Source organism: Telmatherina bonti, assembly GCF_933228915.1.
Source record: "Telmatherina bonti genome assembly, chromosome: 21".
In the NCBI taxonomy this organism is placed as follows: Eukaryota; Metazoa; Chordata; class Actinopteri; order Atheriniformes; family Telmatherinidae; genus Telmatherina; species Telmatherina bonti.
Window position 1 is genome coordinate 3,615,112 of NC_136630.1, and position 72,089 is coordinate 3,687,200.

Sequence of the window (72,089 nt, forward strand, 5' to 3'; positions counted from 1 at the left end):
TTTATTTGAAAGGTCCTTTTTTCCCCCATGGTAATTTTTCTAAAGTTTACAAACTTATTTTTCATCAATAAACTGATCACATGTTGATGTTTAAAAAAAAAAAAATTAAAAAAAAATTAATGCATAATTAATAAAAATGTCTGTCCAGTAACCTTTTCATATTTTAGGCAAAAATGCTTTTCAAATGCAAAACTAACAATTTGTAGGAAATAAAATAAATATTGAGTTTGGAGGTTAAAAATGGTCGGAACTGTTAAAAAATGTATGGTTAATATTAAAAAACATATTTGGACTTAACAAAACTATACATAGTTAAAATTAAATTTCTGCTGCAATAAAAATAGTTTTCATATTAACATGATGCCATTATTTTTTAATTGATTCATTTCTAAGTTATAATTCATTATTTCTAGTTAGTGTTTACTGATATGAATTTATGAGTAACGGTCCAATAACTTCCTATTAAAAGCTAATTTGCTGAATCTTTTTTTGCCTTTAGGAGCAAATGGGGAGATAAGGGTCTTTGAAATAAAATGTTATTTCATTGGCTGATAAAACTCCTGTCAATGTAACATGAAGGTTTTTGTTCGAGAAAATAACAGAACTGCAGTATGATGTGATTTTATGATGAACACAATGTTAAATTTGCAATGAAATTTTGAGAATAAATCAAGTATTTACTCTGATGTTGTTGTGTGTCCTCTTTACACTCTAACTGGTCAGACATTTAGTTATCCTGGATCATAAAATATAAAATGTTATTTTGATGCACCAACTCATATATTTTTACATCTTTAAACTTGATTGAAGAAGCTGTCGCTGCATTTCCATGATACTGTACCAGTATAGTTTGGAAACTCTTTCATATTAAATCCAATGTAAAAGTGTGTCCAAACTTTTGATTAATAGTGTAGGAATTTGTAATATAGAATTATATCCAAATTTTTGAGAAAGTTCTGTTGTGATTTGCAGGTGTTTCCACTGAATGATGTTTAGCACATGCTGTAAGCCGGAAATGTGGCTTATGCATGTAACCAAGAAGCATTTTTTCAGGGTTTTCCACTTGCTGTGAAAGATTTTATAAAGTTTTTCTCAGCCTTTCTCTAATTCATTGTAAAAAATCTGCATTTTGCTATTGTTTACTATCAAGAATGAAAGGGGGAGGGAAGTGTGGGGGTGGGGTTTGGTGCCAGGCAAGTGTGGCTGGTGAACTCAGGTGTGGTCTGGTTGCCACTCCGTGGCGGTCTGGTGGTCCTGGCTTTCCGTTAGCGTGGTCTGTACCCTCTGCCTGCAGGGATGGGGACTTGCCTTCAGGCCCCTGAGGCCCTGGGGCCCACGCTCTGTCTGCCCTGGGTGGCTGGTGCCCGGCAGGGCTGGGTCTTGCCAGTCAGTACCTGCTGCGGCCTGTTCCCCCTGACCGTGGGGGGGCTCTGGCTGGGGCCCCCTCTCTGCCCCCTTCTGGGTGGATGCATGGCTGGCTCTGGAGCGGGGAGGTTGGGGTCTGTGCTTGGGGACTGCTGCCAGCTGCCTCGGCCTCAGGTTTCTCCTGGCCTTCCTTTCGCCTTTGTGTGGGCGGGGTCCCATTGGCATGATCACTCTTCTCTGAACACGTTCCACTCTGTATGTTCTGCATGTGACACAGTCACTGACAGTTTTTGACATATTATACCATGTCTTGACACATAGTATATGACATTTTTTGACACATAATATGCTATGACAGGTTTTAACACATACTATATTATGACATTTTAAAGACATACTATGACATTTTTGACACACTTCACTGTTGTGACACATTATATATTTTCACATTTTTTAAACATACCATACTAAGACTTTTTTTTTTTTTTTTTTTACAAATACTTAACTATGGCAGTTTTTGACACCGTGACATTTTTTGACCCATCCTTTACTATGACATTTTTTACATATTAATGTCTAGACACATAGTATACCAGGGGTAGGCAACTCCGGTCCTCGAGTGCCCGCAATCCTGCAGATGTTAGAAATTTGTCTGCTGCAACACACCTGGCACAATTCAGACCTAATAAGCGGACTTGTGCAGAGCTTGACATCAAACTGCACAAGTCTGCTAATTAGCCATTGATTTTAATCAGGTGTGTTGCAGCAGGGAAACTCCTAAAATTTGCAGGACTGTGGCACTCGAGGACCGGAGTTGCCTACCCCTGTAGTATACTGACATTTTTTGACATAATATTCTATGGCAGCCATATAGTATGATACATACTATATCATGACTTTTGAAACACATATAATATGATATTTTTTACATACTTTACTATGACATTTATTGACAAACTATCCTGAGATTTTTCACATACTTTACTATCACATTTTTTGACATACTGAGATTTTTGACATACTTTACTATGATACATTCTGTAATATGGCAATTATTGATGCATACCTTACTATGACAGTTTTTGACACTATATTATGACATTGTAAACACATGCATACTTTACTATGACATTTTTGAGACACTATACTATGACATTTTGTGATACATTCTATATTATGACAATTATTGACAAGTACCATACTATGTCGAGACACACAATATTATGACATTTTCAGACACACACTTTACTATGTTGTGACACATACTATGCAGACATTTTTGACATATACATTACTATTACAGTTTTGACACATATTATACCATCTTGACATATAATATACAATGACATTTTTTACACATAATATACTGACAGGGTTTAACACATACTATATTATGACAGTTTTAGACACATACTGACAATTTTTATGCATACTTTACAATGACATTTTTGACACATACTATTCTCCGAATTTTTGACACATACATTATGCCATTTTTATTAACATACTCGTGAGTCATACTTTACTCTGACATTTTTTGACACACACTATATGATGACATATTTTACACATATCATACCAAGCATAGTATACACATAGTATACTATGACAATTTTCAACACATACTTTACTATGACGTGACACTTACTATCCTATGACCTTTTTTGACACAAACTATACTATGAGATTTTCGACACATACTTTACCTGGATACTATACTATTACATTTTTAACACATTCTAGAATATGACATTTTTGGCACATACTTTACCATGACATGCATATTTATAATATGCAATTTTTTACATACTTTACTATGACATGGATTGACACATTGACACTTGTTGCGTCATTCATCCGTCACTGTGCAATCTGTTGAAGATTAAGGAGGCCTGTAGAAGGACGGGGAATGAGTGATCTGCCTGCAGAACAATCAGAGCCCTCGGCCCAATTCAAATGCTGTGGCATGGATTGTTTTGGCTCTTTCCAGACAAAACATGGGCGAAAGGAGAACAAAAAATATGGTCTACTTTTTTTTTTCTTGCTTCAGCTCTCGAGCAATACATGTGGAAATGCTGGATGATCTATCCACTGATGCTTTTGTTGATGGTCTGCATTGTTTCATTGCTTTGAGTGGTTCACTTGAGTAACTTTTCTTACTGAAAACTAATGTGACTTCGTCTTTAATGCACCCCATTCAAGTCATGCCAGTGGAGTGTGGGAACGACAGATATGAAATATCAGAAATGTGCTCAGTCCCACACTCATCCAGCAGGCTTAATGACGCTTCCCTGAGAACTTTGTTTTATGAAGCTGCTGCAATTGTTAACAGCCGTCCTCTTACAACAGACAACCTGAACGATCCAAACAGCTCGGAACCCCTGACTCCAAGTCACTTCATTACTATGAAGACAACTACAGCTCCACCTCCACCAGGGAAATTCGTCAGAGAAGATTTGTATAGCAGAAGATGATGGCGTCAGGTGCAGTATCTAGTTGAGCAATTTTGGAGCCGTTGGAAGAAGGAATACCTTCATAACATTATGACCAGACAACGATGGCATTCACCTAAGAGAAATATCCAAGTGGGTGACATTGTAATCACAGCCTAGATCTGTGTGGAGACTTGGAGTGGAGTCTCAGAGACCGAGACTCCACTCAGACAAGAATGGACTTGTGAGAATAGTCAGTTACGTTGTCAGATAGAATTCTCACTAAAAACTGAGCCCACAACAAAAACTTCTGTGGTAGAACAGCCAGTTCATAAGTTAGTTTTGTTGTTGGAGGGCTCTTAAACATTTTGAGGTTTAGATGTATGGACTGTAATATTGTCTAGTGTTATGCCTAAATATCTATTCTTGTTTAGAAATTATTTTATTTTTAAAGTTTGTTTAAATGTTCATACAAATAATTTGGTGGGAGTGTAAATGTTGACAGGAGTCTATATTTTTTTGTTTTACCTTTAAATGTGAATTAATCATACCATTGTTTTGAAACTTCCCGTAAACGTAGAACTGTTTTATTTTGAAAGGGCTTTAACAGATGTTGAAAACGGTAACTAACGGCAACTGACTGCAACGAAAGAAATGGTAAAATGGTTTAGTGCAGAGGTGTCCAGCTCCGTTCCTCGAGGGCCAGAATCCTGCAGGTTTTCTATGTATCCCTGCTCAGACACACCTGATTCAAATTAATTAGTAGTAGAGCTTAATCAGTTGTGCACGTCATTGGCTGTTTGATCCATTTAGTGGAAGCTAGATGTGTTGGAACAGGAATACATGGGAAACCTGCAGGACAGCGGCCCTCGAGGACCGACTTTGGACACCCCTGGTTTAGTGTAAGACATGGAAGAAAAATACTGTTTAAGGTATAATAAATGGCACAGTACCAGTATTGGTACCAGCCGAATGTGGCAACAAGGTACATTAAGGCACTATCTTCTGTCATATAAGAAATCAGAAATGTACGAGTGTTTGGAACTAAAGTTTGATGCATTAAGTTAATAAATGTAACTGAACCTATGTCAGAAATGTAATGCTTGTTTTGTTTGTGCTTGTGTCGTTTCGCTTTTATGTTGATTTATGATGGTTTTAATGACTGAACAAATAAAAACCACTCTGGACCATCAGTAAAGACTGTTTATTCGCATGGCAGCTACACATACTATACTATGATATAAATAAACAAAATATGAATTTTTTTACATACTTTACTATGACATTTTTTGAGACGTGCCATACTATCTCGAGACATATAGTCCACTTTGACATTTTTTGACACGTACTATATTGTGAAATTTTAAACACATATACTATACTATTTTTTGAAGCAAACTATACAATGGGATTTCTGACATACTTTACGATGACATTTTTTTTATACAGTCTATAATATGACCTTTTTGACACATACTATACTATGTTGTGAAACATACTATACTGTGAAATTTTAAACATACTTTACTTTTACATTTTTTGCACATTCTATACAATGACATATTTTAAGACATTCTGTAAACTGAAATTTTTTCCACATGCTATACTAAGACAATTTTTCACACATGATACATTGACATTTTTGACATACTTTACTATGACAGTTGTTGACACATACTTTGACATTTTTGACATACTATACTATGGTGGGATAGATACGAAACTTTGAAATTTTCGACTTATATTTAACTATTATATTTTTGACACTTGCTATACTATGACATCTTTGACATAATATAGTATGACTGCTTTTGACACATTACATTAGTATATTTTAGGCACATTGACATACTTTACTATGACATTTTTCACTCATACTTTACGATGACATGTTTTACACACCATATTTTTTGACATACTTTACTATGACCTTTTTGAACACAAAAATTACTACGACTTTTTTTGACACTACATATGTCTTGACACATAGTATACTGACATCTGACACATAATATAGTATGACTGCTTTTGACACATTACATTAGTTTATTTTAAACACACTGACATACTTTACTATGACATTTTTCACCCATACTTTACGATGACATGTTTCACACACTATTTTTTTTACATACTTTACTTTGACATTTTTGACACATACTTTACCATGACATTTTTTGACAATTACTATCACATTTTTAAAAAATGCCTTACTATGACCTTTTTGGGCACAAAAATTACTATGACATTTTTTGACACAATATATCATATCTTGACACATAGTATACTATTACATCTTTGACACATAATATAGTATGACTGCTTTTTACACATACTGCATTAGGATATTTTAAGCACATATAATATGGGATTTTTAAATAGTTTACAATGACATTTTTTGACACAAACTGTACTATGACATTTTTGACATACTGCACTGACATTTTATACATTTTTTAATACGACAATTATTGACACATACTTTACTATGAGAGTTGTTGACATACTTTAGTATGACATTTTTTGACACATTCTATACTATGGTGGGATGCATACTATACTGTGAAATTTTCAACTTGTATTTAACTATTACATTTTTGACACATAATACATTGACATTTTTGACACATACTTAACTATCACAGTTGATGACATACTTAATGATAACATTTTTTTGACATACTATACTATGGTGGGATACATACTATACTATGAAATTTTCGACTTATATTTAACTATTACATTTTGACACATGCTATACTAAGACAATTTTTGACACTTAATACAGTCACATTTTTTGACACATACTTTACGATGACAGTTGTTGACACATACTTTACGATGACATTTAAACACATCTATGATTTTTTTTAACATATGAAATTTTGTTATACATAATGTAATATGACACTTTTTTTTACACAAACTACGCTATATTTTTTGACATACTTTACTATGACCTTTTTGAACACAAACATTGCTATTACTTTTTTGACACCATATATCATGTCTTGACACATACTAAACTATGGGGGATACATACTATGCTGTGAAATTTTCGACGTATATTTAACTATTACATTTTTGACACATGCTATACTAAGACAATTTTTGACACATAATTCACTGAAATTTTTTACACATACTTCACTGACATTTTATACATACTTTACAATTACATACTTAAATATATACTATGATTTTTTTACATAATAGATTTTTTCATACATTATGTAATATGATGTAATATGTAATATGCTGTGAAATTTTCGACTTAAAATATGTAACTATTACATTTTTGACATGTTATACTAAGACACCTTTTGACACATAATATGTTGACATTTTTGACACATCCTTTACTGTTTTCAACACATTCCATAATATGACATTTTTTTACACATACTTCACTGACATTTTATACATACTTTACAATTACATACTTAAATATATACTATGATTTTTTTACATAATAGATTTTTTCATACATTATGTAATATGATGTAATATGTAATATGCTGTGAAATTTTCGTCTTAAAATATGTAACTATTACATTTTTGACATGTTTACTGTTTACTGTTTTCAACACATTCCATAATATGACATTTTTTTTACACATACTTCACTGACATTTTATACATACTTTACAATTACATACTTACACACATACTATGATTTTTTTTTACATAATAGATTTTTTCATACATTATGTAATATGACATTTTTTGACGTAAACTATATTTTTGACATACTTTACAATAACATTTAAAAAAAAAACATACTATGACATTTTTTAATCAACCTTTATTATCACATTTTTGACATACTTTACTATGACCTTTTTTGCACACAAACATTATGATTACAGCTGTTTGTGACTCTTGTTTACATCCACCCGAGGGCCGACGCTGACGTAGCCACTCGGACGATCTCAAACATTGTGCGGAGGTTCCAGAGGATCTCCCCTGAAGCGCCCAATCTTGTAATGGGTGATTTTAATCATTGTAACCCAGCAAAATCACTTTGTGGCTTTGAGCAATATGTAACTTGCCCTACACGACGCATGAAATGTCTTGACCTATGTTTCGGCTCGATTAAAGGGGCATATAGATCCCTCCGCCGAGCGCCACTTGGTACGTCCGATCATAACGTCATCTACTTGATGCCTTACTATAGGCCAATCCTTAAAAGGAGCAAACCTGAGCGCCGCCTTGTTCCTATATGGTCTGATGACTCCACCCAGTGTCTCCAGGAGTGCCTCAGCTGTACCGACTGGGACATTTTCAAAGATGCTTGTGAAGATTTAGATGAATTAACTGAAACTGTGTCTGACTACATAAGGTTTTGTGAGGATTTGACCATTCCCCACAAATATTGTTTCAATTTCCCCAATAATAAGCAGTGGTTCTCTAAAGAAGTCAGAGATTCAATAATAGAGAGGAATAGGAGTTTTGATGCTGGGAACCTGTTTTTGTACAATGAACTTCAGAAGCAGGTGAAAAGGAATATAAAGATTGCCAAAATTAATTATAAAAATAAAGTGCAAAGCCTGTTTACTTCAGGACATTCTCGCTCTGCTTGGGACGGTGTGAAAACCATGATGGGGATGGGTTCTAATAAGAATCCTATCAGCACTGGAGTAAATTATGGATCTGACTTCAGCTTTGCTAACAAACTTAATTCATTTTACAATCGGTTTGATATTCATGATTTCAGTGATGAATTGACAGTTTTGAAGAACAGTGTAACTGAGCCAAAAAGCACTGTCCATGTCGATGGAGTTATGGTTGTAAAACTCTTTAAAGGAGTAAAGGAGAGGAAGAGTCCTGGCCCTGACGGTATTGGGGGACGGGTCCTAAAAAACTGTGCGGAGCAAGTGGCAGACATCTTTTGTTATATCTTTTCAAAATCTCTTGAGCTCTGTCAGATACCTGCCCTGTGGAAAAAATCCATCATCGTTCCTGTTTCAAAAGTCAAGTCACCTAAAGAACTTAATGATTTCAGGCCCATCGCGCTTACATCTCTGGTCATGAAAGCCCTTGAAAAAGTAGTTAAGTCTGAATTGCTGAGTTGTGTCAATCCAATCCTTGACCCATTCCAATTTGCTTATCGGTCAGGTAGAGGAGTAGATGACGCAATCGCTACCCTCCTAAATTTGACACTCAGTCATCTCGAAGGTGCAAGGACGTTAGTGCGGCTGCTCTTCATTGACTTTTCCTCAGCCTTCAACTCAATTCAGCCACATCTACTGGCAGAGAGACTTAAATATATGAATGTGGATGGAACTTTGATTCTATGGCTAATTGACTTTCTAACATGCAGGACTCAGCAAGTTAGAGTCAACAGCATTCTGTCTGACTCTCTGGTTTCCTCCACTGGTGCACCCCAGGGTTGCATTTTGTCTCCCTTGTTGTTTGTATTGTACACAAATATGTGCCAAAGCCTCCATGAGAACCGCCATGTCATTAAGTTTGCTGATGATTCTGTCATAGTTTCTCTGGTCTCTGGTGATGTTCTTGATCATGGCCCTGTCTTGACTGACTTTCTTGAGTGGTGTCAGTCTTCTTTCCTGCACATAAATGTGTCAAAGACAAAAGAATTGTTGATAGATTTTAGGAAATCCACTCCTGCCCTCCCTCCTGCCCTGATAAATGGACAGGTAGTTGAGGTGGTGCATCAGTACAAGTACTTGGGAACAGTACTGGACAGTAAATTAACATTCGACACCCAGGTTGATGCTGTCTGTAGTAAAGCTCACCAGAAAATGCACTTCCTTCGTAAATTGAGATTTTTTAACGTTGACAATGTTTTTATGAAAATGTTTTATTCCTGTTTTGTGGAGTCAACTCTTACCTTTGCTTTTCTTTGCTGGTTTGGCATGTTAAATCTTAAAAATCGAAACCGCTTACAAAGCATAGTTAAAGAGTGCAGCAAAATTACTGGCTGTCATTTAAGTGATTTGTGGGATCTTTACAAATGCAGGGCTGTATGCAAGGCAAAGAAAATCCTTGCAGATCCTGCCCATCCTCTGCACAGGCAGTTTCAGCCATTGCGCTCAGGCAGGAGATATTGCGTGCCTAAGTTTAAAACCAATAGAGTCAGAAACTCCTTCATCCCAAGAGCCATTGGATTTTTAAATGAATCATAGTTTTTAATTTGCTACTTTTGGCGTCGCTTCATGTGCTGTGATGTTCTCATCTTACCGTGTTTCCACTGTTATTTAACTTGCCTTTTATTATTTTAGTTGTTTGTTGTTGTTGACTGATTGCACTTTTATGCTACTGGCTGCACACAAATTGCCCTACGGGGACCTAATAAAGTATTGAATTGAATTGAATTGAATTACTTTTTTGACACCATATATGTCTTGACACACACTAGACTATGGTGGGATACATACTATGCTGTGAAATTTTCCACTTATATTTAACTATTACATTTTTGACACATGCTATACTAAGACAATTTTTGACATAATACATTGACAGTTTTTACACATACTTTACTATGTTTTCGACACATTCCATAATATGACATTATTTACACATACTTCACTGACATTTTATACATACTTGAAAATTACATATTTAAACACATACTATGATTTTTTTTTACATAGATTTTTCCATACATTATGTAATATGACATTTTTTCACACAAACTATATTTTTGACATACTTTAACAATAATATTTAAAAAAAAATACTCTGACAGTTTTGAATCAAACTTTATTAAATTTTTTACACATACTTTACTATGACCTTTTTGAACACAAACATTACGATTACTGTTTTGACACCATATATCATGTCTTGACACACACTAGACTATGGTTGGATACATACTATGCTGTGAAATTTTCGACTTAAAATATGTAACTTACATTTTTGACACGTTATACTCAGACAATTTTTGACACATAATACATTGACTTTTTTGACACATACTTTACTATGTTTTCGACACATTCCACAATATGACATTTTTTAAACATACTTCACTGACATTTTATACATACTTTACATTTACATATTTAAACACATACTATGGTTTTTTTACACAAGAGATTTTTTCATACATTATGTAATATGACATTTTTTGACAAACTATTTTTTGACATACTTTACAATGACATTTTTTTAACAAAATACCTTTGACATTTTTGACAAACTTTTTTATGACATTTTTTGACATACTTTACTGTGACCTTTTTGTACACAAACATTACTATCACTTTTTTGACACAATATATCATGTCTTGACACATGCTAGACTATGGTGGGATACATACTATGCTGTGAAATTTTCGACTTATATTTAACTATTACATTTTGACACATGCTATACTAAGACAATTTTTGACACTTAATACAGTCACATTTTTTGACACATACTTTACGATGACAGTTGTTGACACATACTTTACGATGACATTTAAACACATCTATGGTTTTTTTTTAACATATGAAATTTTGTTATACATAATGTAATATGACACTTTTTTTACACAAACCGCTATATTTTTTGACATACTTTACTATGACCTTTTTGAACACAAACATTGCTATTACTTTTTTGACACCATATATGTCTTGACACATACTAGATTATGGTGGGATACATACTATGCTGTGAAATTTTCCACTTATATTTAACTATTACATTTTTGACACATGCTACACTAAGACAATTTTTGACATAATACATTGAGTTTTTACACATACTTTACTATGTTTTCGACACATTCCATAATATGACATTATTTACACATACTTCACTGGCATTTTATACATACTTTACAATTACATATTTAAACACATACTGTGATTTTTTTTACATAATAGATTTTTTCATACATTATGTAATATGACATTTTTTGACACAAACTATATTTTTGACATACGTTACAATAACATTTAAAAAAACATACTATGACATTTTTTAATCAAACTTTATTATGAAATTTTTACACATACTTTACTATGACCTTTTTGAACACAAACATTACTATAACTTTTTTGACACCATATATGTCTTGACACATACTAGACTATGGTGGGATACATACTATGCTGTGAAATTTTCCACTTATATTTAACTATTACATTTTTGACACATGCTATACTAAGAGAATTTTTGACACATAATTCACTGAAATTTTTTACACATACTTCACTGACATTTTATACATACTTTACAATTACATACTTAAATATATACTTTGATTTTTTTCCATAATAGATTTTTTCATACATTATGTAATATGATGTAATATGTAATATACTGTGAAATTTTCGACTTAAAATATGTAACTATTACATTTTTGACACGTTATACTAAGACACTTTTTGACACATATGTTGACATTTTTGACACATCCTTTACTGTTTTCAACACATTCCATAATATGACATTTTTTTACACATACTTCACTGACATTTTATACATACTTTACAATTACATATTTAAACACATACTATGATTTTTTTTTACATAATAGATTTTTTCATACATTATGTAATATGACATTTTTTGACGTAAACTATATTTTTGACATACTTTACAATAACATTTTTAAAAAAAACATACTATGACATTTTTTAATCAAACTTTATCACATTTTTTGACATACTTTACTATGACCTTTTTTGCACACAAACATTATGATTACTGTTTTGACACCATATATCATGTCTTGACACACACTAGACTATGGTTGGATACATACTATGCTGTGAAATCTTCGACTTAAAATATGTAGCTTACATTTTTGACACGTTATACTCAGACAATTTTTGACACATAATACATTGACTTTTTTGACACATACTTTACTGTTTTCGACACATTCCACAATATGACATTTTTTACACATACTTCACTGACATTTTATACATACTTTACATTTACATATTTAAACACATACTATGATTTTTTTACACAAGAGATTTTTTCATACATTATGTAATATGACATTTTTTGACACAAACTATTTTTTGACATACTTTACAATGACTTTTTTTTTTTTAACAAAATACCCTTGACATTTTTGACAAACGTTTTTATGACATTTTTTGACATACTTTACTGTGACCTTTTTGTACACAAACATTACTATCACTTTTTTGACACAATATATCATGTCTTGACACATGCCAGACTATGGTTGGATACATACTATGCTGTGAAATATTTGACTTAAAATATGTAACTTACATTTTTGACACATGCTGTACTAAGACATTTTTTGACACATAATACATTGACATTTTTGACACATGCTATACTAAGAACATTTTTGACACATAATACATTGACATTTTTCACACATTCTTCCCTGACATTTTTTTAAATACTTTACAATTACATACTTAAACACATACTGTGATTTTTTTTACATAATAGATTTTTTCATACATTATGTAATATGACATTTTTTGACACAAACTATATTTTTGACATACTTTACAATAACATTTAAAAAAAAACATACTATGACATTTTTTAATCAAACTTTATTATGAAATTTTTACACATACTTTACTATGACCTTTTTGGACACAAACATTACTATGACTTTTTTGACACCATATATGTCTTGACACACACTAGACTATGGTGGGATACATACTATGCTGTGAAATTTTCTACTTAAAATATGTAACTATTACATTTTTGACACGTTATACTAAGACAATTTTTGACACATAATACATTGACATTTTTTACACATACTTTTCTGTTTTCAACGCATTCCACAATATGACATTTTTTACACATACTTTACTGACATTTTATACATACTTTACAATTACATACTTAAATATATACTGATTTTTTTACATAATAGATTTTTTCATACATTATGTAATATGATGTAATATGTAATATGCTGTGAAATTTTCGACTTAAAATATGTAACTATTACATTTTTGACACGTTATACTAAGACACTTTTTGACACATATGTTGACATTTTTGACACATCCTTTACTGTTTTCAACACATTCCATAATATGACATTTTTTTACACATACTTCACTGACATTTTATACATACTTTACAATTACATATTTAAACACATACTATGATTTTTTTTTACATAATAGATTTTTTCATACATTATGTAATATGACATTTTTTGACGTAAACTATATTTTTGACATACTTTACAATAACATTTTTTAAAAAAACATACTATGACATTTTTTAATCAAACTTTATCACATTTTTTGACATACTTTACTATGACCTTTTTTGCACACAAACATTATGATTACTTTTTTGACACCATATATGTCTTGACACACACTAGACTATGGTGGGATACATACTATGCTGTGAAATTTTCCACTTATATTTAACTATTACATTTTTGACACATGCTATACTAAGACAATTTTTGACATAATACATTGACAGTTTTTACACATACTTTACTATGTTTTCGACACATTCCATAATATGACATTATTTACACATACTTCACTGACATTTTATACATACTTGAAAATTACATATTTAAACACATACTATGATTTTTTTTTACATAGATTTTTCCATACATTATGTAATATGACATTTTTTCACACAAACTATATTTTTGACATACTTTACAATAATATTAAAAAAAATACTCTGACAGTTTTGAATCAAACTTTATGAAATTTTTTACACATACTTTACTATGACCTTTTTGAACACAAACATTACGATTACTGTTTTGACACCATATATCATGTCTTGACACACACTAGACTATGGTTGGATACATACTATGCTGTGAAATCTTCGACTTAAAATATGTAGCTTACATTTTTGACACGTTATACTCAGACAATTTTTGACACATAATACATTGACTTTTTTGACACATACTTTACTGTTTTCGACACATTCCACAATATGACATTTTTTACACATACTTCACTGACATTTTATACATACTTTACATTTACATATTTAAACACATACTATGATTTTTTTACACAAGAGATTTTTTCATACATTATGTAATATGACATTTTTTGACACAAACTATTTTTTGACATACTTTACAATGACTTTTTTTTTTTAACAAAATACCCTTGACATTTTTGACAAACGTTTTTATGACATTTTTTGACATACTTTACTGTGACCTTTTTGTACACAAACATTACTATCACTTTTTTGACACAATATATCATGTCTTGACACATGCCAGACTATGGTGGGATACATACTATGCTGTGAAATATTTGACTTAAAATATGTAACTTACATTTTTGACACATGCTGTACTAAGACATTTTTTGACACATAATACATTGACATTTTTGACACATGCTATACTAAGAACATTTTTGACACATAATACATTGACATTTTTCACACATTCTTCCCTGACATTTTTTTACATACTTTACAATTACATACTTAAACACATACTGTGATTTTTTTTACATAATAGATTTTTTCATACATTATGTAATATGACATTTTTTGACACAAACTATATTTTTGACATACTTTACAATAACATTTAAAAAAAAACATACTATGACATTTTTTAATCAAACTTTATTATGAAATTTTTACACATACTTTACTATGACCTTTTTGAACACAAACATTACTATGACTTTTTTGACACCATATATGTCTTGACACACACTAGACTATGGTGGGATACATACTATGCTGTGAAATTTTCTACTTAAAATATGTAACTATTACATTTTTGACACGTTATACTAAGACAATTTTTGACACATAATACATTGACATTTTTTACACATACTTTTCTGTTTTCAACGCATTCCACAATATGACATTTTTTACACATACTTTACTGACATTTTATACATACTTTACAATTACATACTTAAATATATACTGATTTTTTTACATAATAGATTTTTTCATACATTATGTAATATGATGTAATATGTAATATGCTGTGAAATTTTCGACTTAAAATATGTAACTATTACATTTTTGACACGTTATACTAAGACACTTTTTGACACATATGTTGACATTTTTGACACATCCTTTACTGTTTTCAACACATTCCATAATATGACATTTTTTTACACATACTTCACTGACATTTTATACATACTTTACAATTACATATTTAAACACATACTATGATTTTTTTTTACATAATAGATTTTTTCATACATTATGTAATATGACATTTTTTGACGTAAACTATATTTTTGACATACTTTACAATAACATTTAAAAAAAAAACATACTATGACATTTTTTAATCAAACTTTATCACATTTTTTGACATACTTTACTATGACCTTTTTTGCACACAAACATTACGATTACTTTTTTGACACCATATATGTCTTGACACACACTAGACTATGGTGGGATACATACTATGCTGTGAAATTTTCCACTTATATTTAACTATTACATTTTTGACACATGCTATACTAAGACAATTTTTGACATAATACATTGACAGTTTTTACACATACTTTACTATGTTTTCGACACATTCCATAATATGACATTATTTACACATACTTCACTGACATTTTATACATACTTGAAAATTACATATTTAAACACATACTATGATTTTTTTTACATAGATTTTTCCATACATTATGTAATATGACATTTTTTCACACAAACTATATTTTTGACATACTTTACAATAATATTAAAAAAAAATACTCTGACAGTTTTGAATCAAACTTTATGAAATTTTTTACACATACTTTACTATGACCTTTTTGAACACAAACATTACGATTACTGTTTTGACACCATATATCATGTCTTGACACACACTAGACTATGGTTGGATACATACTATGCTGTGAAATTTTCGACTTAAAATATGTAGCTTACATTTTTGACACGTTATACTCAGACAATTTTTGACACATAATACATTGACTTTTTTGACACATACTTTACTGTTTTCGACACATTCCACAATATGACATTTTTTACACATACTTCACTGACATTTTATACATACTTTACATTTACATATTTAAACACATACTATGATTTTTTTACACAAGAGATTTTTTCATACATTATGTAATATGACATTTTTTGACACAAACTATTTTTTGACATACTTTACAATGACTTTTTTTTTTTAACAAAATACCCTTGACATTTTTGACAAACGTTTTTATGACATTTTTTGACATACTTTACTGTGACCTTTTTGTACACAAACATTACTATCACTTTTTTGACACAATATATCATGTCTTGACACATGCCAGACTATGGTGGGATACATACTATGCTGTGAAATATTTGACTTAAAATATGTAACTTACATTTTTGACACATGCTGTACTAAGACATTTTTTGACACATAATACATTGACATTTTTGACACATGCTATACTAAGAACATTTTTGACACATAATACATTGACATTTTTCACACATTCTTCCCTGACATTTTTTTACATACTTTACAATTACATACTTAAACACATACTGTGATTTTTTTTACATAATAGATTTTTTCATACATTATGTAATATGACATTTTTTGACACAAACTATATTTTTGACATACTTTACAATAACATTTAAAAAAAAACATACTATGACATTTTTTAATCAAACTTTATTATGAAATTTTTACACATACTTTACTATGACCTTTTTGAACACAAACATTACTATGACTTTTTTGACACCATATATGTCTTGACACACACTAGACTATGGTGGGATACATACTATGCTGTGAAATTTTCTACTTAAAATATGTAACTATTACATTTTTGACACGTTATACTAAGACAATTTTTGACACATAATACATTGACATTTTTTACACATACTTTTCTGTTTTCAACGCATTCCACAATATGACATTTTTTACACATACTTTACTGACATTTTATACATACTTTACAATTACATACTTAAATATATACTATGATTTTTTTACATAATAGATTTTTTCATACATTATGTAATATGATGTAATATGTAATATGCTGTGAAATTTTCGACTTAAAATATGTAACTATTACATTTTTGACACGTTATACTAAGACACTTTTTGACACATATGTTGACATTTTTGACACATCCTTTACTGTTTTCAACACATTCCATAATATGACATTTTTTTACACATACTTCACTGACATTTTATACATACTTTACAATTACATATTTAAACACATACTATGATTTTTTTTTACATAATAGATTTTTTCATACATTATGTAATATGACATTTTTTGACGTAAACTATATTTTTGACATACTTTACAATAACATTTTTAAAAAAAACATACTATGACATTTTTTAATCAAACTTTATCACATTTTTTGACATACTTTACTATGACCTTTTTTGCACACAAACATTACGATTACTTTTTTGACACCATATATGTCTTGACACACACTAGACTATGGTGGGATACATACTATGCTGTGAAATTTTCCACTTATATTTAACTATTACATTTTTGACACATGCTATACTAAGACAATTTTTGACATAATACATTGACATTTTTTACACATACTTTTCTGTTTTCAACGCATTCCACAATATGACATTTTTCACACATACTTTACTGACATTTTATACATACTTTACATTTACATATTTAAACACATACTATGATTTTTTTTTACATAGATTTTTTCATACCTTATGTAATATTACATTTTTTGACACAAACTATATTTTTGACATACTTTACCATGACATTTTTTAAGAAAATACCTTTGACATTTTTGACACAAACTTTACTATGACATTTTCTGACATACTTCACTGTGACCTTTTTGGACACAAACATTTCTATGACTTTTTTGACACACTATATCATGTCTTGACACACACTAGACTATGGTGGGATACATACTATGCTGTGAAATTTTCAACTTAAAATATGTAACTATTACATTTTTGACACGTTATACTAAGACAATTTTTGACACATAATACATTGACATTTTTGACACATAGTTTTCTGTTTTCGACACATTCCACAATATGACAGTTTTTACACATACTTCACTGACATTTTATACATACTTTACATTTACATATTTAAACACATACTATAATTTTTTTAACATAGATTTTTTCATACATTATGTAATATTACATTTTTTGACACAAACTATATTTTTGACATACTTTACCATGACATTTTTTAAGAAAATACCTTTGACATTTTTGACACAAACTTTACTATGACATTTTCTGACATACTTTACTGTGACCTTTTTGGACACAAACATTTCTATGACTTTTTTGACACACTATATCATGTCTTGACACACACTAGACTATGGTGGGATACATACTATGCTGTGAAATTTTCAACTTAAAATATGTAACTATTACATTTTTGACACGTTATACTAAGACAATTTTTGACACATAATACATTGACTTTTTTGACACATACTTTTCTGTTTTCGACACATTCCACAATATGACAGTTTTTACACATACTTCACTGACATTTTATACATACTTTACATTTACATATTTAAACACATACTATGATTTTTTTAACATAGATTTTTTCATACGTTATGTAATATTACATTTTTTGACACAAACTATATTTTTGACATACTTTACCATGACATTGTTTAACAGAATACCTTTGACATTTTTGACACAAACTTGTTTATGACATTTTTTGACATACTTTACTGTGACCTTTTTGGACACAAACATTTCTATGACTTTTTTGACATGATATATCATGTTTTGACACACACTAGACTATGGTGGGATACATACTATGCTGTGAAATTTTCTACTTAAAATATGTAACTATTACATTTTTGACACGTTATACTAAGACAATTTTTACACAATGCATTGACATTTTTGACACATACTTTACTATGTTTTTGACACATTCCATAATATGACATTTTTTACACATACTTCACTGACATTTTATGCATACTTTACAATTACATATTTAAACACATACTATGATTTATTTTACATAGATTTTTTCATACATTATGTAATATTACATTTTTTGACACAAACTATATTTTTGACATACTTTACAATAACATTTAAAAAAAGAAAAAACCATACTATGACATTTTTTAATAAAACTATGACATTTTTTGACATACTTTACTATGACCTTTTTTGTCATACTTTACTGTGACCTTTTCTGACACAAACATTACTATGACATTTTTTTACACAATATATCATGTCTATGACATCTTTGACACATAATATAGTATGACTGCTTTTGACACATACTGCATTAGGACATTTTAAGCACATATACTATGAGATTTTTAAATACTTCACGATGACATTTTTTTTGACACAGACTGAACTATGACATTTTTTACACATACTTTACTATGACAGTTGTTGACACATACTTTACTATGAAATTTTTTGACACATACTATACTATGGTGGGATGCATACTATACTGTGAAACTTTCAACGTATTTTACTTTTACGTTTTTATACACATGCTTTTCTATATTTTTCACACATTCTATGAAATGACATGTTTATACATACTTTACAATGACATATTTAAAGACATGCTATTTTTTTTTTTACATAAGATGAAAAACGTTTTCATACATTCTGTAATATGAAATTTTTGACATGCACTATATTTTTGACATACTTTACTATGATATATTTAAACACATTCTACTATTAATGTTTTACATATGAATTTTTATACATTTTGTAATATGACATTTTTGACACATATCTTTACACATAGTATACTATAGCATTTTTTTTTTACACATATACCACGACAGCTTTTGACACATACTATAGTATGACATTTTATACACATATACTATGACATTTTTGACACAAAGTATACCAAGAGATTTTTGACATACTATACAATGACATTTTTTGCACACAATATACGCTGAGAGGTTGTGACACATACTATACTGACATTTTTAAAACATATACTATAACATTTTTTGACACATTTTATAATATATTTTTTACACATACTACAATATGGTATTTTTTAAAATACTTTACTATATTTTCTTTTACATACTTTACAATGACATATTTAAACATATACAATGAAACATATTTTTACATACTTTAGTACAACATGACACATGCAGTAGAGGAGGAGCGACTTCTTTGTCGGGCACTGGAGCAGCCAGGGGCGGTGAAGGAGGAGCAACCCCTTTTGAGTACAGGGATCAGAGGAGGAGCATCCTTTTCATGGACCCCCTCGGAGACAGGTATCTGCAGCGCTGGATGGGGTACAGGTGCTGGCGTGGGAGCCTGCAGCACCGAACCATACCAGGGCTGGGACGCAGGTGCATCAGGAGCATGCCCAGGCGTTGTAGGGAGGTCATATAGGTACGCGGAGGCAAAACACACTACTGAGCCTCATTTTGACTTGTTTAAAGGACATTACATCAAATTTGGATCAGCCTGTGGTGAATTTTTCCACTTTCATTTTACGTATAACTCCAAATCCAGACTTCCATGGGTTGATACATTTGATTTTCATTGATAATTTTTGTGTGATTTTGTTGTCAGCACATTCAACTATGGAAAGAACAAAGTATTTAATAAAAATATTTCATTCATTTAGATCTACAGCGTTTTACTTTTGTGTTCGCTTTAGTGTTCCCTTTGTTTTTTTGAGCAGTGTGTATATCTATATATATGTATATATATACAGTGGTTAAAGTGGGATTTGGCAGGTGGTGGAGCCCCAAAATTCAATTAATTCAATAACGTCCATGTGAGGGATGAGTGACTGGAGGAGATGGAGGATGGCGGACAGGACAGTGGGTAGAAGTTCACCGTGGAGCAGGCATGGAGCGACCAACCTGGTGCAGTTGAGATACTCAGACCAAGCTGGAGGAGAGACCCGCTGTTCCATTGAGCTGCGAGTCTCAGAAGAGTTATGTTGATTGGGCTGGCATCCGTCGCCCAAGGGAAGGAATTCCTCGATACTCAACAGGTCATACCGGTCGTTGGGTGGAAGTACACCGGAGTGACGCCTCTCTCTCCCCTGTCGAGGAGTGTTGACAAATCAGGGCACGTCCTGGAGTGGTCTTGAGCTCACCGGGACCTTTGGTCTGGCTCCAGGCCAGGCTTGGTAGGCGCTGGAGGGACCTCAGAGGTGGGTTAACGGTCAACGTTTTCGAGATCACCAGTGTACACCACTCCAACGACGTCTGCTGCTTGATGGGGAGCAGTGACATCAGGCACCCGGTAGTCTGGTCACACTGAGGATAATGGTGTCCATTAACATCTTGGCCTCAGAATCCGGTGTTGGTCGGATATGTTCTTCTCCAGGCCAGAGAGGTCGGCACAGCCAGACGAAGATGGAGAGGTGAGTGGAGCCATCTCACTGTTCGGTTAACGTTAGCTGCTGGCAGCTAGCTAACAATGGTTTAGGCTAGTTGACTGGAACTTTCCCACTTAGTCCTTCAGATCGGAAAAGCGAGAAAGTTGTGCCTATCGGGCTACGAGTGTGTGTGACTGTAGTGTAAAGCAGTGTTTTTCAACCTTCGACCCATTTTTTTTTTTTTTACTGAAAAATCACAAAGCACACCACAAACCAAAATGTTTTTTTTTTAAGTCCATATAATTAACATAAAGTCCATCTCATCAAATCCTCTTGAATATAAATCAGATAAACACAAGAAGGAATTTTATTGTCTTTCACTGGGACCTGTCTGGATGAACACGGAGCTGCTTTTTAGACCAATTAGGTGAAACTGGGTAATTTCTCAGGGCACACTTGATAATCTCTCACGGCACACGAGTGTGCCACGGCACAGGGGTTGAAAAACACTGGTGTAAAGCACTTTGAATGGCCAGACTGACTGGAAAAGCGCTGTAGAAGTACACATACATTTGCGCAGCTGGTGTAATGTAATTGGTTTTAATGTGAACATTCTGAACTTAAAGTCGAACTATTATGTGCATTTCAGGCTAACTTATTATTTATTTCTGAGCCCAGAAGGGCTGGGATTGATCGAGTTATTGTCATAAATGGCTTTATTTACTTCAGACCGACCCTCTCCGTAGGCTGCCAGATCAGCCTGCGGGCAAAACGAGTGGATTGAGACTCTTCCGCATTAAGCCCCGCCTCCCGCCACTGCACTACATCGGGAGCGCGCACCGCACCTGCTTTCACCGTCATTGTAACATCTCATAAACAGAAGGATTAGGCTCATATGAACTCCATGAAAAAACAAACTACAATGTCAACACATAGCATACAGCCCTACATGTTGGAACCTGAATCAGAGCCTGAAAACGAAGTGGAAAACAGCAACCCACAGCAACGAATGCAGCAGGATGTCTCTCTTTGGTAAACTCACCAGCCATCGTTGGAAATAACTTTATCCCACGTTTTCCACCCGCCTGATGTATTTGTACATGCCCTTGTTAACCAGTAGAAGGTAACCAATCACCCAACCTTATCCCCCGGGACGTCACAAGGATTTTCACGTAGAAAAAACTCTCTAAAACCACGCGTTTTTCGTTGCCATGGAAACCGAACGGAGAGCGTGCTGGAACTCAAACTCAAACTCAAACATGCGTTTAGGTGATAAAAAACAGTGTCGTTCACATGTCTGATGAGGATTCAACACTGTAACACTGTAGAAAGCTCAGAAAACTTGAAATACCATAATAGCACCCCTTTAAGTAAAAACTGGTCCAAGCTTGTCTTCAGATGTGGAAACCAGAGTTTATTTAGATTGAATACAGAAAGTAATGATGTGACCAGGTCAAGAGGGGGTAGGGGTGGGGGGCACATATCACTGGTAGTATCCCAAACCTTCTGCACATTTGTTTCATGAGTTCAGGCCGAAGCTCGGGTCGTGTTCTTCCGCTCACATTCTGCTTGAGCCAAAAACACAGACTTTACTTGAACCCTGGAACGCAACACATCTCTTTGGCAACAATAAACATAAGTTTTTTTTTGTTTTTTTTAATCTCCAACCTCCTTTCTCTCACAGGTACGGTACAGCAATACTCTTTAAAGTATTTTTGTTGATACAAAAATATTACAGACATCCATCGAGATGTTTCTATGCTAAACTGTTACAGAATATTAAAGCCTCAGAAGGCAAACGAACACTTAGAAGACACGTCATGTTGATTTTAAACTTGAAATCTTGCTTTTTCACAGCTCTGAACATTTGAAACATTTACACAGAAACAAAGACCTGTAAAACTTCATGATCATGACATCAGCCCGACCCATTCAACTGAAGAGTCCTACTTTCACCTGGATCAGCCCTGCTTTATAAATAAACCTTAAAACTATTGTCTTCAGGAATTTAGAAAAGGTTTCAATATTTCAGCTAAAACCAATGTCAGAAAGTAAATCAACTGCAAGCTGAGAGTCGCCAACATGCGGCGAGTTTTGTCCGAAGTCGAGCTGTTGGTTTTCTTCTGAGGATGGAATCAGACCAAACATAAAGGAAATGGCGTGAATACTAACATTTAACCGTCAGCTGCAGGCCCCGTTTACACAACAATCCTGAGACAGATATTTATCTCTTCATTGTAATAATTCAACATTGGTGGATGATTCAGTTTCAGTTAAAAAAAGAAATAATTTAGTTACTTATGATCCATTTGGAGGGACTACATTTTTAAATATGGTGTCAGGTTTAAAACCAGCATGCACTGGGCTGGGCTTCAGTTTTACTTTTTCCACCAATAAGAGAGAAATGAGGGAAAAGTGTCAATATGTGTACGGAACTTCTCCATTGTGTCGCCGTAGCTGTTTTGGATGGCATTTTATTATTATTATTATTATCATTGAACAATGCCAGCATCAACAGTAAAATGCTAAGTTTCATGTTTTGGCCCCCTTGTTTCCATGGTAACAAACTTTTGGTTGGTTGAAACTGAAGGCTTATTACGCAGGCGGATGGATGATAGGAGTTACGAACGGTTACATGGTGAGTTGTGTAGCTGACACACAACCAGCAAAAGGAACAAACCAAAGAAGAAGACGATGACGCAGAAACTGCATTGAAAAATTAAAAGCACCTGAAGAAGAAGAAAAAGTTGAGAACAGCAAAAAACTTTGTGGGTTTCTTCTTCTGGTGTTTTTGGATGATAGTAAATGACTTGACAGCGATGCGTTACCGCTACCAACCGGGGTTAATGTGTGCATCTGAACTCTGAACTCAACACTGCCCACCAGTGGCTGAACTAATGTAACTGGCGATGTAAAAGATGCACGGAAGTATGAAACGGCGACGTATGACCCTGTTTGATAGACTTGCATCTGTTTACGTATGTAAGGAAGCAGAAATGGGCCTTAACAGTTTGAAAACCTTATAGAGTTAAATTATCTGAACAGCAAAGCGAATCCTGTCCACGTCGGCGTGAACTGGATCTTACATTTAGGCACTCGGGTCCCTTTTAAATGCACAAACAACACAAACTAATCTTTCTCAGTTAGTTTAAAGTCTCTTAAATCAAATCTTGCTTCTGGTGAAACATTTATGGTGTCAGCGAAGATGCAGAGATTATGTCTTCAGGTCTGCTGATTCGCTGCCCACTACAGGCCTGGCATGCACACTGCGTCGTCTCCAGTAATTTTTGCGTTTTCTGTCTGCAGAGGTAGTTTTCACTTTGCTGTTGTGTAAATGCCTTTTAAAGGACAGCTTTGGATTTTGCGTGGAAACGTTGTGTAAACAGGGCCTCCATTGGATGCAAACATGAGTCCAAACTTCCTGAAATCCGGCAGGTTGAGCAAACAGTTCACATTACATAAAAAATTATACTTTGTTACAACATATCAGCATTTCGATTTTTCCCGTCTCCTCTGAAGTTATCTTTCAACATATTTCATCTGAGTGTGTATCATCCATGCTAGATGAGTCACCAGCCCTGGAGATCTTACCAGGCTGCAGGTTTCAGTGTTTCCCTGCTGCACAACGCCTGACTCAAGTCAGTGGCTCATTATCAGGCTGGCGCAGAAGAAACATGTTGTTGGAGAACCTGCAGGATGGTAGATCCGGAGGACCGGAGTTGGTGACTGGTGCCCTAAACACTCAGCTTGGTCTGAGCTCACCGTTAGAAACAGAAGATGTGGTTGAAACAATCAGAAAATGAACACGTTGGATATTTAAAGCAGAACTTGGTAACTTGCACCTGACTGGCACCTCCGCCTCCCTCTCTGCTGTGCTTCAGCTCAGCCGATGCGAGGCCAGCCCCCTGCCTGCAGAGAAGGGTAACGTGCACATGGTGTCGCTGAGGAGGTGGGACCGACTTGTGACTTATACCACACCTGACTGCAACCAGCTGGTCTCATGTGTGACAGGAACACACGAATCTGTCTCTACATGGTGACAGATTGAACAAAAATGACCTAAAGTCCCCAAGTTCCACTTTAACGTTGAAACTTTTGTACAAACAACATCCTTTGTTGCGGCAGTTTTCTTTCCACATGTTGGCTTGTTCAATCGAGACAGTCATGAAAATTGTTCTTGATGCAAAGTTTCTGCTTCGTAGTAAAACTAGACTTCAAAGATGTTTGCATCAATGTGATGAAGGACCTTTTAGTGTGTCAACCGGAAACAGCAGAGGCGGATGTGCAGTTTTCCAAACATTGCCTGCAGCGTGAGGACAGGTGTCTCCTTCGGACGGAGAGCGTTGCTCTTTGAAGGAAACTTTAATCTTTAATGAAAGTAGAATTTAAGATAATTTCCTCCTTATAAATACTGACAGTGTTCTGTCTGATTCTTACAATAAACTCTTTTCATTGTAATAATCAGTTTGGCAAAGAGAATAATAATAATAATAATAATAACAATAATAATAATAAACAGTACAGTAGCAGCTTTAAATAAAGAAAAAAGTAACAAATTATTGGTTTGTCACGGTTTAACCATCTTGTTTCCTCAGAATCAGAAAACATTTTCCATAACCAGACAGCCATAAACAGTTCTGCTTCTTTCTCTCACGTTTGCATGTCCTTTCTGTATCTACAAACCAAATATTAACAGATATTATTTGTGATACTTTCAGGATTCATAATATTTATTAATACAGTAAAACATTTCCTAAAAAGTACGAAGTCAGTGGAGCTGTACACTCATGTTCAAAGTGCTGTTTTTTTTTTTAAATTGTTGAAAAACCAAAAGTTGACGTGTTTCATTCGTCCCATTTCTCTGAGTCCAGGCGGCTCCACACTTACCAGTCCTCCCAGTTAGGAATGAAAAAGTGAAAGAAGTGAAAAATGGGATGTTTTTTCAGCGGTTTCTCCTTCCACTTCATCTCTTTCATCCAAAAATATTTCAAGTCCAACATAAAAGTCTCCCTGTCTCATAAACTAACTTCTATTCAGTAAATATATGTACGTTTTTGTACATTTCTTGTATGAATAATTCTCTTCAGGATCCAGTGGTGTACCGACAGGTTCTACGCTGCGGTAAGACGAGTTTTAAAAGTGTCTGCAGGCGGTGAGAGGCACTGTCTTGTGTTTGAAAAACCTGACGTTAAAATGTTCCAGAAGCCATGCTAGCGCGGGCCCGGGTGTCGTCACGGAGAGGCGGGAAACATCCACAGCTCCTTATTCTTTTTCTCCGTCTTCACTGCTTCCTACAGGACACACACAAGACAGAAGGAATAAATGGCGACTGGACTCGTCTCCCCCCAAATGTTTGGCGTTTTGTTTCAGCGATTGGCCTGATTTTTACATTTAAATGAGTTATTTGAAGCCATGTTTGCTAAAAACTCCCCAAACTTTCAGTAAGAGCTCTTATTCATGGACTTGCTGTTTGTTTTACAGTGGGGTCCATTTTATATTTCCACGTCGGTCTGGTCTCCCTAAAGGACACGGTTAACCTTCGACGTGCTGGCAGGTTCCAAACAAGCCATAATGGTTCAGGTTTTGTTCTAACCGGTTTAGGTCATGAACTTAAACACTGAGTAACATTTCTTGCTGTTTAATGCATTTCTATATGTATTCTCATTGGTGTGTTATGACCTCTGCTAACAATCTGACACATTCCTGTAAGCCAGGGTTTGAGAGCCCTGATTCCTGCAGGTTTTCCATGTAACCCTGGTCAAGGACACCAGATTCAGATCTAATGAATCCAACAGCTTATCAAGATCTGCACATTGATTAATCTGAGTCTGGTGTGTTGGACCAGGAAAACATGGAAAAGTGTCCCCACCACTGCCGTTAGCAAACCGTAAGAAGTCATCTGGACTGGCTAAATTAGCCTAAGCTAACTGTTCTCATTGGATTTTGCTAGTGTTGCTCATTAGCATAGTTAGCATAAACCACAGACCAGCCTCGCCGCTACAGAGGTGGATGTTTATTTGCTTTCAGAAGCTTTCAAAGTGGCGGTTTAACGCTGGCTTCTTGCCACAGTAAATGCAGCTTAGTCCAGCTTTACCACCACTGTAGGATGACACGGTTTTATCCGGGCTATCGAGGCTTTCTGATCCACGGCGGCTACTGTTGTTGCAACGGCTGCTCGTAAAAGTGTGGAGCTTAATTTGTATGTGGCGATTTATGATTTTAAAGTTAGATGGGAGTCTAACTGGGAGTCGTTTTTGCACCACGTTGCTTTATCATGCTAACTGAGGCCTGGAGAGTCTTTTAGCTTTATTGCAGTTTTTCTGACTTTGGGCTGAACTTGCTGGGACGTCCACTCCAACTGCAACTGTCTCCATTGGTTTTCCCTTGTGGGATGTTATGACCCTTCCCAGACTGGTAAACAACAACAGTTGATTTCCTGAGATCATTGCTGATGTGTTTCCTCCTTGGTATTGTGTTAACATTCACCTGAATGCTGCAAACTGACTGAAACTTCTGCTTTTATCAAGATGCTCTCTGATAACGATGATGAGTTAATCAATGCTCTTATTTCCTCTGGAAGCAGTAAAGCTGGGATTATTTTCCACAAACTGTTTGTGGAGTTTTGTTATATAATAAGCTGATGGAATATTACACATGTAGCTTATTTTAAGCCCTTTTAGGAACATGGATCTATAAGCTTTTGGTAAGTGTGCGCCGTAACCGTCACAGCATGAAGCATGCAACACATTCCCCTCCTTTCATTTAATCTCTTGGAGCCATGGCAGACTTGTATCTTCTCCTTGCAGCACAGTTTGCTTCACCAGACATGCAGCGAAAGACTTCCTCTGTTCCAGCAACTGAATGCATAATTCTAGGTAAAAGTCAAGGTTTTTAAATCTCATATGTGTTTTATTTCAGGTTTACTGGTTCTTGGGAGGCTGACTAATAAAAAGTCTGGAGAGTGATTCTGTCAGCGCTCAGGTTTTTTACAGAGCGCATGTCGGGGGTGAGTTTGCAGCTACCGAGGTGACCCACCTCCTGCTGAGTCCATGTCCGAGTCAGAGATGTGCGTGATGGAGAACCGCGACACGCTGGACGGGGAGACAGTGAAGCGAGAAAACTGTATGACTGGTTTGGGCTCCGGCGGTTTGGTGACGGTGCGAGGAGGAGGGGGGTAGTCTGCTGCTGATGAAGATGTTGGCAAGGGGAGGAGGGGAAAGTCATCCTCCCACTCGAACCCTGCACCTGACAGAAGGTGAATAGTATTTAACTTATGTTTTGTATTCATTTGTAGCACATTAATGACATTTAGGTGCGTCGATAATATAAAGGGAAGAAACGGACTTACTCTCTTCTGAGATGTTCCCATCTGACGAGTCGTCCGAAGCGCTCAGCCTCTCGTGGGATTTTCTCCCTGAGCGCTGACTCGTGGCTCCTAAAGGGAAACCATGATCTGCCAGCTCTTTAGTTGGACTCTCCTGGTGGTGGTCAGAGAAAGAAGACAAACAGTTGTTTACAGCAGGTTCAAAGTCATAATAACAGAAAAGCCAGATGATTGGAAAAATGCAGGAAAAACAAGTTTCTGCAGGTAGATGAGCTGCTCACAGTGCCTCGTTCAAATGCTCAGCACTAATGACAGCCACACAGTGCTGGTTAACAGGGCTCTACGTAGAGCATTTTATCACCAGCTAGCGTGGCGACTAGATTTGTGAAGTCACTGACCAATCAGAATTCATTCTGAGAAAAAAAAATCCAGATTATAAAAGCGTCTAAATAAATTTAATCTGAATACATTTAATCAAAAGTTTTCCCATGAACAGTATCAGTATTTTCTTACTGTTTTCTTTTCCAGCAACAACTAACCAGTTACTTAGTAATTACTAAGCAGTTACTAACCAGTTACTAAGAAGTTACTAACCAGTTACTATGCAGTTACTAACCAGTTTCCACCAGTTACTTAGTAGTTACTAAGCAGTTACTAACAGTTACTGACCAGTTACCAACTAGTTACTAAGTAGTTACTAACCAGTTACTAAGAAGTTACTAACCAGTTACTATGCAGTTACTAACCAGTTTCCACCAGTTACTTAGTAGTTACTAAGCAGTTACTAACAGTTACTGACCAGTTACCAACTAGTTACTAAGTAGTTACTAACCAGTTACTAAGAAGTTACTAACCAGTTACTATGCAGTTACTAACCAGTTACTATGCAGTTACTTAGTAGTTACTAAGCAGTTACTAACAGTTACTGACCAGTTACCAACTAGTTACTAAGTAGTTACTAACCAGTTACTATGCAGATACTAACCAGTTACTAAGCAGTTGCTACCCAGTTACTAAGCAGTTACTAAGAAGTTACTTACCAGTTACTAAGCAGTTGCTACAGCAGGTTCAAACAACCATTAGCTAACCAGTTACTATGTAGTTACTAACAAGTTACTAACCAGTTACTTAGTTACTGAACAGTTGCTAACAGTTACTAACAGTTGCTAACCAGTTACTAACCAGTAGCTAACATTTACTAAGTAGTTACTAACTAGTTACTAACCAGTTACTTACTAGTTACCGACAGTTTCTAACAGTTACTAAGTAGTTACTAACCAGTAGCTAAACAGTTACTAAGTAGTTACTACTCAGGCCTTATAATTTACATTCTTTTCCATTTTCCTTTGACGTGTCATCACTGAGCTGCACTCCGCCACAACACTGTCTAAACAAAGTGCAGGTCAATGCGGAGAGAAATTTAACCCTTTAAAGCTTGATTACTGAAAAAAACGGTTTGTGTCCCACAGTCATTTGTGTCATGTTGGGCTTTATCGGGTTAAATCAGTGGTGCCCAAATCCAGGCCAGAAGATCTACCATCCTGCAACTCTAAGATGTGTCTCTTCTCCAACACACCTGAAACAAACTGGTCAACTTCCCTCTTCTGCATGTCTTCCAGCTCTGCAGAGGCCTGGAAACCAGGCATTCATCTGACTCAGGTGTGTTGGAGAACGATGCATCTAAAAGTTGGAGGACAGCAGATCTCCAGGGCCGGACTCGGGCATTCCAGGGTTCAATGTACTCCAACATTTTTAACCCACAAGGGCTCCAGATGATTGTCTGCTGTGTTTTCTCTGGGTGATTACTGCGTCTTTGCAGGTGCAGCAGCTGCTTTTCTGGTTTTCCTGTTGGGGTTTGGTTGCACAGTTTTTGGTTGTTTTCTACCTTTTTTTTCTCTTTACTCGTTCTCTCCTCTGTTCAGTGTCTCCTTTCTGTTGTTACTCCATCTGGTCCAGCCGTTATGTTTACATTTGGCAATAAACAAATAAAAATAAACAACACTAAAGATTCTTTAAGACTGTTAGAAACCAAAAGAAAAATAAGACTCTGCCCAGTTTCTTCATGCAGAAGCTTTTCTAGAACATTCCATGTAACTTACTTGATCAAACAGGTAAACGGTGACGTCGTCAAAGAAAGACACGGTCTTCTTCTTGTGCTCCAGCTCATCCAGGTTCTCAGCCGTAAGCGGGACTGGCATCTTCAGGAGGCTCCTCAGTTTGTGGGCCTCGCTGTCGTCGCTCACCACAATGGGCACCGGGTGGCACTCGTCCTCGCTCTCCTCCCCACCACTCTGCTCCTGCTCGCCGTAGGCCCGCAGGTCCTCGTCCGACTCGTCACTGTCCTCGCTGTCCCCGTCCTCCCTGTCGGCCTCATCGCCGTGGGCTGAGGACCCTCTGCCCTCTGTCATAGACAATGTGGGAGGAGGGGTGGAAGGTGGTGGAGGTGATGAAGAGGAGAATCTTCTGATGTTTGCTGTGTGCTGCAAGGCCACCTCATCTTTGGGTAAGGTGTGGGGGAATTCACTGGTCATCCCCGACGGCCTGTTTTGAACTCGTTTGATCGTCGTCTCCTCTGTTGTCTCTGAAACTTCAACTGGATCTTTTACGTCCTCTTTTTCTTCCTCATTCATCTTTAAAGTGGAGGTGGCGTCTCCATTCAGAGCACCGAGAGCTTCCTCCATGGCCCCCACCACCTCGGCTGCCCAGTCTCCCATGGAAGAGCTCTCCTCCTGGGACGGCCATTCATCCAGCCCCCCCTCAAGCGACGCCGTGTCAGAAGGCTCCCGAGGTAAGCCCAGTGCCTCTACCATCACTGATGCAGAGCAGGACTTTGTCGTTACATGTTCCTCTTCGAGCTTCAAGTCTGTGGTCACATCTTTTAGCTCTTCCTCCTCTTCGTTCTTCCTTTTCTCTGCCTTTTTTTCTCCGTCGCGTTGCTCCCTTCCATCATTCTGTTCATCTGCAACCCCTAACTGGAGTTCTTCCTCTTCATCCCGACTTTGTCTTTCATTCTCGTAGTCTGAGAAGTAAGCAGAGTCTCGGTACGGAGTTTTATCGCTCAGCGGTAGGAGAATGTGGTCACCTGTCTGGGAGGCCTCTGAAGCCAGATCTTCAGCCTCCGTTGGCACTGCTTTATCCTCATCCTCATGCTCCTCTTCATCTTCCTCCACACTTGCATCAAGGGTCGTCTTTCCCTGAGCTTGTGACCGAGTTTCGTGAGATTCTTTGGGGACAAACTCAGGACTCTCATTGTTCTCTGTATCGTAACCGCTGTCCATGGCTTTGGGTGAGCTGGAAGGGTGGGATGATGCAGGGCTGAGGCCTTCACAAGACCCCGCAGCAGATGGAAGATCCATGGAATCAGGAGTTCCTACCTCCTTCTCTAGAGGCTTAAAGGGAGGGGAGGCGTTTAGCTCTACGGACTCGTCCACAAAAATGCCCGATGTCACGTCAGTGATGTCGTCTGTGATGTCATCTGTGATGTCATCCTCTTCGTCGCTGCAGTCGAGGATATCAGCAAGGCTCACGGTGGAGCCACCGCGGTCCACACCACTGTCGGCGGTGTGACTGAGCTCTGACTGTGGATCTGAGGAGGCCACCATCACGTGCATGTTGTCAACAGGAGGGGGAGTGGCTTTTGTCATGGTCAGGGTCACCTCCTCTACTCTGGGCTCTGGGGGTTTCTGCATGATGAGATTTTCCTTGATTGTTTCCTCTTTTCTCTCTTTAAACAGGGTTTCATCAGTTGCTAGATCAACGTACTGCTCCTCAAAGTGCTCAGACTTTTTCAGGGCTTGTTTGGGAACAATGGGACCTCCTGGAGCCGGAGATAGATTAATCATCTCTTCATTGCTTGGCATATCAAAAGGCTTATCTCTAAGGTAGTCGCTGTGACTGTAGCCGTGACAATAGCTGTTGTTTCTCACCAGTAAGCCAGTGAGTGGGTCTACAAAGTGAGAGTGACAGCACTCTCCCGTTACTGGCCCCTGAGTCTCAACGTCATGGCACAGGTAAATGTAGGCATTGCAGTTGTTTGAGGGCACCATGGCGTGATGTTTGCTCAGGTTGAGGCAGGCACTGTTATCTTTGGCCTGGCGTGGCTCCAGATAGTCGATAGGTTTGGGCAGAGAGTGGAAGGCCAGGCTGTGCCCTTCTGGCCAGGAGTCTTCGATGTCCGTACTCGGCATTGTGTAGTGGAAATCAGCGTAGCTGTCCTGTCTGCAGCTGTGGCTCACCTGCCTGTGGTGGCTCGAGCTGCTGTGACGGTGTTTCGAAGGCCAAGTGTTGCAGGTGTGTCGCTCGATGAATATGTCCTCTTCTTCCTCTGAATCACTGTCTCTGTGTCCGATGAAGAGCGCCCCCTCAGTCTCCATGTTGATACTGACAGAGTGGCTGTTGTGCCTGGTGTGGCTGGGCATGGTCTTCCTTAGAGACCCCATCATGTCATAGTAACCTCCAGTCATGTTCTGGTTTAAGATGGATGTCTGATGACTTGTGTCCAGGTATGGATCTCTGTAAGCCTGTTGCGGTGGGGTGTTTATGGGTGGTGATATGCCCAATGGGTTGTCCAGTTCCCCTAAAGCTCGACGGAGGCTTCTTGACCCCCAGCTTTCCCGATGATGCTCACTGGAGTGCTCACTTCCAGACAGGTAGTGATCTATTCCTAAAGGTGGCGAGTGCTCATAGTAATAACCTCCATCTTGGTCTTTATAGGACACATAGTGACTCGACTCCCAGGGCTGCAGGGGGCTGTTGTTTGAAACTTGTCCTAAAAGGGGCTCCATGGTCAGGGAGATAGCTGGACTTGAATCATTGGAGTCATAGACATCAGATTTCTGGATGTCTCCAGACCAGTATGGATCCATGTTCTTTGCCTGGGAAGGGCAGGCCATGCACTCGCCCGAGTCTGCGCTCCCAGTCAGGAAACTCCCACTGCTGCCCTGATAGTCTGGGCTGTAGGAGCACATGGTGTAGTCCGGATCGATGCTGCAGTCCACCGGCTCCTCGATGTGGATGTAATATTCGTTGCTTAACGAGGGGCTGTGGGCGCTGAGGACAGGTAGCACGTTGGGCGGATGTAAGTGTTTTGGTTGATAGTAAGAAGGAGAAATATCATGGCCAAGGCTTTCCATGGGGCAGCCTCCAACTATACCCCCTGGTGGGTAAAATGCTTCCTGACAGTGATGGCTGGCTTGAATCAAAGCGCTAGAGGAGTCCGGGGTGCGATATGGCTGTTCTGCTCTGGCTTGCTCCCATCTGTACTCAAAGTTCAGACCGTGAGCGGTCTCTGTGACTGTAAGAATGTCATCTCCTGACTCTGAGTGGTAGCCATCACCAGCTGAAAACTGCTCCAGCAGAGGAAAAGAGGAGGAGGTGGATGAGGGGTGGTCTCGGGATGCAGCTGAGGCGCCGCAGTGGCTGTTGAACCCGGTGTTGGGACGCAGCAAGTTCCAGCGTCTCTCGAAGTCCTCCTCGGCCTCGCTGGCCCCCTTGGCACACAGGTAGCTGAGCAACAGGTGGACCTCCTCTGCATTGGGTCTTTGTTCAGGCTGGAGCCAGCAGAACTGCATCACCTCGTACCTGCAGAGATAAAACATGAGTCATCTGACCTGGAAGGGGTTTAATGGTGTTGAGTTACTGTTTCCTCTTTCCGAGTCTGAGAGCGACTCACCAGCGCTCAGCCAGCGGCGCCTTGAGCAGCGGTTTGGGCAGTCGCAGCTGCTGCTCCCTCACAGCGTACGTCAGAACCTGCCGGTCAGAGTAGTGTCTGTAGGGCTGGTTCCCCAGCTCAAACAGCTCCCAGATGGTCACCCCCAGAGACCTGAAACACATGATCATGTGATCAAGACGTTTTCTGGTGCGAGTCGACTCGTTACCATTTCACCCTGAACAGATTTGGCCTTTTTGTTGGAACATAAACTGCCTAATCCAGGTCTCAGGGTGTGCGCTCCCCGTTTGTTCCATGTTTACAAAGCGGTCTAAAGGTTCTGCATGTAGGTGGGTAAATCCAGATCATATGATGCTGAAATGGTCTATTTGTGTCGGCTGTGTGGGCCGGTAACATGAACGCTGTGCTATAGCCGTCACAAGCTTTTTCTCTCTTTTAACCTGTTAAGCTCCAGACTTGTTTTCCTAAAACATGACATGTGATATGCATATGGTGTGTAAGATTAAGATTTACTTTATTTATCCCTGTTGCAGTAGCAGCATCAACATCAGAAATATAAATACATACAGTAAATCTAAAGATCTAAAATATACATATAGCAGCAAGTACATTTACAAAGCATAAGAATAATATTAAACTAATCACAGTTAATGTGACTGAATAGGTGTGTAGGGCATCTAATGCAGTTATGCTCTGACACCTAGATTAGTTACTGAGACAGAGGAAATTATGATGTTAGTGATGAAGCCATGGAAACAGATCCTGTTGAAAATGGATAAAAAATAATTTCTAAATGTTCATGTTTGCACTAAAATCATTTTTTAATCCTGGTCTGTGAACATCAGGGTGTAAAAGACTTGCTTTGGGATAAGTTTCAGGCTAAAACACACACACATCTTTCACAAATCTGGCTGAAATAAATGATTCATTAACAGGTTTTCACCCTGCGATGGACTGGCGAGCTGTCCAGGGTGTACCCCGCCTTTCACCCAAAGACTGCTGGGATAGGCTCCTGCTTCCCGCCACCCTTCACCGGACTAAACGGTTAGGATGATGGATGAATGAATGAATGAATGAATGAATAACAGCTTTCCAAAGAACTTGATAAGGATGTCCATTAATCTGAATCAGGTGTGTTGGAGTAGGGCCGGGAGGATTCTCAGGTGTTTTCCTTCACAGAAACATCTGGAAATCCTTCAGGAGAAAGTTACTTTATGTGAGGAGTTAAAACGACTCTGAACATAGACCTGCTTCTGAACACGTCCGTTTGGCTTCCTCCTGCCAAACGGGGCTCCAATACGACCTGGTTGGTTTGTCTTGCTTTGTTTTGTGTCTCAACGTGTTCGATGGCTGGCGGCAGAAGCGTTTTGTCCTCCCCGAGGCGACATTTCTGCTGCTTTCTTATCAAATCGGTTGTTTTCCTTCCCAGATTGAGTAACCTTTCAGATAATCAGCGTTTGATCAATGAACTGCATGATGTTATCTAAGTGGGCTGTTTCTACTGTTCGGCTTTAATCAGGTTGTAAATCCTTTAACAGGCACAAACAGTCGTTCTGAACTTTGTTTTCAGGATTTCGACTTCAAGCTTTTTGTAAACAAGTTTTTTTTAAGTGTGAGCATGTGTGTTGATCCGACCAGATGTTGCTCTGTTGGGTCTGATCAGCCACCAGCAGGTTCCCGTGGACTTCATCCACCAGCTCCGGAGCAATCCAGCGCAGCGGCACGTACATCTGATCCGATGTCACGTAGTAATCGTCCTGGTATGACAGTGGGGGGGATGATCGACAGACAGCAGAATGAAAACACTTGTCAAGTCAGATCCAGATGAAACCTGAGACTAACAGCACCAGGAACAAAATATTATTGTCTTTATGAAACTGTTTACATCTGTTCATGCCTGCTAGTTTATCTGGTAAACAGATCTAACCTTGTACTTGGTGTGTGCCAGGCCGTAATCACCGATCTTCACCGAGACGTCGGCGGTCAACAAGCAGTTCCTCAATGCCAGGTCGCTGAGGACAGAGAGGGGGGGGGATTAACATCTGCGACATGACTTTGCTATTTATTAACAAGACCAGATGATTACGGGAAGGTCAGACCGCAGAGCTCAGAGCTCTTCACGCAGAAACACTGATGAACAGCAGAGCAACAAGACGACTGGCGCAGGCAGGAAGTCGCCGCCTGCAACAAAATCACTGATGCTGGAGTCTGTAAGTGGCACTCAGGCAGCACCAGGATATTGTTTCAGGAGACCACCAACATCATCTGGACCTGAAGCTGTGGGAGATTCAACAGCTCACACGTGTGACTACCTGAGTGTGAAGTTGTGTTTATGCAGGTGCAGGAGTCCCGATGCAATGTCACAGGCCATCCGCTGCAGAATCAAGGGCTCTGGGATGATGGTTTCATTAGACCTGCAGCTTCGGAGGTAACCCTTCACATCCCCCTGGACACAGTGGAGAGAAACCAAACAGCTGGGTGTTAAACCACCGGAGGGAAGTCGCCGTCACCGCACCGCAACAGCCCCCCTAAAGTCCCCCCTTCCTGTCCAACATGTCAGTGTGAAGACTGCATGAAGGAACACCAGATCCTGGGTTTTATCTGAACAAGAAGAAGTGAGAAGTTGGCCATCTGAGGGAGTTAAGCTCTGTTTGGACTATCGGCTCCTCTGCAGATCCCTCGTCTTACTGTGTTTACTGAGCCGGATCACAGCGGCGCTTTCTCATCAGCTGTTCTGAAACGTTTCCTTCCATCATGAGCCGACGAACCAGAACACATCCTGACAACATCAGACAGCCGTGTATGTCATCAGATGTGCTTCAGAGGTGTTCTGAGCAGGAAGAAAACTGTTTTTGTTCCTACTTATCAGATTTAAGGAGCTGAGCTAATAAAGTGAAGCTCGCCTGGAAGACGTTTACAGCGAAACTGGTTTTACTGCCAGAGCTGAGCTGAAGTACGAAACGATGCTCTGTTCTGTCATTTTATATAAACAGGATGGACGTAATGTCATCGACTGAAGATGGATTTGGTAGGAAAACAGTTGAATGATTATTTATCCAGCCATCATCTCTGTATGTGCTCTACATCAGCAGTCTGAGAGTCTTTCAAAGTTTTTCTTTGGACATTTTCTGATTTTTTACTATTTTCCGGTTCAGTCTTTAAACTTGACCATTTTTAAAGGCGTGTCAGGCCATTAACTCTGATTTATAAACCATTAAAAAGTTCCAAACCCAAGACATGAGACCAGAGTTGACAGTTGTTTTACATGAAGCCTGTTAGACACTGAATTTGTTTCTTTTAGTTGCAACCAAAAAAATACTGAAAATAAAATCTGACAGACAGAAAACAGGATTTCAGAGGCAGCAAATGATTCCCAAACAGCTGGAAACTTGGCATATCTCAGCACGGGGGCAGAAACTGGACACGTGGAGGACAAAAGAAAAGGAGTCAGGACTTAAAAACGAAGGACCTGAAATCCAGAAAGACCTGAACCAGGATCTGAGAGATGCATCTGGAAATTCTGTTGGTCGAAGCCTCATCAGAAATGGTCTCCATGGAAACACGACTGTCAAGAAGCCAGAGGAGACTGAGGTCACATGACCCAAGAACTGGACGGAAGATCAGTGGAAACAGGTCAGATGGAGACACGGATTCTTCCCAGAACCCCGACCTCAACGGGTCTAATGGAAGGACGGATTCTGGTGTGGGATCGTTGGCCAGAGAAAAGATCAAGACTTGGAAAGTCCTTCATGATATTCCTTAAATCAGCTTGAAGAGATCCGAAAGCTTCAGAATAAATCTACCCAGACCAAAAAGTTTCTGACTCATTTCCTGCTTTTTCCAAAACATCAGCTCATGTCTCAGTAACCTGCAGCACACACGTCGTGTTCGCAGTAAAAACAAAGACTCGACCTGATCTCTGCACGTGTGTGGTGTGTCTGATACTCACCAGAGGACAAAACTCCATCACCAGCAGGTAGGGAGTGACCTCGGTGCACTGAGTCAGACACTGCAGCAGGGCGGGATGCTGGAGGGTGCTGGGCAGAGGTCAGACAGTCGGGTTTCAAACATATTCACTGTAAAAATACAGTTTAACTTCATACTTTCATGTTACACACACTTTACTTCTGGTACTTTCAGGTTCTGAAAAGATTCATCACACTTTTGTTCTCAAATTGGTGGAAAAAAAGGAAAATTTCACCAAAGTTTCTTTAAACGAGGCCAGAAAAATCTTATAATAATACAGAAGTCATAACTTTATGTAAAACTTTCATTCTTTAAAACCCTCATTGTGTTAGTTTAGTGGTTTACTCTGCAAGTTTGTTTCCTGAAATGTATGCATACTCAGTGCTTTTTACAGGTAACACACACACACACACACACACACACACACACACACACACAGATCAACAGTGACCAAGCCTTTTCTCATCTGCACATTATTCTCTCATGTCTGAAATATATACACAACAGAAACTATTTACATATTTATACTTTAACAGGATATTCTGACAGTTTTTGCTAAAAGCTTACAAGTTTATGTTAATATATTAAAAGAAAAGAAAACCAAGTGGGGCGAGGACAGATCCCTGCGGGACGCCTCTGAAATTGCATCAAACTTAAAACCTGCTGACTCTGAAACAAACACACAACACACACAGTTTCCATGTTTCCACACGTCTTCCTGCTACTATCTACCTGCTATCCTCCCTAAAGCACCTCCACCTCAGCTGCATCCCAAACGTCTTCCTGGCTTTATTCCAGCCATAGAGGATCATTATTTTCCTGCTTTTCTCATCACTTGTTGATCTTTGGCTGCTCCTGATTGGACGTTACCGTCAGTTTAAGCTCTCTGATTGGTGGAAAGTCTGACAGGAAGTGTCTTCATCATCATGTCCAGGTGAAAATAGAGATCTCTTAGCAACATAGTAGTGATGGTGATGAAGATGTGATAAATAATGGTGGATTTACCATCTAGCAGGGGTCTTAAAGTCGGTCCTCGAGGGCCGCAGTCCTGCAGGTTTTCCATATATCCCTGCTCCAACACACCTGGCTTCCATTAAATGGATGCAACAGCCAATGATTAATGATTAGTTTGAGTCAAGTGTGTTGGAGCAGGGATACATGGAAAACCTGCAGGACTGTGGCTCTCGAGGACCAGAGCTGGACACCCCTGATATACAGAGTCTCTGAATAAACACTACAAGTTGTGTCTGGACTGTAAACCTCCTGGACGGATAGAAACGCTGGAAAACCTCCGTAGACCAGCTGGAGGGTCACATGACCAGCTGGAGGGTCACATGACCTGGCGATGTAGGAAGTTTGAAAGATTATTATAAAAGCAAAAGTGAAACAGAAGTGATGGTTTAAAAGTGTACCGATAAGGCTGAGCTTCATCCAGGAAGTGCATCTGGTCCTGCACACTGGCGCTGGCTTTCAGCTCCTTCACCACTACCTGCATGGTATTCAGGCCTGCGTTGACCTCCCCCAGCAGAACCTGAAACAGAACACGTAGAGACACATGCATCCAGGAAACACAGACATGCAAACAAGCCATTCAGCATGGAAACGGACAGAAACATGAAGCAGTCAGGAGTCGAGCAGACACACAAACAGATGGACATACCCAGTCCAGATACACAAGGATGGAGGGGACGGGTGTGTTTTCATGAGACAAGTATGAGTTGGAGGCAGGCGGAGAGACAAGGAATGAGGGGAAGAAGAGAAAACAACCTGTTATCTGGTTGCATAAACATGTAGCATACGGTACAGTTCTGCCTGCAGACTTCACCGTTACTTTGAACATTTTAGGGGCATGAAATTTACACCCAGGGCTTCGTCTATCTCTTCTGGGGAAAAACAACTTCAAAGCAATGAGGATCCAGCTGGAATTTCACACTCAGACATTACAGGTAACAGACTGCTGATGTCTGACAGGTGAGTCTGCAAGCTCGTCTCACCTTTCCGAACCAGCCATTCCCGATCTCTTTCAGGTAGAGGAGACTGTGACGGCCCAGGTCTGTCGACTTCAGGAGCTGGACTGGAAATAAAGAAAAAAAACAACATTTAAAAACCCCTTTTACATGTTACAGATATACACAACAAAGATGCTGTCTGCATGTTCCCATTACTGGGCGTCTAGTTCCATACACACCATTAAGTCCATTAATGTGTAATAAGTACATTATAAGGATGAAATGCCATGAGGACACTGATGATGGATTATCACAGAACAACTGCAGGAGCGGATAGTGAAAAGCAAAGTAACTGATAGTGGAGAAAGCTCCTGGCAAGCAAACACCACCTTCATCACGTTTCCTACAAATAAGCTGCGTTCAGCCATAAAATAAAGAAAAAGAGAACATATTGTTTTATCTTTTCTTTGCTGGAGGCAGCAGAGTCCTCTGAGGTAAAAGTAAAAAGCTCGTATTTTTAGCTTTGTGTCTGCAGATCGCCCTGGAGATGTCGTTTTTCTCAGCTGATGGTGTTATGCTGGCTGTGTGTGTGTGTTAACCTGGTGCTGAACCGCCTCCATTTGTTACATGCAAATAAATAATAAACAATACCAGTTAAAGAGGCACCGATATAGTAAAATGCAAGTGCACAAAGGACAACAATGCTAATGTCTGCTGCCACAATTGTGCTAAAAACCAAGATATTAAAAACGACACCTGACTACATGTAAAATGTTGCGGTATTATAATTACCAACCTACAGTTTTAGTTATAAGATCAACATCAGGGTTTGTTTGTCTTATCTTTAAGTTGTTTATTTACTACTTACTGATTCCTTCTATTTGAACGGAAAAATCACCCAGAATGACAGGAATCAACAAGCGACAGATCTGATAAAGATAAAGTTTTATTTTCCACCTCTTGCTGTGATCCCAGTGGCTACAAAAGATTTTTAAATGACTAAATTAATCTTATGAAGTAATAAACATTGTCTGGTAAAACTCTGCCCCCTTGTGGTGATCATCCTTGAAGCCCAAAGTCTGCATATGAACCTTTAAACGTTCACACTGTTTGTCATGATGCACATTTGTTGCTATGGAAACATTATATGCAAGCTTTACAACTGAAATTTGTTTTATTGTCACATTTTTACCCTTTTGACAGATTTCTCCATTTTTATTCAGTTTGATTAAATTAACTTACACACTTTATGTTAAATATTCTTAGGAATCTATCTGTCTGTGTCTGTCTATCTATCTGTCTGTCTATATTCTATCTATCCATCCATCCATCTACCAGTCTGTCTGTCGTAACATGACATAACGCACCGTGTCTAGGTTTTTAAGTGTCTGCTGCAGAATCCATCGCCCATGCAATCGATCACCCCTCTCTAAAGCGAAACATCCTGTTGGACCAGTGGACGCTGTCCATTGTCCACAGGTGGAAAAAACACACTCTGTTTTGCACCATTCTCCATCGAACCGCCTCTGTTACAATTTATCTGTCTGCCCTGCAGCTCCCTGAAACATCCCTGGCGACCTGAGTCCGTCCGTCCGGCTTGCAGAACATGCCGTTCCATGCCATCCCAGTCCGTCCTGTCATAGTTCGTCCCGTCCTGGTCCGTCCCGTCCCGGTCCGTCCCGGTCCGTCCTGTCCCGTCCTGGTCCGTCCCGTCCTGGTCCGTCCTGTCCCGTCCCAGTCCGTCCCAGTCCGTCCCGTCCCGTCCCGGTCCGTCTCGTCCTGGTCCGTCCCGGTCCGTCCTGTCCTGGTCCGTCCTGTCCCGTCCCGGTCCGTCCCAGTCCGTCCTGTCCCGTCCCGGTCCGTCCCAGTCCGTCCTGTCCCGTCCCGGTCCGTCCCAGTCCGTCCTGTCCCGTCCCGGTCCGTCCCAGTCCGTCCTGTCCCGTCCCGGTCCGTCCCAGTCCGTCCTGTCCCGTCCCGGTCCGTCCCAGTCCGTCCCGGTCCGTCCCAGTCCGTCCTGTCCCGTCCTGGTCCGTCCCGTCCTGGTCCGTCCTGTCCCGTCCCGTCCCGGTCCGTCCCGTCCCGTCCTGGTCCATCCTGTCCCGTCCTGGTCCGTCCCGTCCTGGTCCATCCTGTCCCGTCCTGGTCCGTCCCGTCCTGGTCCGTCCTGTCCCGTCCCGGTCCGTCCCAGTCCGTCCTGTCCCGTCCTGGTCCGTCCCGTCCTGGTCCGTCCTGTCCCGTCCCGTCCCGGTCCGTCCTGTCCCGTCCTGTCCCGTCCCAGTCCGTCCTGTCCCGTCCTGGTCCGTCCCGTCCCGGTCCGTCCCGTCCCGGTCCGTCCCGTCCCGTCCCGGTCCGTCCCAGTCCGTCCTGTCCCGTCCTGGTCCGTCCCGTCCTGTCCCGTCCTGGTCCGTCCCGGTCCGTCCTGTCCCGTCCTGGTCCGTCCTGTCCCGTCCCGTCCCGTCCCGTCCTGGTCCGTCCCGGTCCGACGTGTCCCGTCCTGGTCCGTCCCGGTCCGTCCTGTCCGTCCTGTCCCGTCCCGTCCCGTCCCGTCCTGGTCCGTCCCGGTCCGTCCCGTCCCGTCCTGTCCCGTCCTGGTCCGTCCCGGTCCGTCCTGTCCGTCCTGTCCCGTCCCGTCCCGTCCCGTCCTGGTCCGTCCCGGTCCGTCCCGTCCCGTCCTGGTCCGTCCCGGTCCGACGTGTCCCGTCCTGGTCCTACGTGTCCCGTCCCGGTCCGACGTGTCCCGTCCTGGTCCGACGTGTCCCGTCCTGGTCCGTCCCCGTCCGACGTGTCCCGTCCTGGTCCTACGTGTCCCGTCCTGGTCCGTCCTGTCCTGCCCTGGTCCATCTGTCTTGTCCCGTCCCGTTCCATATTGTCCCACTTCAGCCAAATGAAACAGACTGACTGCAACACCCTCCTCCATCCATCCTTTTCTTTTCCCCACCGGTGATGACACTTAGATTCTTGCTGTATGGCAGGAGACAGCCAAGTCTTTGTGATGCTGTTGCCCCCCCACCACCACCACCAGGCTGCCACACAGTCCAGTCACTGTGTGGAGGCCATATTGGACGCCTCGTCCTCTTCTCCAGACTGGTCATTCCTTAATCCCACTCTCACTCTTTCCAGCCTAAAAACAGAATAGGCACCATTGTTTGGCTGCGTGGGGCAGCATGGCACCAGTTAGGACCAGTTAGTGTGCACACTGGGACCATTATCCACCAGTTTCATGACACAGGAATAAACTGAGATTTAGCGATGACAGCAGCAGGCGGTGGGCTCCAACCCACACATCATGTTTACCTCAAATATTCACAAACCTGACAGAACAGATCCGTTCTGACGGGCAGGAGACTTTACCAGTTTGAATGCATCAGATTCCCAGTTTCTGCCAGTTAGCAGCAGCAATTTCTTCTGCAGGTAGCCGTGTTGCATGCCGTCATGTTGAATATCAAACATGACAGCTGCTGAAGGAGAAGTGTGAGGTTGGGTTTATTCACATCCCTGCATCGCCGCTTGATGGTTCAGCTGCTCACGCTGCCTACAGAGCGACTGCGAGGAAGACTGTGGGATCTTCATCCATCCCAGCAACACCATCATCATGGATTCCTGTCATTCCACCATGGCTGAATGAGCTGCTACAGTGAAGCCTTATGTAAAGAATCTCTTCCAGACACCCCTACCATCCACTTCTAAGCCTGCTCATAATTTCTCAACACTTTTCTCTCTTTTAGATAAAAAAAAGCATAGACAGCTGTTTTCTATTCATTGCTGTCTTTCACTGAGTATCTACGGCAGGGTTACTATAAGAAATAACAAATTAGGTGTGGGAGAATATGCATGTTGTCTTCAACAAAGTCACATTACTCAGGTTTGATATGTTTTGCATCACTTTATGGTAAAAACTTTGCTGAAAAACCCTTTTAAACACAATCTGATATTTATCTTTACCCACTAAAAAATTCTAGAAAACAGAAAACTGTACTATAATAATTAGTATTAAATGGTAAATATCAATAAAAAATGTTACATTTTTGTTAAAGTCTGTTTAAAGGACGAATAAAGATGTCCTATTAAAAAAAAAGGAATTTTCTTACAATTTTTTCTTAGGTCAGGCCTGAAAGCTGGGGTGGGTCTTGGCTTGTCTTGGCTCCACCACCTCTGGTTTTGTTCCTTGCATGGGGCAAAACCAGAAATGAACAACTCCATTTGGGTCCGAATGTTTGGATTGGTCAAAGTTTTTCCAGATTTACAGCAAACTGAGGGGTCTAACTATATTTCTTATTGTTCATGATTACAAAATGTATAGACTACAATCAGGATGAAGAACCACTTCACCAAGAGTAAAAAAATAATAATCTCTGAGCAACATCACCTACTGCAGCTTTAAAAAGTTAAATCAAATAGGAACAGTTGGAAAAAGGGCAAATGTATATTCCCATCCAGTTATGTTTTAACTGATAAAGAGTTCAATTGAGATAAGAAAAGTCATCATGGCAGTGATTCCTGAGCAAGAACTGCAGAAGAAGAACTGCAGAAAAATAACTGCAGAAGAAGAACTACAGAAAAAAGAACTACAGAAGAAGAACTCCAGAAGAACTACAGAAGACGAACAGCAACTGCAGAAGAAGAACTGCAAAAAAGAACTGCAGAAGAAGAACTGCAAAAAAACTGCAGAAGAAGAACTACAGAAGAAAAATAAGAATGGGAGAAAAAGAACTGCAGAAGAAGAACTACAGAAAAAGAACTGCAGAAGAAGAACTACAGAAGAACTACAGAAGAAGAACAGCAACTGCAGAAGAAGAACTGCAAAAAAGAACTGCAGAAGAAGAACTACAGAAGAAAAAGAAGAATGGCAGAAAAAGAACTGCAGAAGAAGAACTACAGAAGAAGAAGAAGAACTGCAGAAAAAGAACTGCAGATGAACTACAGAAGAAAAAGAACAAGAAGAATGGCAGAAAAAAAACGGCAGAAGAAGAACTACAGCACTTACCTTCTACCGGAACAGCCTAGTAAATGACATACCGTGGGAAAAAGTTTGGTCTTTTCCCTATAAATTTATTTTGACCAATAAAGTAAAATTTCTATTAAAATACTTTACAAATATTATCTAGTAAAGACCTTTATTTCACAAAAATTTAAAAAGGATCTTGACACCAGCGGCTCTTTTTGTGGTAGTTTTCCTGAAACTTTGGGGTATATGTTTTGGACTTACTCCCATGTCAAAACATTCTGGTCCCCTCACCCTATCTCTAAGGGAGAGCCCGGCCACCCTGCGGAGAAAACCCATTTCAGCCGCCTGTATACGAGATCTCCTTCTTTCGGTCACGACCCACAGCTCATGACCATAGGTGAGGGTAGGAACGTAGATCGACTGGTAAATGGAGAGCTTCGCCTTCTGGCTCAGCTCCTTCTTCACCACGACAGACCGGCGCAGAGTCCGCATTACTGCAGACGCCGCACCGATCCGTCTGTCGATCTCACGCTCCATCCTTCCCTCACTCGTGAACAAGACCCCGAGATATTTAAACTCCTCCACTTGAGGCAGGACCTGACTCCCGACCTGGAGAGGAGAAACCATCCTATTCCGGCTGAGGACCATGGTCTCAGATCAGTGACTGTTATGTAAACTTTAATAAAGTTGTTAAAATGACGGAAGAGCTGCAGAAGAAGAAGAACTACAGAAAAAGAACTGCAGAAGAAGTGTGAACGACATGAAAACTGCAGGGTGAGAAACTCATGTGGATCCAGTTAAAGGCAGAAAGATAAAACCCTAAAAAGACGAGTAGATACCCGGATTACCCTGCGGAGCTGTCTCTGTGGCTCATTCAGCAGCACTAACTCACTTTACATCTGACAGCATCGTCTGGCTCTCATCATCTGAGCATCTCCATGAAGGATGGGTCCGGCTTCATGCTTTCCAGGATGTCTGAGATGCTGCACTCAGGGCTGAATGGAATTCCCATCATCCCACTCACACCATTCCCACTGCTGCCGTGGCAACGTCTTCCTATCGATGTCGGGTAACTCGGTTAGAAATGGTGGCGATTTCGCCGTGCTTGGGATGTTCATCTGCTCTGAGTGTGTGTGGGAACACGGGAGCTGGATGTGTTTGCGCTGCTCTCATGTCTCCTCTGAACGGGTGTGAGCTCCATTAGTCTTTACAGAACAGCTGCATCAGGGCGGGTCCGGACCGGTTCCAAGCCAAGCTCCCGTTGCACTGGCGCCTCATTAGCAGCTCCACCTACCCGCAGAGTCCATCGGCAGTGAGGAGATTAGAAACCTGACACGCACATCTGCATGAGACCTTCTCAGCCTCGTTCTCACGACATCCAGCACATCTTTTTGCTTCGTCCTTCGCTCAGTTTGTTCCAGAGAGTTTTGCTCTTTGGTTTCAGTAGAAACACTGAGAGAAACGATGGGAAGAGTTAAAGACGCATGAAATCTTCTTCCTTTTCTCCCCAGAAACCAAACTGATGTCCCATAATGATGTCAGTGGGTGAGGCTGAAGGTGAAGTAATGAATCCATGAGCGCCACTGCAGGAATACCATATGCTTTCTGTTATTCACAACGGACTGTGGGGAAAAAAAGAGTTCTAGGGCTTGTTTACATGGAAAAATATGTCCTGTTAGCTGGGATCGTTTTGCAGCTTTGGTTTGGGATCTCTGGAACTCCCCCCGTCAGGAATCAGTGGCGGTTATACGAGCTGATCCTTTTTCTCTCCATCCTTTAAGGCTGTCCATGTAGCTGAGTGAGAAAATGCATCGTTGTTTTGATGTGTTCTCGTGTCAGCTTGGAGAAAGTCTAACTACATAATCATAAGTCATAAGTTTATCAGGCTGCATCACCCCATTAACACACAACAAAAAGCTCTTGTTACTGAGAGGCAGGAGGAGAGAAAGAAGGAGGAATATTCTCACTGGGGTTAAGCGCTCTTGCATGCCTGACATACCGACAGACAGCAGCGTAGGCCGCCTGCCTGGACGTTATTATGCAACCAGATGTTTGTGGGAGAAAGTTAAAGAGTTCATTCTGTAGGGACCTGCAGCGAGGGATTGTGGGATAGGTGGAGGCCCAGCTGACCAGCATCAGGGTGGTGCTCGCTCCAGGGACACAGCTCTCACTCACGCCCATGCATGTGTCAGGATCTGGCGGTTTTACAAAGCTGCTGCAAGGTTTGCATCAGCACAGGATGAGATGTAAACCACAAAGCACCCAGAAGACCTGCGAAGACATCTTATCTGGCTGAAAGCCAGGTGAAGGTACATCTGCATGAAACGCTGCAGCTTTGAAGCCATGAGGCGACAGCGAGCAGGACGAGTGTCGGCTCACCTGATCGGCCAGGTTGCTTGGCGGTCGGCAGGGACACCTCGGTAAGCGGCAGGATGTAGACGTCCGGGCTGCCCTGGGAGGCCGGCGAGGCCAACGTGGACATATCTGCATGGTACTCATCCCCGTCCACATTCTTAAACTCCTGTAAAACACAAAGAGTTCAAAACATTTACAGTTTTGCTCATCCAGATTCTATAATCAGGTGAATTCAGTGTTTCCAGACGGCGCTGAGGTCGATGCATTGAATAAAAGTAAAAAGTGAAAGTTTTCTCAACACTTCAATACGATACTGGAATATTCACATCTTTCAGATAAAAAGCAGTTCCAATCTGACCAGAAACAAAAGCCTTGACGGTGTTTTCCTGCTCCAGCTTCAGCAGATATCCTGACAGAAAGTGGAGTTTAACCAAGAAGGAAAAATAAATATGACACCTTATAAAATGTATCAAATAAAAAGAAAACTAAAAAGGTTAAAAATATGTTTTACACTCCTCAAGAAAATGTTTCCATAAATACAGATTTGATCAGAAAAAGGTGTCACTAAGGAAATAAATATGTGCAGGAGCATCTGGCGACACATCTGGCTTAGTTTTGCATCAAAGTCAGATGTTTCATTCATTATTAATTATAAAAGTATGTATATATTTATTTTGCTGGAGCACATTGTGTGTTTAACTGCATAACTTTTGGCTTTGAGGGAGAGATTTAGTTTCTGCTTCAACAAATTAAATCTTATAACAGAAAGTACATTACGGTTGTTGGTTTTGATGCTAAATATAGTCATTTTAAAGGTTTTATTTTCCGATGCAAACAGAAATCATATTAATTGTATTTTACCAAAATTTTGCATCACGTAAAAAGTTAGAAATGTCTTTTTGCATAACTAGAACATGTTCAGACAGTGTGGAAGGAGTTACGGTCCAGTCTGACTCAGTGACGGCTCATGTTAAACGGCTTGACCTGAGGATGGACACGGACATGATTACAGCTTGGAGTGCACAACAACAACATCTCACATTTTCCTCATTGCAACACCTGAATGTGTCGCTTATGTGGACAACTGGTTACTGGTTAAAAAAAATGAATAAAACTTAACAGTATTTTACTCTAGCTCAAACGTGATCATTCAATTTGCAAACAGGAAGCTGATAACTAATGAAACATCCTAAACATCCTGTAATCCACACAGACGTTGCATGAAAGCCAGAAGGTCACTGAACCTGGTTCTGACCAAACTGACCCGGCTAACAAGCTAGCTTAGTGGTTGGAGTTTCATGTTGCTAGCTAGCATGCTAGCTGAATATTTCACTGTGAACTGGATTGTTATTGTTGAAGTCAAAATGACAGTCTAGTCTAACCATCCTCCTTTCAGCTTCACTGTGAGCATTTGCTGCAAACAGGATGCCGACCTTCAACAAGAAAGTTTCAGGTGTGTCACTGTTTTCTCTGAAACGAGACCGAGGCAGATATTCCGGCTTATTTCCGATGGTAAAGAGGCTGTGTTGTGCGATAGAGATAAATAAAATATTCAGAAGAGAAACTTAATTTCAACTTATAAATGAATTATTCACACATTGTGTTTTTACTGATTCCAGTACAATATTTAGGTTCATAAAAGTTCACATTTTACTTGCTAATGTGACAAAAATGAGCTCATTCTGTAGTTCTTTTCAGTAATTCAGTATTTTATTCTGTCATTCTGTACGTGGCTTTGCTGAAACACACATCTTGATTGCATTTTGGACAAACATGGAAGCAGAGATAAACTGAAGCAAGCTGTCCTGGCCCGGTTCAGACTCTGTAAACACAGCCACTCCACTAAATACAGAGATTATTAGCTTTTCTACAACTTGCATGGGAATCCTTCGCTCCACAGATAAGCTGGTTAGTTTGGCATTTCGATGCTCAGATTCCTTTTGGAAAACATGTTTTGGTTTAAAATATTTTTACAGAAATAAATAATAACTTTTAATTTTAATCATAATTTTATTTCCAACTAAAAAAAGGACTTTTTAAAAAGAACAAATATTGGTTACAACAAAAAACAAACAAAACAAGCTTTTTAAGTTCGAGGGGTTTTGGAGGGTTTTGGAAAAAGTTGGGCACTTATCCAGTCCAAAACTCCCTGATCAATGACACCGTAAAACTTTCACAGCATGAAAAACGTAGTAATACACATTAAATACCATTACATTATAACATAAACAGTATATAGTCGTAATACACACAATAAATCATAGAAATCAACATACTTTCTTTTTAATTAAAGGTTTTGACTCGATTTTCTATCTTTGAAATGAAATCAGACGTCCTGAATGGCATCAGAGAGCAGATCAATAAATCTGAGTGGAGCTGCTGTTGCATCCATGTCAACGTTCTGCTTGCAAAAATCTGCAAAAGAAAATGTTTTCTCTGTTGAAAGTGACGACGACGCAGCAGAGGATGGGGGTGGGAGGGTGCATCTACAGGCCGGATGTCTGAATAAAAGTGTCTTCGATGGGAGCTGGAGGGCCGCGGCGTCCCGTGGCTGGAAAAATGTGACCCTCTGCAACACCCACACAAACACATGCACACATAAACACCTCCATCTCCCACTTCATCCTGTCCCCCAAGAATGCACACGCACGCACGCACACACACGCACACGCACGCACACACACACACGCCGTGCACCCCTCCCTCTGCCTCCGATCCAGATCTTCACACGGCCCTGCTCGCCCTCCCATCCAACATGTGGTTTCACTCTCTGAAGCGACACACACACACTGTGACAGATATACACAATCTACAGAACCTGAAGAATGACTCAAACGTTCCGTCTTTCACCGAAAAGTACAAAAACTTTCCCGACTTCACGCAAATCCTTAGATTCCAGAAGATCCGTTCAACGTTCGCTGCTTCGCATCTGAACACAAAGTCTTACCTTCAGGCAGCGTCGTCAGGTGACAAAATGCCACAAACACACACCCAGACCCACACACACCCAGAAGCCCCCACCCGAAGCCCACCGGTGTGCCTGGCTGGGGGGGGGGGCACCGGAAGAGGAGCCGAAGGGAAGATTCTCATCATTCTATCAGAGAGAACGTCGAGAGAGAGGACGAAGAGGATGTGAAGCTGACCACAGACTGTCCCCGGGATGGCTGGAGATGGAGGGATGGAGGAAAACCAGAGGGAGAGGGGGGGTTGGGGGGGAGAGGGAGGAGCACCCAGTTTCCCAGTTCACGAGCCAGAGCGAACCGCTGGTCATCTGGCGAGGAAGAGGAGAAACGGAGCCCTCACAAAAATGTGAGAGAAAAATACAAGAGGGAGGAGGGATGGGGGAATGGGGGGAGGATGGGGGAGGAATGGGGAGGGGGGCTCACATACTGCACATGTGACATCACTCTGACTTGTGACTCTTTTCCTCCCAAAAGCCAGAGAACATCTGCAGGACAGTCCCACATCTGCAGAGCCCCCGTCCAGAAGCATGGTGCTGGGGAGGACCGTCCACCGGCCGCCTCCACAGTCCGACCTTTGACCCCGTCGGCTTTACATTAAACCCGACCTCCCTCCAGTCTACGGCTCAACGTTTACTCCAAACTTCAGCTGACAAAACACATTCTGCCTCGTTTCTCTCGTCTGTCTTTACGAGCCGACGTTCCTGAACGCAACGCCTGCGACGCGCCGAGACGCAGAAAGACGAGACGGCAGCTCCCCTTTCCTCCATGGCTTCTAACCCGCTATCTCTGCACGCTTTCTGCAGGATCTGCGTCTAAGTCTGCTGAAAGGGGGGCCGCAGGGGTCTGTGCTGGGTCCTCTCTCATTCATCATGACGTGAGTCCCATTTCTCTGCTGATATTTTCTGGTTTTACAGACAACCAGGAAGCCTCTGATTCTGTCCGGCGTTCATCTCTTCAGCTGAAACACCAGGATGGTTTTAGAAATCACACATGATCCCATCAGAGACGACTCTAGAGGGAGATAAATTCCAGAAATAAGTGGAGTAGAGATTGATGAGTCTTTTCAGCCACATGTTGGGACTTTTCTGAAGAAGCTGAGGTTACAGGTGGCGTTTTCTCCTGCTTCTGCTCAGAGTCGGCTCCTGGCGAAGCCTCCAGAGGTGGAGGCAGATTTAAGGCAACAAGTTGCATAAAAATGAGCGAAACTGGAGGCAGATAAACCCCCCGACTGGGTTGTCCTCCCCACCACCGCCGCCGCCTGATGGAAGCTGAAATGATCATTTTTACGACGTGGCTTATGGGACACAGTTATCATACTAATATGGAACAGGTGACGGACCAGTTTAAACTGGATTCTAGTCCGACTGAAAGCAGTGGAATTGACTCGGACTGTTTTGCTCGGCAGGAAACTAAATCAACTTCCAGGATGTCTCGTTTTCAGCCAAACACAAGCAGACCAGTCCAGGCCTCATCTGCTTTCCTCTCATCTCCTCCGGAGGGTGTTTTTGTTCTCCCCCTCTCCAGCATTCCCTCTTCTTTCTTTGGGAGGGGCTGCGTCTAATTCCAGATGGGGCCCCGAGGCCGGATGCACCATGGGCTCATGGGTATGCCCTTCCTCACGCCCTTGCGCCCTCTCACTTCCCCCTCTTCCCACTGCAGCTCCCTCAGCGAACACACCCTAACACGGTTCCAGCTGGGTGGTCCTGCCAGCCGAAAACACAAACCAGACCTGGAGACCCTCATACATGCAGCGCAGCTTCGTTCCAAACGCAGCGTCTAACAGAAAACGTCCAATTTCAGCCTTTCTGACAGACGATTGTTCAGTTTTTAGATTCACAGCAGGACAGACTGATGATCAGAACGTCTGCAGACACATCTCTAAATTCTACTTTTCCTCATTATTAAAACAATCTGAAGCTTCTCTGAGTGAAGTCGTCTGAGGGGTTTAAACTTCACAAATATTTCTGTAAGCCAGCACACGTTACATAATGCAGCAGACTAATGAACAAACCATAATAAATCTGTGCATTAATATGCAGAGGCTTGTAGTGAAGACAGAAGATGCAACAAGCTGCATAATGAAAACATCCCATAATAAGCCTCCCGCTAAAACAACTTGTTTTGCCAGAACAACAGCCCAGGCTTTTATTTTACATTAATGAGAAAAAAGGCTAAAATCAAACGCAACCTGATTCAAAGTAAAACTGTAGGTTAGCATTTAGCTAATGCTAACACGTTGAGTTAACTGGCAATGACATTTTCACCTCTGGTTTACAGGAGGTGTGTTCAGACCAAACGTGTTTTGAGCTTTACATGTAAAGTCTACATGGAGGTGCGGCAAGGCGGTGCCGAGCTTTCTCACGTTGCGTTTTGAGCGTCGGCGTTCTACACAGAACGTGCCGAAAATTAAAGACATTTTTTAAGTTTGACGTGCGTTCCGTTGGTCAAACGCCAGAGATGGAAAATCTGAACTTTGCCACTTGACGTGGAGCGTCAACAATCAGAGCGATCAGCTCCTGGAGGATTCCTGTGGTGAACCCAGACCCGGGGCTGAGACGCCCTACGACAGCGTTCCTCATGCGGCTCGCTGACTCTTGACTTGCGGCTCGTGAAGCAGCCGCTGGCTTTCTGAAAATGCATCTAAACAAGTCATAATGATCCTCAACGCTGCAGTTCTCTCCACAAACAAGAGCTGCAGGCTGCTTGCAGAAACTCTGCTGTCCTAACGGCCCTAACTGACCCTGTCAGGGTTGCCAGTTCTGGCTGATTTCAGCTGCAGCGAACTCCACCACAGAGCTGCTCCGTCGGTAGCTCCGTATATATGATGAAAAAGAAACGCCCACATTCTGGAGGCATTATTTTATTTTCACCATATACTGTTGCATAAGTATGCCGTTACTCCGTGTAACATTTAGGATAACCATTCCTTGCTAAAAAGCTGAATGTTACTGATTTGGCAACGTAGCGTGGCAAAGCTTTGTTTGGGGGGGAGTGGCGTCTCTCTGCTGAGTGCGGCTCATGTTGAATTAACAGTGACTACCGCTGCCCTACGACGACGTTCTCTGGCTTTATTTATTAAATAAAACCATGCCGTCTGTCTACTGCACCGCCATCATTCAGACTGACCGGAAGAAAAGCTCCGCCCCCCTCCTCTCTTTTCCGCCGCGTTTGCCGTTCGCTCCAGACAAGCGGCAAACGCGGCGGGAGCGTTGGGAGCGTTTTGGGCGTCGGACACAAAAGTGGCAGTTTAGTGAGCAGCGTCGAGCGTTTGGTCTGAACACACCGTAAACCACCTCTATAACGCCAGGGTGGGAAACTCTGGTCCTCCAGGGCTGCTTGCATGCTGCAACGCACCTGATTCAGACTCAGGCTTTATTAGCAGACTCGTACAAGCTAATAACTCTGATGTGAATCAGAAATGTTGCGACAGAGAGACTCCTGACACCCGCCAGACTGCGACGCCTGGAGGACCGGACTCGCCCAGCACCATCCCAACGGTTGGTCAGGTTCCTGACTGTGGCGGAGCAGGTTCAGCTGGGATAAACAGCACAGCGGCTAAATGTTAGCATCACACATGGTAACGTAAAACAAGCTGAAACATCAGTCTGTCTGTCAGCGGACTATAAAACTACAGGACAGGGAATCGTGATTTAGAACTTTAAAATCCTGATTTGGGTTCTCAGAAAACTCAAACGTGGTCAGTTCACTAAACTGAAGCTTTTAGCTTCAGAACGTCGCTGGAATTACTTTGTCGCGCTGACATGCTGGCTCCATGTTGTTAAGCCGATAAAGCCTGAAAGTCTGCATGAAGCGGTTTCCTGTAGGTTAGATCTGAGGTTCCCGGCCTGGGGTCCATAAAGAACCCGAGATGTGACCGTGGAGTCTTGTAGTGGGTTTAAATGAAGGCATTTCCACACAGAAAGGAGTTGATGTGCTTGGTTCCTAAAATGTTTCACTATTCAGTCATTTTGTTTGCGTGGAACCGTCGTTTCGGGAGCCTGACAACACAAAGTTTGGAAACCACGGTCATCTGATCCGTCCTCAGAGCCCAGAGCCGGTGGAGCGGTGATGGCGGAGTGGTTGATGGTCGTCCTGGTAACCTGGATTCTTCCTGCATCATTTCATTAATGAAACATGTCCTCAGGGAGGGAAAGCTGGAAACTACTGAGTGGGATGACAGCAAACGTCGCTCTGACTCTAACTTCAGTTTCTGGGTTGCCATGGTAATTAGTTCCACAATACTGATGCCGCAAGCAGAAAAACACCTCAGTTTTCCTGGATCAACGACATACAGGCAGCGGCTTCTATTTCCATCTGCTGGGATTATGCTGAAGGGAAACTTTTTATCTTGAAATATGAACTAAAATAATGAACTAAAAGACTCATTTACATGTAAGATGTTAAACTTTAATGGTAAGAGCAGAGAAAGTCTCGGTTTAACCAGAAGGACGTCCCTCGGCTGCAGCAGAAGCCAGGCTCAGATTGCTCTGGAGAACAGCTGCTCACGCTGACATTCGCATTAGTCTCGAGCTCACCGCTGAACACAAGCAAACCCACTCAGCTCTATAAATCACTTAGATCATCTCCCAATTATGACTTCACGTTAACGGCGTGGTTTTAGTGACCGGCGGTCAGAGAAGTGTCCGGAGCGATAAATGCTCCTGCTGACCGTGCAGAGTAAATGTGAATGTCATCTCTGCTGCTGAAGAAGCATCGTCCTCCTCATCACAGCAGAAGGTTGTGGAAGGAAATGTTGCAGCTTTGTTGATCTTCTGTTCATGGAAATGCTTAAAGCTCAAAGCGAGTTGTTTTGTTCCTAGACACTCCTGAAGGCAGCGACTTTTAGCTCGCCGTTGAATCAGAGCTTTTACTGACACTGAATAAAGTCATGGGAACATGTTCCAGGGTTTTGTTCAGAGAGGACACACACACACACAAACACACACTCACCTCCCTCCTTCTCTTCTGCCCTATTTTCTCGCTTCGACCCATTTCACTGCTGCTACATCTACAAGATGGTGGTAAAAGAGCTGCAGGGCTGCACCGGCTTTGTTCTCGCCACGTCCCGAACACATCGCTCTCTGCAAGTACTCGACGACATTGTCATGGTCGTCTGTGAGAAGTTTCAGGGGAAGCTATTTGCAGCATCGCTCATGGGCAGAGGGAGAGTGGAAGACTCCAGAAAGGGTAAGTTGTGTGTGGTGAGGTGCAACGGTGTGTGTGTGTGTGTGTGTGTGTGTGTGAGGAGCTGACTCTGTGTCAGGCAGGAGGCCCACCTTGAAGCCGATCTTGCCCTTCTTGCAGCAGAGGCAGGCCAGCATGAGGAAGACGAAGGTGAAGAGACCGGAGAAGGAGATGGCGACCACAGCCAGGGAGGATGACCAGGACAGCTCACTCAGCGGAGCGCCATCTGCAGGACAGAGAGAGACCAACACGAGCGCGTCACGCGTGGGATTTTTATCCTGAAACGTTCACATGTAGGGTGACCAGATCTTCTCACCATATGTGGGACAAAGACAATGAAAATGTGGGACAAAGTCAGATTCCACTCTTTCATGACAAAGTTTTAAAAAAAAACAACAACTTTCTATTCTGCTCTTTGGTAATAAAATTACTATCCAAACATAACCAATCTGTTACTACATATTGTTATTGAAATTCTCTGACAAAGGGAAACAGTAAAAGCTTGCATATTATTTCCTTGATCCTTTCAGGTTATAAAGAACCAAACAGAATTAGCAGTCGAGGCTTCATCAGGAACATGTCCACTGACTGGGAATCCTCCCTCTGAGTAGCGGCTTTTTTTGTGACTCTCGGATTTTTAGTGCCGTTTCACGTCATGTTCTCCGCCGTGGGACACGGAAAAATTACTCTGACAAACATCACAACATACCCTGACAGTCTCCTGGAACAGCTTTAACCAGAAATATCTGCTTTCCCAGTGTTTGTTGTCACAAAACTTTCTTTTCTTCTTCGCTGCGGTCGTCTCCCTGACCTCCATGATCAATCAGTTGTTTTTCTATTTATTTATTTCCGTCAGTGGGAGCACCGGTGCATCCTAGATGTGCATTAAGTCCCGCCTCCTGGTTTGATTGACATGAGTGTAACTCCAATCAGCAGGCGGTGTGATGTGACAGCTGTTAAATATTTTGCCACACAGTAAAAACCAGTTTTGTTTTGTTTTTTTTCCCTTATAAAAGCAAAGCCTGGTCGTAACGATGCGGGACGGCGCCTCGTTTTGTGGGACGTGTGAAAAGGAATAGAAACACGGGACGATCCGCACAAAGCGTGACATCTGGCCACCCTAGTCACACGTTCATGCAGATTTTTCCAGAATGTATGGCAAGCCAATAGGATGAAAAATCGGACGTAAATTAACGGCGTATTCTAAACTGTAAAAAGTGGCACGTGCTGTTTTTTTTCCGCGCAAACATGTTGTGAATCTGAACGCGCGGTGGCGTTTTATGCATATTTTATCTCTAAGAGACTTCTTCTGACTGCTCAGCCACTGGATGTTCAGGCTTTTTACCCAATCAGTGCTTCAGCAGTCATGATCAGAGGATCAGTGATCCTTGGTGAAAGAGAGAATGTAGCCTACATACATACACACTCCTGCCATTCTGCTCCTGTCTTCATCAGAGTGTGTTGTACCTGTTGCTGGGCACTTTTGTGCATGATGCTACGAGGTCAATTAATAAAATATATCACTGCTGTATTACATCTTGAGGCTTTTTTTACAATTCCTGTTCCCGCAGTGATACGTTTATAAATGCATTTCAGCTGCAGTTAGGGGGAAAAAAAACACATTTCTTACATGAACAATTTAATAAAATCACAAAAAGATTTTGAAAGTAAAGTTCTTTCTCATCCAAATTTGTATCTGCAATTCCAATCGCACTTACTGCGGTTGTGGATTAATTAATAACTTGGACACTTGTTAAAACTTTCATTTTGTGTCTCGTGTTTATTATCAACTGTTCTTTACAGACCAAATTATTGTTAGCTTTTGTCCTGCTGACTGAGTTTAAACCAGGTGTTGTACGAGACATCAAAACGACAGCCATGGTTAACCTTGGGGGAACCTCATGCCGGTAGTCGGAGTGCAGACTGTGTGGACTGTAACTATACACATGACATGTCGAGATGACTTTGTTGATTTCAGTGTCATGCAGTAAAGTGCCCAGCAACAGGTACAACACACTCTGATGAAGACAGGAGCAGAATGGCAGGAGTGTGTATGTATGTAGGCTACATTCTCTCTTTCACCAAGGATCACTGATCCTCTGATCATGACTGCTGAAGCACTGATTGGGTAAAAAGCCTGAACATCCAGCAGCAACACCTGGTGTGGGCGTTATATGGCATTTTTACACACAGTCCTGCTTTTCAGCGCCACAAAGCGGTTTGTGAATAATCAAACAGCTTTGCTTTGTTTGTTTTACTCACATAAAATACACATTTCACACGATGAGAATGCAGAAGTGTTATCATGTTACGCTGCAGCGGAGAGACAAACCGCAGAGCTTTAATCAACATTTATTCACGTCTGGAAATAATTTCTCAATAATTCTCTCTTTTCCATTTAAACTTATAATCATCTCTCATCAGAAAACAAAATATTATTGATTATTACAGATGGAAGAATGAACGACTTTGGTCACATGGTCACTAAATTCTCCCCAGCAGTGAGTGTTGTTGTTCAGTGTGTTGACAGACCGGCGGCCCGTCACACACACACACACACACACACACACACACACACACACACACACACACATTTACAAACCCCCCCCCCATTCTAAACAAACATGAACTTCCTCCTTGTTTGTGTCTCTTAACTGAATGTAAACATAAAACTTTATATAAATAAACATCTGGCTTGTCGCTGCCGTTTGGGGATCCATTCAGACCAGGATCCGGCCCACAGAGGACACACTGCAGGAGCAGCCCAGAGCCGGGGTCCACGCCACAGCCGTAGGGCTGCATTGCAGGACCCCCAGTCACCTGCGTCAAACCTGCAGACCAGGCAGGCAGAACCAAGGGTGTGTGAGAGCTTTCCGGTCCGCATTCCAGACTTGTTCTATGACACAGTAACATCTATCATGTGTATGTCTAGAGCCGCTGTCAGAGGCTGAAAAACCGACACAAAACAACGTTTACATCCGGGACGCGACGTTTGGCTTCATGGTATGATAAGGAACTGGATGTTCTGAACACACAACGTCGCTGATTCAGCAAAGAAACAAGAAGATTAGAAGAGAGAAAACAGGAGTCATGGTGAGATGGTCTTCTGCTGGCTGGAGAGAGCTAACAGGTTAGCCGTCAGTAGGGGGCGCCGACGGGAACATGGCAACAGTTCTGCAGTGCGTTTTACACAGATTTGTGTCATGTTTAATTAGTATTTTCTTTGTTTCCAGTAAATAAATGTGGCACACACACACACACACAGAGCATTACTTCTGGGTTTTATCTTGATGATTTATGTTTAGTTTTGTTTTTAGCTTCATCTGTTTGGTTCCGTGTTTATTTCCTTGTCAGTGTTTGGCTGAAATGTCTGAAACCCTTCAAAGTCTCTTTATCTCACCTGCTCATCTGTTTGCTTTGTAGCTAAGGTTTTTATTTATTTGTGAAAATAAGAGAAAAGAAGAGAAGACTGGAAGGACATGTGAGGACACACGGGGAACCTGAAACCAGTTTGAGGATTCCTTCTTTCTGATTTAAGCCATCATTCAGAGGAAGAGACAGTCTGCAGAAATCAGCTTAATGTTGGACTTGAATGCATCATTTTTCAGTGTTTGTTGGAGGAAAACCAACAGATTTGTTGGTTTAATTAAAGTGGGATGCAGACGTGAACTGGATGTGGTTTTATACCACACTGCTCTCTGATGAGTAAAATCCCCTCTGCTGCTCTCTGAGCTTCACTGTTCAGCAGGATGGTGTTCATGTTCTGATTACCGTATGCACAATGGCTCCGTGCACGTTGTGTAATCTCACAGATGATATCTCACCCCCGGTCGTTTCACATCCGCTTCCCAAATGCAGTGGTTACCATGGAAATGGATTGGATGGCCTGCCAGGCAGGGTCGCCTTCGGTTGGAAGTCTCGCAGCCATTCCATGCGCACACACGCGAACACACACGCGCAGAGTGATTCCTGCTGCCAGTAGCTGCTGATCCTCTGAAAGCGGCTGCAGCCGGCTCTCGTGAGGCTTTTAGGATAATTAGACAGAGAGCAAACACTCTCGTCTGGCAGGGAGAGCAGGGAGCGGAAACAGCTAAAAAATAAAAAAGATGGAAGTTGAAGTGAAAACCAGGATCAGCTGCTCAACGTTCGGGGATGCAGAAAGCAGTTTGCATGTGTCGTTACCGCTGCAGTGTGATGCTCTGTGCAGCGCGGTGGGAGGAAGAGCTGAAGAAGCCAGCCGGTCAACAGGCATTCAGCGCTCTGCAGAGCTGCACTAAAACATTCTGATTTAATGACTCTTTATTTGTCAGGGGAATAATTCTGGAGGATAGAAGCATAGCCTCACTATGTTGTGGTTTATGTAAAACTCCCAGCTCACCCATGGGGATGAATCCAGTGTTAATATTTGAGGAGCAAACTCCTGTTGGCACATCAAGGAGTCCAGACATTTAAAAAGCATCCTTCATGACCAGACTGGAGCTTTTAGGATGTGTTGAAGCTTTTCAGTGTGTTTCTACAGCCTGACACGTTTTATTCTTCTCTGTTAAGTTCTTCTACCTGCCGACATCATCCTCCTAAGATGTGGTCGACACTGCGAAAGGGTCAGCGTTGGTGTTTCCCAACCCCTGATGGAGTGTTTTGGAGGTAAGTCTGAGCAGTTGGAGGATGCAGGCCGCCGTGACGTTGGCAGTCATGTCCTCCAGCGTGAAGCAGATGTCGCTGAGACCGTGCTGTGAGCATGTAGATAGTTTTATGTCTGCATGAAGGATCACTCTACCAAAGCAATACAGGAGAAAAGTACAATCTGCCAGTTATCAGCAGGTTTTTTCTAAACCTGGAACCGATGGGAAGATGCTCATCCAGAACCAGGTTGCCACGACAACGCTGGAAGCCGGGAGTTCTCTCAGGGGAACGTGAGGATTGTCTGAAGGCAGAGGAATCAGCAGACCAGATGCCCAAACCTCCTCAACTTCCTGTTGCCACGACAACCCGACTCCTCATCCCTCAATGAAGCTCGTTGAGCTGCTTGTGTTCTGTGTCATCAGTCATGACCCAAAGCTCAGGACCAGGAAAGAAAATAAATCAGACGTTCCACCGACAGCTGGCTCAGCAGACCTGAAAGGCGAGGTACACCCTGGACAGCTCGCCAGTCCATCGCTGCAGTAAGTCACCATCTTCAATCAAACAACACTGAGGCGAACCTGCTGGATGCAGTTTGCAGTTTTTGCCACTAGATGTCCTTTTTCCATCAGACAGGACATTTCAGCTGAATAAAAACTTTGCTTCTGTATGAACATTGTTTTCAGTAAACTCCTCAAAGTGTCCAAACAGGCCGGCTGAGGAGAGTCGGGAGGGGGGGGGGGGGGGGGGGTTAAGAAGAAAGAAGCCACAGAGGAAACGTGATGAGGAGAGGAAAGAAGGAGGAAGACTGCCCCCCCCCCCCCCCCCCCCCCCCCCCCCCCCCCCAGGTCTCTGTACCCACACAGACTGCAGAGGACAAATCTGGAGAGGCTGCATTTCTCTCTGCCTCCACGACTGTTTTTATCGGCCCGCGGCTGAAAGCCGGAGCACACGCTGATGACTAGACCGTGAAAAGTGTGAGGAGACAAAACGTGGGAATAAAGAAGGAGAGAAGGACGGAAAGGCTTCAGTATTGCTGCATTTCTTTCAGCATCAAGCAGAATGAAACGTAAAACCACATCCGGTTCTGGTCCATGAAGCTGGTTCCACTTGTTCCAGGAGACCCGTAGGTCCGTACCGAAATGGAGTCAGAACCGGCTGGACATCAGCTTAGCTTAGCTACAGCCGGTTGCCTGGCAACCTCACAGTGATGTCGCCACTGCCTCATCCAGAATATTTCTGGCTAAGATGTATGTATGTGTAAGTATATGTATATATACATATATATATATATATATATATATATATATATATATATATATATACATATATATATATATATATATATATATATATATATGTATATATACATGTATGTGTAAGTATATGTATATATACATATACATATATATATATATATATATATATATATATATATATATATATATATATATATATATATATATATATATATATACATGTATGTGTAAGTATATGTATATATATATATATATACATATATATATATATATATAAATAAATAAATAAATATATATATATATATATATATATATATATATATATATATATATATATATATATATATATATATATATATATATATAAGATGTAACTGCAAACATTTGGAGTTTCACTTCTTCAGTGTTTTTTGGGTAAATTCTGATAACTTTAGTCTTTTTCTTTTTTTTTCTGACGTCCTGTTGCCGTTTTATCATACCAACGAGTCACCATGTTCTTCCACATTCTGAAGCCCAGTTTGAACTTCCGCCAGTCGTCTTCACCATAGTAGCGTGACTGAATACTGCCATGTGATTGGCTGGTGAGATATTTGTTTTAATGAGCAGGCGTTAAACGTTAAACCAAGTAAAGCTTCTCTTGTCATGAGCATGACGGCTGTTTGTTGCCTTTCAGACGGTGGGAAGACGGTGTTTTCAGTGGAACAAACAGCGGGAGCATCTGGTGTCTGGGCTCGTCTGATTGGACCGTGGCGATGCTGGCGTGTCGGATTACAGCTGACAGACTCGTGTTCCTGGACGTGTCCATCCATGATGTTTTCAGCTCTGCAGCCTCCCTGAACATAAAACCCACAGTTCCAGACATGGCAGGCCTGAAACTCAGCCACCGGTCTGTCACCGCTGCTGCATTCAGACGAGCCGACTGGTTGTCATGAGCATGCCCAAAGGGACGCCATCCTCTGTCCAGCTAACACGCCACCTTGACTCTCCCTGATCCTCGGTGTGCCGCGGATCAGCAGGAAGTTTCTACTGCTGACACCCTTCACCCATCAGCAGCCTGGGTGGATGTTTACGGCACGGATGAATCAGCGGAAAGAAAAGTCCACCTGAAGGGCTGGAAAACGTCCAGAGAGAAACGACTGGTCCCAGTTCAGGATGAGAGAAGATGTGGGACAGAAGTGACCTACTGAAGTCCCCCGAAGTGACCGCTTCGGTATGATCAGCCTCTTCTAGAATAATAAGTCATGAAGCCTGAAGGAGGAACAGCGGGATTGAGAGGCTGGGGGGGTAGGGGGGTAATAAACCAGGATTCCTGTCAGTTTACACACATTCTGATGTTCAGGACGGGATCGGGAACGAGCAGTTCTTCTACAGGTCGTCTTCTACACATCCATCAGACGCCTGAACTGTCTCCCACATCACACGTCTCCTTTTATATTCCTCCTGAATGATAACGCATCGTTTCAGCCTGTGGCTCTGATACGGCGAAACCTTCAGCTCCGTCCTCAGACTGAACAGGCAACCAATCAGACGGCCTGAAATGCTGACGGACGCTCTGCAGACTGCTGAGCCTCTTGGCTCTTATTTTCCCCTCTGATTCCCCGACATGCGAAACAGAAGGCATACGGTCATTTCTATTCATCACTGAGGGGATCTTCAGGTCACAGAATACACTAAACGTTTATATTTGTCGATAATGACTGGAAATCCTTAAAAAAGATGTAGATGTAGATGTGTAGTTAGACACGTCCCGCACAGGAACCACGTTCAACTTCCAATGTTCTCAAAAAACCACGTTAGATGAAGCAGTTACCATGGCGACGATGGTGTTTGACGTGTGTCACTAAAACCAAGGAAGTGGACTGCATCAGTCCAGGTCTGAGGTCTTTACACTGGCTGCCTGACCATCAGAGGATAGACTTTAAGTTCTTCTGCTGGTCTACAAAGACCTGAATGGTTCCGGACCAAACCTACCAGACCCCTCAGGTCATCTGGATCCGGTCTTTTATGAGTTCCCAGAGTCAGAAGGAGACCTGGAGGAGCTGCATTCAGCTCCTATGTTCCACATGTCTAGAAGGAGCTCTCAGAAAGCCTCAGACCAGCTGGACCGTCCAGTTAAAGACCCTCCTGTTTCAGTTTTTATTCCAAGATTTCCAAAGTTTTAGTCCAAATCTGCATCTTTCTTTATTTATTGTTTCCTTTTCCTGGTTTTCTTGTTTTATTTTTACATGATGCTTCTTGTTTTCTAATGTTTTACTGTCTCTGTGAAGCCATGGGAGTCCCCCAGTTGTTGACCTATGCTGTTTGAATCAACTTGCCTTGCAAACACCTTCCTTCTGCACATGACAGAGCCACAAAAAGCTCCACACAAAGTCACACAGTTTCAACTAAAACAAGACAGTTTGTCTGCAGATATCCTTTAAATAAAGTTAGGAAATAATAATATGAGCAAGATTACATATTTTTCATCTTAAAATGAAGAAAACATTAGTCTGCACTAAGGCTGCAACGATTTGTCAACAATGAAAATTCATCGATGCTAAATTTCCCACGCGTCACGTTATAAACGCCGTAACGGTTTCCTAATAAAACGCTGCTCCAGGCAACTTAACACCGTTCAACACCAAGAAAACGACGCAAAGCACCACAGGAAGTGCTGGGGGCAGTATTGTCCTGCAGCGTCTTTGTTTAAACAACGAAGAAGAAAAACTGCCGGCGGTGCGACCTATTTCCAAAGTTTGGGGATATTTCACGCTAAACAAAGTGTCAAACAGGTGAAATGTGTCGTCTGCCACGCAGAGTCGGCGTACCACGGCAGCACGACAGTCATGCATGATCATCTGGAAGGAAAACACCCCGGAGTCGTGGTTTCCAGCGTTCCTGATGCCAAAGTTAGCATTAGCTAAAGTTAGCATTAGCTAAAGTTAGCATTAGCTAAAGTTAGCATTAGCGATGTGATGTTGTTACCTCTGCCAAAGAGCTTCTGTTTTTACCGCCATTTATCTGTTTGTGTTCAAAATAACTCAGAAAGTTATGGATAGATTTTCATGAGATGTTCAGGAGTTGTTGGAAATGTGAAAAGGAAGAAGTGAGTTAGTTCTGGTGGTGATCCGGATCACCGTTTGGATTCAGGAACCTTTTAAAGGATTCTGGTCCTTGTTTACCTACAAAACAAGCTTTTTCAAGATGTAAATAATCATTTCAATGCAATTCTATGGAAATTAAGATGTTAAAATATTATATTTATTTTGTTTTCCTTTTGAGGGAAATTCTGTACAGTTTGGATATGACACCATAGCTAAGTTTGAATGTTTCATAATAAATTAGTAGGAAGCTGTAAGTCGTTCTTTTAACTTCCTAAAGGACATGATGTTGGGACTGACTGGGAATCAGGGGGACGTTCATATGATGCAGATGGAGAGAGTGGGGTAAAACATACTGGAACCAGTAAAAGAGCTGCGTTTACTGGAAGCTCAGATGGTAGACAGGACAAAAATAATCGGGACTAATTGAAAAAATGATTTCCAGATTAGTCGACTAATAAAATAATCGTCAGTTGCAGCCCTAGTCTGCACATGCTTCCTGAGTCCCACATATGTCCCAAATTATCCCTCAAACCTCCAACAAACCACCTTCAAACAGACGGCGTGTTGTACCAGCTTCAGAAACAACATTTAGCTCTTCCCTTTTGTCTGTAGGTGTTCTGGAAGTCTCACTGCATCCATTTATAAATCATTTCACACCAAATATACTGAAATAGAAGGAAGGCCTTGCTTTCCACTGCAGAGGCTGTAAACAGCAGGGTCACATGGTAAGCAGCAGATACGATCAATACAAGCTCCTCACAGCGAGATATGCATGAATGTCTGAGTGCCAAAGCGGTGACAGAGACAAAGCTTCTGCTCTCACGGCCAACACTGTCAGGAAAACGCTGGCGCCGGTGAAATAAATCATCTGTCCTCCCCCACCCGGCCGCTGACAGCACCCCCCGTCAGAGGCCGAGAGGGACGGAGGGCAGCGTGACAACGGGGAGGCTCATCACCCTGAAGGAGAGGCGGAGGATGAGGGAGGTGGGAGGGAAGGCGATGAGGGAGGCAGGAGGGAGGCAGATGGGTGGAGAAGGAGCTGCAGGTGGTGGAACGAAGCTGATGATGAACAATCTGATCAGACTTCTGCTCGTTCTCCTCGTAAACACACAAACATGAACCTCAGCGCACGTATGACTCATCACAACTGCCACCAAGCGCTCCGCGTTGCTGCAAAAACGTGTCAGAAATACACAAATATCAGACGTTTCCATGGCGACCGCTTCCTTGGAAACCTTGTTCAGGCTCATTCACATGCTCATGCACGCTGCGCTGAGACAAAGACAAGACTCTCCATCAGCAGAAGGATTGTTCAGCCTCCGCGCACAAACCGGAAGCGCACGGCCTGGTAGCCTCACCTGATTGGCCGAAGGAGCATCTGACATCACAACATCTCATAGCTTCCATACAAAACAATAAAATCTATGACTATCTTTTCCAAATAAACAAACTTATAATTAGATAAAGCAGAAGAAACAACCTGATCGGTCAGAAATACCAAGAACCAGCATCTGTTCCGTATCCATGGAGACGTGACAGCAGCCAGGACCCAAAGCTGGTCTGCAGCCGCCGCCGGCTTCATTCAGGACCACGCTCAATTCTCCAGCCCCGTTTCCAACGGCCCCCCGGACCTGCAGGGAGCACCGCTTGTTCCCTGTGGGTGTGAAACGTGTGTGTGACGTGTGTGTGACGCATGTGACGTGTGTGTGACGTGTGTGTGTGACGTGTGTGTGACGTGTGTGTGACGTGTGTGTGTGTGACGTGTGTGTGACGCGTGTGACGTGTGTGTGACGTGTGTGTGACGCATGTGACGTGTGTGTGACGTGTGTGTGTGACGTGTGTGTGACGCATGTGACGTGTGTGTGACGTGTGTGTGACGCGTGTGACGTGTGTGTGACGCGTGTGACGTGTGTGTGACGTGTGTGTGACGCGTGTGACGTGTGTGTGACGTGTGTGTGTGACGTGTGTGTGACGTGTGTGTGACGTGTGTGTGTGTGACGTGTGTGTGACGCGTGTGACGTGTGTGTGACGTGTGTGTGACGCATGTGACGTGTGTGTGACGTGTGTGTGTGACGTGTGTGTGACGCATGTGACGTGTGTGTGACGTGTGTGTGACGCGTGTGACGTGTGTGTGACGCGTGTGACGTGTGTGTGACGCGTGTGACGTGTGTATGTGTGACTTGTAAAAGCAAAGTCTGGCCAGGAAACCCGCTTGAAGTTTCTAAGTTTGTTGCTCTATAAAACGTTCCATCAGCCTGAAACACGGCGGGCGGCGCAGAGGGGCGCGAGCGATGAGCTCACTCTGCTCTGCTGGCCGATGATGGACCCCCCCGACCCCCCATCAGCAGCCGCAGATTCAACGTGAGTCAGCTTCTTTAAGCTATTTATAGCTCTGTGACTCATACATGCATACATGATGAGCTACTCTGTCGCCATAGAAACCATCCACTTTCAAATAAATCAAACAGGAATTTAAACATGAATCCAAACAAAATGCAGCTTTCTGACAGTACCTAAACGCAGCATCTTTCTGGGGGCCTCATGCACATATCTGTGCACGTCATGAAACAATCTGGATGCTCAGGAAGCTTTTTAAATGTGAAAATGAGCAAAATTATGAGGATGAAGGTCTAATCTGGGCGTAAAATATGAAACTTGTGCAGTTTGTGGTTTAAACATGTGCAGATATTCATGTGCATGTTCAGAGGGCTTAAGGTGCACGTGTGGGCTGAAAACACGTGCATTTACACATCGCTGCTCGTAGACTCATTTCTCTCCATAGTTCAGTCTCTCATCCGGCTGTGATGAAGCAGGAAGCGAGGAAGAGGAGTCGAGCCTTCCTTCCATCTGTAAGCTGGTTCCGCTGGGAATGGCTTACAGTTCCTCTAGTTTTTATTTTCATTCTCCTTTAGTTTTTATTTTTATCTTTCTTTTCCTCTAGTGTTTATTTTTATCTTTCTTTTCCTCTAGTTTTTATTTTCATTCTCCTTTAGTTTTTATTTTTATCTTTCTTTTCCTCTAGTTTTTATTTTTATCTTTTCTCCTCTAGATTTTATGTTATCCTTCTTTTCCTCTAGTTTTTATCTTTCTTTTTCTCTAGTTTTTATTTTTATCTTTTTTTCCTTGTTTTTATTTTTATCTTTCTTTTCCTGCAGTTTTTTTCATTTATCTTTTCCTCTAGTTTTTATTTTTAACTTTTTTCCTCTAGTTTTTATTATCTTTCTTTTCCTGTAGTTTTTATTTTTATCTTTTTTCCTCAGTTTTTATGTTATCCTTCTTTTCCTCCAGTTTTTATCTTTCTTTTTCTCTAGTTTTTATTTTTATCTTTCTTTTTCTCTAGTTTTTATTTTTATCTTTTTTTCCTTGTTTTTATTTTTATCTTTCTTTTCCTGCAGTTTTTTTTATTTATCTTTTCCTCTAGTTTTTATTTTTAACTTTTTTCCTCTAGTTTTTATTCTTATCTTTCTTTTCCTGTAGTTTTTATTTTTATCTATCTTTTCCTCTAGTTTTTTTTTATCTTTCTTTTTCTCTAGTTTTCATTTCTATTTTTTTTTTACTCGTTTTTATTTTTTCCCACTAGTTTTTATTATCATCTATCTTTTCCTGTAGTTTTTATTTTTTATCTTTCTTTTCCTGTAGTTTTTATTTTTATCTTTCTTTTCCTCTAGCTTTATTTTTTTAAATCTTTTTTTCCTGTAGTTTTTATTTTATCTTTTTTCCTCTAGTTTTTAATTAATCTTTCTTTTCCTTTTCTCATCTTAAATTTCTCCTTTTTGTCTCATTTCTCTTCCACTCCATCATGTCGGTTCTTCCTTGTTTATCCTGTTTTCATCCCCTCTTCCTGACTTCTTTCTTTCCTTTGTTTCATTCCTGCTTTTTCATTCCTTTACATTCCTTATCGTCATCTTTAAATATTTGCATCTTTTCCTCTCTGTTCCATTTTCCTCCTTTCTTCCACATTTTATTCCTCTTTTCTACCTTTGTCTCGTCCCTCTTCCCTTCTACCACTCCCTTCCTTTTCTTCTTTTACCTTCCTTCCTGTCAGTTTCTGTTCCCCTTCAGATCCACAACCTGTTTTTCTTTCTCACCTTTGTTGTTGAATCTGTTTTTATTCTCTTCATTTTTCTCCTTTTCTGTCTGAACTAAATGAAAACGGAGTTTTGAGGAGTTATTTCTGGGACTCTCAGGATGTTTTCCTCTGGAATTTTGTCTCTTCTTGATGCTGTGACATGAATGTTTACACTTGTTCGTGAGCTGTGGCATGCATCAAAGTGTGTGTGGTCGCATGCTGAGCTCTGTGTGTGTGTGTGTGTGTGTGTGTGTGTGTGTGTGTGTGTGATCTGTTAAAGGTCACAACACTGTGAAAACATGCAGCTCCCTCTGACCTCCACAGTGAATGTCACTACTTTGTTTGCCCTCATCGTTTCTGCCCTTTCCGTGCATGTTAACATCCCGCCGCCCCCGGCGGAGGGATTTACTGTGTGTGTTGCTGGGTGTGTGTGCTTGTTGTGAGGGGATAAACAGCAGCGGTGTTGTTCTCTGCAGGAGAAACATTCAGACTGCTGGGAGGATGGTGTCCAGAGCAGATTAAGCTTCTGCGCTGCACGTGGATGTAAATATGAATGTAACATGGAGATGAAACGCTGTCTGCATTTACGGACAAATGCTCAGAGAAGGTGATCCTCCGACCTGAGCCAGACAGGCTTCCTCGCCAACACATGTTCTCACCTGGATCTTTAAATAATCAGCGAGCAGCTTCAGTGAGCAGAGTAATTGTCAAGATGTCAGTGAGAGAACATCCTTCAGTGTGTTTGCCGCATTTATCAAGTCCTTGTAGCTGGGAGCGCAGTGCAGCGGATTGCTGGGCTCTGAAGTGTGTGCTTGGTGTGTGTCTGCAGCGAGCAGCGAAGCGTGAAAACACAACAAGTCTTCATGTAGATGCAGGCCGCTCGGCTGGCATTAAAGCAGAGATGAAAGAGGAGAAATACTGTGACGGTAATGGTTCACCTGCGTGAACCTTGCGGCGCATCCTGCTGTTCGAGGCTCTTATCTGGATGAATCATCTCAGCCGGGGAGGCCTAATGAAGCAGAAAAAGCCGAACCATCACACACCAGACCGCTACTCTTCCTCCTCAGTCACCCTCACAGAAAGCTTCCCTCCATCTTTCCTCTGGAACACAGTTTCAGCGTTTGTTCCTGAGTTTTCTGGTCTGTGTGGAGGATTCCTCAGAGACCACTGGAGCAGAATAAATCTCTCCATCTCTGCTGGCTCTGACTGCACGTGCTCAGATGTTGCATCTCATGGCTGTGCAGGGGCTATTACATAACCCCCCCCTTCACCACACACACACACACACACACACACAGGCAGCTGATCGCACACTCAAAGCTGCGTTTTGATGAAAAGTAAACAACAGAAGCGACTGAAAGGGACAGCGCTCCACATGAGCAACATAATCTGAGCTCTTTGTGATGAAAGAAACCATGTTGTCGTAAAAATGGACTTTTTTTCTTTCTAAATGTTCCAGATGTTTGTAAGCAGGACACACATGCGGGACTCTGCTGGAGAAGACACAGTTAAAAATAAACCCTTTGGTTTAGTCTTATCTCCTTAAACAGCTGACCCCACGATGTCCGCCAGCTCCTGAAGCTGTGAGCCAGACCAGTTTCTGAGCTTTTACTGGTTTTCTATCTTTGCTGCAGCTCAGAACAGAGAGGAAACACTGGTTTTCTGCTTCTGGAAATGCAGAACTTCAGTCTTTTCACGGCAGAAAGGGTCGATCCTGCACAGAGCTGGACTTTAATAGCTGTATTTTATATTAAGTGGATCTAAACCTAACAGAGCATGGATGCATCTAAACGACTGACTGAAACAAAATGAAAAACACAAAAGCATTGAGCGTTGTTCGAGGCTACTCTGATATATCCTTCGTGACTTATTTCTCCACCATGTCTCCTCAAATGTCAATTTGCTGGATGGTTGAAGAAGCACAACACAACATTTTACCCAGAGGCCAAAAAGCAAAGAAAGAGCTTAAAGATGCAAAACCTGAGAAGAGTTGCAGAGATGAGGCAATTGTTCTGGTTTTCATCCCTCATCCACACATTTTCTGAACCGCTTTGCCCAATTCAGGGTTGCAAAAAAGCTGGAGTCTATCCCAGTAATCACTGGGCGAGAGGCAGGTGAACCTGGACAGGTCCCAGTCCAAGTTTTCCTCCCTCCAACTAAAGCTTTCTCAATCAGAAATTATTGGATCCTTTTTCTCAGATAAAACTTTGATTTATTCATCAAACATCAGATGATTTATCGGGTTCACAGGTTCACCAGAGTTGGACTCCTTTTTCCTCCAGAACTGACTAAATTCTCCCTAAATTCCACCTCATCACCATGAGAATCTCCCCTTCCACCTCATCACCATGAGAATCTCCCGTTCCACCTCATCACCATGAGAATCTCCCGTTCCACCTCATCACCATGAGAATCTCCCCTTCCACCTCATCACCATGAGAATCTCCCATTCCACCTCATCACCATGAGAATCTCCCATTCCACCTCATCATCATGAGAATCTCCCGTTCCACCTCATCATGATGAGAATCTCCCCTTCCACCTCATCACCATGAGAATCTCCCGTTCCACCTCATCACCATGGGAATCTCCCAT

General features: G+C 41.0%; 1 protein-coding gene across 5 annotated transcripts; it reads right to left on the bottom strand.

Annotated features, from left to right (window-relative positions):
* Nucleotides 1-23,515: 23,515 nt before the first annotated feature.
* aatkb (apoptosis-associated tyrosine kinase b) lies at nucleotides 23,516-51,449 on the bottom strand. Of its 5 annotated transcripts, none has more exons than XM_079260844.1 (13): nucleotides 51,264-51,449; nucleotides 48,341-48,482; nucleotides 41,062-41,141; nucleotides 40,480-40,598; nucleotides 39,051-39,138; nucleotides 37,414-37,547; nucleotides 37,029-37,113; nucleotides 36,737-36,858; nucleotides 35,105-35,254; nucleotides 31,533-35,013; nucleotides 29,458-29,587; nucleotides 29,145-29,354; nucleotides 23,516-27,400 (listed from the first exon to the last, which is right to left on the bottom strand). In XM_079260844.1, exons 2-13 carry the CDS (start codon nucleotides 48,441-48,443, stop codon nucleotides 27,372-27,374), a joined length of 4,731 nt encoding a protein of 1,576 aa, XP_079116970.1. In that variant the 5' UTR covers nucleotides 48,444-48,482; nucleotides 51,264-51,449; the 3' UTR covers nucleotides 23,516-27,371. The 5 variants fall into 5 exon arrangements, with proteins under 5 accessions (XP_079116970.1, XP_079116972.1, XP_079116971.1 ...); XM_079260846.1 differs by lacking the exon at nucleotides 51,264-51,449 and adding an exon at nucleotides 50,593-51,256; XM_079260845.1 differs by lacking the exon at nucleotides 51,264-51,449 and having other exon boundaries at nucleotides 48,341-48,759.
* Nucleotides 51,450-72,089: the final 20,640 nt, after the last annotated feature.

Excerpts from the sequence above, each read along its gene's own strand:
- aatkb (XM_079260844.1), bottom strand. The coding sequence starts at position 48,443 with ATGTCCACGTTGGCCTCGCCGGCCTCCCAGGGCAGCCCGGACGTCTAC. Across the intron at positions 39,139-40,479 it reads GATGAAGCTCAGCCTTATCG|CACCCTCCAGCATCCCGCCC; the intron begins GTACACTTTTAA and ends ACCTCTGCCCAG. Across the intron at positions 35,014-35,104 it reads GCGCCGCTGGCTGAGCGCTG|GTACGAGGTGATGCAGTTCT; the intron begins GTGAGTCGCTCT and ends TTATCTCTGCAG.